At 36.6% G+C, this 59,539-nt stretch overlaps 1 protein-coding gene across 4 annotated transcripts; it reads left to right on the top strand.

Moving 5' to 3' along the window:
• Positions 1–1,675: 1,675 nt before the first annotated feature.
• LOC139962006 (inosine-5'-monophosphate dehydrogenase 2-like) lies at positions 1,676–48,336 on the top strand. Of its 4 annotated transcripts, XM_071961795.1 has the most exons (17): positions 1,676–1,834; positions 3,506–3,644; positions 6,310–6,358; positions 12,912–13,013; positions 15,244–15,318; positions 15,924–16,020; positions 19,858–19,878; positions 24,259–24,456; positions 24,836–25,035; positions 25,968–26,058; positions 27,638–27,733; positions 32,373–32,450; positions 37,747–37,890; positions 38,621–38,765; positions 39,224–39,367; positions 40,142–40,225; positions 46,199–48,336. In XM_071961795.1, the coding sequence occupies exons 2-17, from the start codon at positions 3,550–3,552 to the stop codon at positions 46,218–46,220; spliced, it is 1,641 nt and encodes a 546-aa protein (XP_071817896.1). In that variant the 5' UTR covers positions 1,676–1,834; positions 3,506–3,549; the 3' UTR covers positions 46,221–48,336. The 4 variants fall into 4 exon arrangements, with proteins under 4 accessions (XP_071817896.1, XP_071817897.1, XP_071817898.1 ...); XM_071961796.1 differs by lacking the exon at positions 19,858–19,878; XM_071961797.1 differs by lacking the exon at positions 32,373–32,450.
• Positions 48,337–59,539: the final 11,203 nt, after the last annotated feature.

The raw sequence follows: 59,539 nt of genomic DNA, 5'->3' as shown, positions 1-59,539 counted from the left end.
ATACCCCCCAGATCACCGGAAATGCCACTTCTCGGGCTTGAAAATGACCAACCAGATGTACACTTTTGCCTGAGAACCAAGTATATCCCAAAAGTTTTTTTCCATCCATAACCTTTTTGAAGATTGTAACCAGTCACACATCATGTTCGACCTCATTGCATGTCCTATGGATCATTGCTTTTGTAGGTGATTCTACGTCACCGCCCACAATATCCGAAAGCCCCACTTTTCAAGGTTTTAAGCCGATTATTTGTTGAGAATCTGAAAATTCACATTTCTCGTGAATAAAAATCACTTCAAAACATACCCATGATGTTGCACAAAATTCAATCTATGGACAACCAATATAGAAAAACCTCCTTGAACCCCTAATAGACAGGTCAAAATTGCACGAGTAGAAGAAAGTATGATGAAGAATGTTGGTGAGGAAATTTTCGAAAATTCCGACACAGTTAATTTTTTGGTGTAGAAATATTAAAACCTCTTATAGTGGCTATTATAAAACTTGGTTGAAGGAAATGAAAAATAGCAGATATTTCCGATATCATGTATATCGAAACCGAACACTACACACATAGGCGTAGGTCCCGTAGGAGGCGGGGGCTGATATTGGCATCGATATGTTGAACGCGCGCGAGGCGCGCGAAAAATTTCGGTTTTTTTTCGGGCAAGTCGTTACAGCCCCAAATCCAATTTGGCTCCTACGCCTTTGACTATACACATAAACAGTTTTTTGAGGCTGTTCATCGTGGAACATGCATTTCAATGCTCACTGATATGATCTTATATCTGCTCTTTGCTTTACAAATTCGAACAGGCGTGTAGCGAGTAATTGCCAAGGGAGGGGCGAAGCCTGTAGGCAAACTATCTAAGCGAAGCGCCACCATGGGTTGGCGCGAAGCGTACAAGAAAAATTTTGGCCGAAAAAGCCTCCCAGATCGCTGGAAATGACACTTCCCAGGCCTTGTTAGTTGCATCTAAGCATTGTCTATTTTGAAATTACTAGCGATGTCATAAAGAAAATTTGCACGGGGGGGGGGGGGCGGTCGCCCCCTTCCCGAAATGCGTCATGTTCCCCGACGACGCGGTCGAGTTCAAGACCAGCCACAGTTGGTTCCATATAGCACAATTGTACTACAATTTATACAATTGTTTAAGGCGTCCATACACACACACGCGTTATGATAGACCATATATAGTATTTATATAGATACATTAGTGAGAGAGGAAAAATGGAAACGTCAAAATGGAGTTGTCGGTGTAAGGGGTAGGGTGAGGCGCACACCCCCTCCGTAATCCTTGATCTGTCACTGGCTACCCTGTGTATATAATAAGGATCAGCACTTTAACTCTGACTGTTCCTCTTTCTCTTCCCGAGGTCTTGGCTCTCTTTTACTCCCTCCTTTTCTCCTTTTTCTCTCTTTTTTCTTTTTCTTTTCCCTTCCTTTCTCTCCTCCTTTTCTTTTTTTCCCCTCTTTTTTCTTCTCTTTTTTTTCTCTCCTCTTTTCCTTACCCGGGGGGCGCGCGCCCCCAACGCCCCCCCCTGGATACGCACCTGAATAACAATATTACCTACCAATTGCTTAATATATTTTTTAGTAGAAAAACTCGTCGTCTCTAAATCTCAACGACACCTTTAAAGCTCCGTATGAATCAGTGTTTACAATACAGTACGTACACCAGTATTTATAACCATGTGTTACACTGCTCCAGTATGTTATTGATATAAATACGGCGCGGTTTTTCATAGCATAAAACACAATGCAGCTACGCTGACTGTCGTATAACTCTACACTCGTGTGATACCATTACCACGTGAAGTTAGCCGAGCCAGGTAAGATACCGAAATATTGCCATAGGCTATTGCAACTACATTGAACGTAACACATCTTCCTCTCATTTTCAAGGACCTATTTTCATTTTCTATGTTAAATCAGGTGTAATACTTAGGCTATCCTCCTCTCTCCTTTGTTTTAAGGCCTGAGTGCTATCCAGTATCTGTGTTAGTACTGTTACTGTTAGACAGGTATCTAGGCTAGCCTTGGAAAGAACGGACCTAGGCTAAAGTGCAGGCTTTTTCTTACCTAGGCTAGTAGTAGTACTGAGTAGGCTAGTAATACTACCTCTATTGTAGTTGTACCAGTAACATTGTGGTACGAGTCGTCAAATTTATCTTGATCACAGTACCCTCGACTCCAAAAAATACGAAGTTCGTTTATCTTCACCTGTGTAATGTGGTCTTATTATAGTTACTGTATACTATGAAACCGAAAGTAAAACTTCACATTTACACTATGATTACACAAATTACAGACAAAATATTAAGTTGCATTTCCAACTAGTCATACAGAAATATTGCCTGAATATCTCTGGTTAAGTGTACTGTACATAGTGTTAGCCTTGTCCAAACCATACTGATAAGTGCTATGTTAGCCAAGGCGGTCTAATTGTCAGATTTCAATGCTGTGATCAAATCATTGTAACAATTAAAACCTCAAATTGAAACTGATACTACTGACTGATACTAAGTCAGTAAGTGACAGTCAACACAAAATGTTACTTTACTTAATAGTATGGGTTAGGCCTATTATCATTGAATTGAGCAGTGGTTTGTGGAGAAAAAAAAATAGGGGAAGGGTTGGGAGATTGTATATACATGTATGTATGTATTTTAGATCCTCCTGCAAGCAGGAACTCTTCAGCTGCAAGCTGACCGAAGTCAGTCTTTTAGATTCATATTTTAACTTCCATGATAATGAATTGTCAACAACTCTGTAACTGGACAACATACATTAATCTTGGAGTGCCAGTGTTAACCACTGAGCTAACACTCCCAAGATTGACATTCTGGGATTAACTTTCCATCTGAAGGCAATTTCTTTGATATCAGTGTTATTCAACCTCTTCTCTCAGATTCCCCACCTGAGTGAAAATATATTAACCTCATTGCCCCCATCCCAAATACTTCTACAAAAATGTACCATATATTTCTTCTATCACTTTCTCTCACATACTGTAATGGCAAACATTACAGTTCAATCAATGTTCAAGTTACCTGTTAAGATTGACACTACAGTACACAAAATAAAATGTTCATCCTTATATGTAATCCTTGGATGTGGCATAATAACAGTCAACTAAGAAGCCTCAGAATGCACAGTTTGAGTACATTAAATATTACCTTCTTCATCCCTAGGACCCCCCTCCCACCTACAAAGGAGTCAACAAGTCCAAGGCCTCTCCCCACCATTATAAAACCATTAGTTTATGTCTGGTTCTTCCATAAAGATTCATGCCCGTACAAATTCAATCAGATTGGGGTAGGGGAGGGGGGGGAGGAGGGGATTTAGCCCACTACTTTTTAAATCCTCCTTTACAAGTGACCAGAAATGGGTAAAGCAGTAGACTGTTAAAATAGAAGTTCAATAAAAAAGAAACCATTTAGTCGAACAACTGTGCCACTATGTTGTTTACATTGTAGTAAATATATTGCTCTTGTCTGCAGTGATTTTCTCAAAGCCCAACTAAACCAATTCCTTGCCAGCAAACATGAACAATTTAGGGAATGATGTGAACAACCTTTATTCACGAGATGGCATGAGTGCAGAGGAACTGTTTGGAAAAGGAGATGGAATGACCTACAAGTAAGTATATTCACTGACATGCATACCTTGAAATTATCAGGTTCATATGTTTGTTTTTTTATATGACATCATGGTATTTTGCTCATTAACCCCAAATTGTGTCATGTGTTTTCATTATTAACATGCAATTGGAGTCTGGTACTTTACAGGCAACCTCATACAGTATCAATAGTACCTACAGTTCAATGACAGAATTTCTTGTCAATCATGTATTTGCCTCAATAACTGCATTAATTAAATGGTAATTTTTTTAAAGAAATTAAAGACATGGAAAGTCAGACTACTCCTTCTAGAGCTTTTGTCCAAATTTGCTGAAATGTTGTGGATATAACATTTGAATGATGGTGAACCAAAGCTGTTCGGGAAAAGAAATGTCGTCTTGTGAAGGCTGTATAAAGTTTCAGTTGTGATGTACTCTTGGACAGCTCATAACGTGGCCATACCCATGTCAAATTTAGTGGAACGGTCCCACAAACTTTTCCATACTTGAAAGTATCTTTGGATATATCTCCATTCAACAATTAGGGTTGGTTGGTGTTGGTTCACTCTTTAATTAAACGTCACCTTAAGTGTGAAAAGCTGAGTGAAGATGAGTCAACGATGAGTGAAATTTTGTGAAACGCATCACAGATAGCGCAAGTGAGCCAGATAATTGCATTATGTCAGGGAGAATCGGGCAATCTTGGAGGTTACTGGATCTTGTTTCTTTTCAAACATAAAAGATCTATAATGGATACTTTCACAGAATATTTGTTTATGTGTTCGTTCTATTATTACAGGAATGAAAACTGCGAAATGTATACTGTTGGTTCTTTGTTTTTGCAGTGCGGCATAGTTTATGCCTAGTAATAAGTACAACAATCAATAGCATAAAAAAGTGTGTGACTGTATAGATTCAATGACAGAGCAATGCAGAGCTGTATATATACGGCTCTGTGTATTTGTTTTGGTGTGTACAGTATGTGTGTGTGCTCTGCCTTCTTGTAACACCCGAATCTCTAAAAGCGTATCATTGGCAACCCTAATACTTGGCATACATTGGTTGCCCGTATTAGAAAAGGGACCTTATTGATTTTACTGGAGGTCAAGAATCATCTGAAGTCAGCAGGATAAAACAATGAAAACCGTGTACGTGGAATCATGTAGGTTACCTATTTTGAGTTTAATAGACAAACCCCTTGATATTTAAGACACAAGTCATTTGATGTCAACTGGCTCAAATGTGAAAACGTTGTGACCACCATAGGAATGGACACTGTTTTTTGGAGTATGTCTTACATTTTTCGCACAAATGGATAAACTGCTCAGAAACTGATTGCCAATCAAAACAGAGGTCTCTCCCGTGTAGGTGAACCTTTGCAACATTGCTGCTCTTGTTTTCTTCTTGCAAATAAGTTGGAAATAAAGATTAATTTAATTAACTGAGAATTGTGATTGTATTTGGTTGTCAAGTGCTGTGAACAGTGCTCAGTACTAAAGTTGCATGGAATTTGAATGTAGTATACATAACTAGTTGGGCTGCTCATTCTTTTTAACAGACTACACAAATTGAAGAAGTGAAAAACAAGTAGTGTAAAGAATCAAATTTACATCTCTTTAGCTTGTACATGAAAAATAAATAAATAATGAAACAATTTACTATCTAGATGCTCCTCTTTTTTTAAGTTTCTTCCCGCATTTGTTGCTCTACTATAATCGATCCATTTAGCCTATGATTGAACCCTTATCCCTCTAATAACCTACTAACGGTTACCTGTAGCTACTGTATTGTGATGAAAGTATGGTATAATGGTACAGTACTTGTAAAGCATCAAGGAAGTATGGTCTGTGAGTACTTGTAATACAGGAAGAATATTATATAAATATTATTCTGAGCTGTATTTAATCTACTGATATACTCAGCGTACCCTTAACTGTGCAAACAGAAAGTTCATACCAGAATGTGTACATAGGTGAATGCTGAACAGTGTTTCCAGGGACTACCGACTGGGTGACCACTGGAAGGAAAGACTAAATTTCTTTTCCAAAAACCAAAACTGAGATTCAGATCGCCAGAGGGACAAGCGCTTTATGCTAACAATTAAAACACTGAACTGGGTCATGAATGTCTTCCAGTAGAAGCTATTTTTGTCATGTACAACAGTTGTTGGACAACTTGAAACCTTGTTGTGAAAGCAACCTTAAGCAAAAAGAATTCTAAGTTGACCAAGAGACAACCAGCTTTCATCTCCCAAATGTCAGCATTGGTCATGAGTGTTTAGATTGTTGTATACTGGGATGGGTGGGGGGAGTTGGGAGTGGGGGGAAGGTGTGAATTATGACTACGATATGACCCTGCCCCCTCTCCCTCTCCCCTCCCCCTCAAACTTGAAATGGCCATAATTTAGTGTTCAGATATTCTTAACAGTTTTGAAGGATCTGAATTTTGTATTGTAAATTACATTGGTTCCTAATTACAAATCTTTGCACTTGAATAGGAATTCGTCCATTTTGCTATGCCACACCAGATAAAATATTCCCGGATTGAGTTATGATGGCTTTACTATAGCATTCTGCATGCTTGTACAGGTACTGTTGTAATGGTTAAGGATGTAATGAAAAAAATGACGTCTAGGACAAGTGCATGGTTTAAAAATGTTTCTATTTCCTTGTGTTTCTCTTGCAGTGATTTCCTGATCCTCCCCGGCTATATTGACTTCACAGCAGAGGAAGTGGTGAGTTTTACATGTTAGATATATGTACAACATGCAAGGTATATGTACAACATGCAAGATATATGTACAACATGCAAGATATATACACATGTACAACATGCAATAAAGTGATGTTACTTTTAAAGCTGTACCTTACACTGAGGTTATATGTACAATATGCAATAAAGTGATGTTACTTTAAAGCTGTACCTTACACCGAGGCATGTACAACATGCAATAAAGTGATGTTATTTTTAAAGCTGTACCTTACAGGCTTACACTGAGGATAGATGTACTTGACATGCAATAGAGTGATGTTACTATTAAAGCTGTACCTTACACTGAGGTTAGATATATGTACAACATGCAATAAAGTGATGTTACTTGTAAAGCTGTACCTTACACCGAGGCATGTACAACATGCAATAAAGTGATGTTACATATTAAGCTGTACTTTGCACCGAGGTTAGATATATGTTCAACATGCAATAAAGTGATGTCACCTTTAGAGCTGCAGTATTACATAATTTTGACAGTGTGATGTACAGTAATAAATGACTTCAGGGAATAATTTATCAAAGTTTGTAAAAAGCAGTTTTGAAGTCCTGAATTTTGTCTCTCATAAAATTATCATGGTTTCTGTGCACATACAATAACTGCTATGCATATTTACTCTTGTATAGCAGCTTGGCTATTTTGCATAGCATTTTGTGATGCGATACCGGATAAATTATTCCCAGCATATTGATGGTTCTAACTCATGACTAACGATTAGTTGCTGTTCATTAGCAAAATTTGAACTGTTCAAACCAAGTCGGAAATATTTCTGGCACACAATTTTCACATGTAATGGTCGTTGTTTCGTATTCACCCGTCGATGTTTATGCACTACATACAGTATATGATGGACTTACTGTTACTTCCAGAATGATATACAGTAGATCTGGGATAGAAGTCTGCAAACAATCGCCCTTCTACCTACACGTAGCTGATCTCCTCGTCAATTATTATCCCACAAGATCTCAACCCCCTTGAGATTAACTCTCCTAAATTAGATCAAAGCAAATCAGGTGTGGAGGGAAGGGTTTGGTGATATTTCACAAAGTGTACATTTCCATGCTTTGTACGGTTAAGCACTACTAAAAACAAATGGTTATTACCATAGAAACTTCTGTTAGGTTGAAGGGACCTGGCTATCCATCTACGGTATGTGTGATTGCTACTGGGCATTGTCACAATCACACAAGTTATAATCCAATGCAAATCATATGATCAGGCTGAAGACTCGCACCCATCAGCCCACCCACCCCAATGTAGCCATATGAAAGAAGGGGTGAAGGGAAACAAATATATGAAAATTGTTTTAACCTGAGATTCGTATCTGAGTAGAATTTGGTGCCCTTTCAAGCCTAGATTTAGCTAGGCCTCAATGCCTGTGTCATTATCCCACAGTATAAACTGTACTGAAGGAAGCTTCACATTTGAACACAGCTTGAATGATATATGACTTGGAAAAATACACTTGTCTATTTTTTGTTGTTGAATGTTTAGGATTTTGTGTTTATGTTCAATTTTCAATATTGCTTGGTCTGATATAGTTATGAAAAGCAATAAACATCGAGATCCAATATTCTATTATTGGCTGATGATCGAAAACAGATGCAGTAATTATTGAGCTCTTTGTTTTGTTGTAAACTGAAAACTGTAGCTTTTTGTTCCATATCTAGGTATATAGATTAAAATAATAATAATAAATGAGACTTATAATGCGCCAAATCAGTAGACGAAAGCCACTGCTCAAGGCGCTTTACAAAGAAAGCAGATTAATTTACAAAAGAACAAGTGAAAAGATGGGTCTTAAGTAGACTTTTGAATAGTGTAAACAACACTGCTCAAGGCGCTTTACAAAGAAAGCAGATTAATTTACAAAAGAACAAGTGAAAAGATGGGTCTTAAGAAGACATTTGAATGCCATTGTTACTTACAAGTTACAAGTAATTAACCCATACAAGTTTTACTGCACTCTCGTTTTCATTGATATAGTACTATTTAAGTGATACTGCACAAATATTATTCCCATTCTTATTGTGAGGATGTATCCATCGCTTTCTAAAAGTGTCTGTACTGTACATTGGAGCAATAATTCTCATTTGGTCAGAAGTTTTCATATGTATATAACACTCAGTATACTACCGTACCAAACCTGACTTTGACATCATTTGGTAATGAGAAAGGCACTTCCTTACAATACTGAATATTACTTCACCTTGGCAAAATCCATCTACAGTACTATTGTACCTACAGTAGCTCCCTGCTGTTCAGACATGTCTTAGCCATTCAGCATTCTTGATAAGGTGTCTGTTGACTTAATTTAATTTCTTTTGTGAGGATGATCAAATTCAAGATTCCCAGAAGATGCAGTGCTGCTATGACAACCAATTTGCTTGATGAAATGGAAGTGGTGATATTCTGTTAGAGGGATTAAAATGACCCTACTTAAAATTCAACCTTCTTTTAGATGCATTACTGTACATGTATACTATTTTGAAATGCAAGTGGGTAATACACCAGCAGGTACAGTATGTGTGCACAGTTAGGGAAGTCTTAAAGCAGGTTGAGAGAGAACCGTACTGTGACATGTATTGTGAATCGTCACCAGTTGTCATGTGACATATTGCAAATTGTAAATGAAGTTTGGACTTGTGGCGTTACAGTAGTACTTCGTCAAATCTGAGAACGGTTGGTCATTGGAAAACTGTAGATACTGTAAGAAGTAAAGGAGATGTTGCACTAGACCTATTTCAGCAGAGAATGATGAAAATTGTGAACTGTAAAGCTGGAATTTGCTCTGTTCAATGTAACTTGAGTCGTAGTGTGTATAGTTAAGGTGACGGTTCATGGACAGTCCTGGGAATAAAGGTGTCATCATTATCACCGAATATCGCCTTTATCATACAATTTTTTTTATTGATTTTTGACCACATCAGTCAGTTACAGACCTTTGATTTACAGTTGATAAGTACAGTATTAATATGTACACTACAGTAGATATAGCAACCTGCCAGACGATGTTCCTACTGTACACTCATGTCATGTTTATAAACTCCTATTATTTAACAAAAACAGGATTGCATAAATATATATTCTGTAGTTTTCTATCTTAAGTTTTGCTGGTGTTAGAAGATGTAGAAGGCAATATAGTATTGTCACTATTAAGAAGGGAAATAATGTATGCTAAACTTCACTCATTTAATTCATAAATCCCATAGAGTACAGTGGTTATAACTGTGAAACAGCTCGAGGGTTAGCCCTCTGTTATACCAGTATCATGTTCTCTAGCTTGACCTTTGGACTGCTTAACACATTTAATTTAAATAAAACAATTCAACATTTCTTTTTACAAATTAGAATGCAGAAGTTTTGCATTGATCTGTTATTGCAAATTAGTATTTCAGACCTAACCTGGGTGCGTGTTATTAAAAAAATGGATAGAGCCTTTCAAATGCTCACCATATTTGTTATGCACTCGTGACCAGCTTCCTTACAGAGAGTGTACAGTAGATTAATATTACTTAAGTACTGAACAATAGCAGTACTGTACTGTAATTAATATACAGTGAAGTACAGTGTTGCATCTGTTCACTCTCTTGGAAATCAGCCAAGTTTTGTGCAAAATGAATAGTGCTGCAGTCCCCAAATTGGATGTTTGAAAACGATGCTTCTTACAGTTCTTTTTACGTTTAAAAAAACTTAATTCAGACCTCAGCTAAAGGTACTCTAAAAATTATGCTCTTTAGTTATCCTCCCAAGTGGCTGAACACATAGACTAGATATATTCAAGGTCTGAAAATGAATGCATTGTAGTTAAATTTGACAAAGACTGCTGTGAGCTGTCAAAGATTGCCATAAAAGGATTACGATATATTATTTATAGGATTCTCATTATTTGTATACTAATGAGTTCAATTGTTCAGTGAACAAGTTTTATAATCTAATAAGAAATGGACAATCCAGGTTGTGAATTAGACATAAACCACAGAAGGCGCATCACTTAATCGGCAAGTCAAAGATTCTCTTCTCTCATTAACTGTGACCTCGACCTTCTTGCAGTTCTGTGGGTCTTTGCCGAATGAAGAAACATGCACAATCCAATTGGAGAAAAGTAGGAAGCTTAAGTACCTGAAAACTTGCATCAAAATCGCTCTCAAACTTCTCCTTTTACAATACATATATCCACCGTTTCTATCTATGCTCTGATAGAGTACTGTTATGCTATGACCTAACCTTCTTTCTGTCTTATGTGTGAGATGTACTAAATTTGTCAGATACACTTAGTTTCAAGAGCATGAAATGACCATCTGCCAAGGTAATATAATTTTGTCCATAAAGCGACTTCTCGATTGATGTTTACATCAAGGCACACTTACTCTGTTACATATCAATTGAGATAACAGGTACAGTCTGTTGAAGCTGCATAAATTTGGTCTTGTAGCTGCTACACTTGGTTAATACCATACATACTACTTGACCATCAAAGAGGAAAGAAGAAGGTACTTGAAGAAGAGCATCAAACATGAAGGCCATCAATCTTGTTCTAAGGCCAAAGTACCAAAAATTGCAAAGGTTTGGCAATTGATGCCAAATTCCGATTGCCAAAATTAATCTTAAATTTTGTGGGGCACAAATTTTTTCTATTGAACTAAACAGTTTATAAAACTTAACAGTATATAACATGCTGACATTGTAAGATGCGGTCAAGTTGTAATTTCTTCTAAGTACTGTTAGTTCCAGTATCTACTGTACAGTAGTGCAGGTACATATATGCAAAGTGGTGAAACTGCTATTCAAGTGCAGAGATGCAGTTTTTGTACACAGCAGTATTTTATTATAACAGGCAAAGTAAGGAGTCATTAAAAGTATTGCTACAGGAAAAATATGAACACAGTTCTAAATCATTCCCCGAGTATGTTCGATGCATGTATGCATGCTGGGATATCCGGTTACACTATACTATGCATTCAGTATGGCCTTGTTCACATTTAAGAACCCAAGGGCGATTATTGATATTAAGTCTGCAAAGAGGATCAACTAGTTAAGAACAAGACGCGTTCACATTTAATAACAACTAAGTTTCGTATGAAGTTCACTTGCGAGATTAATATACTGCGCAGGCGTGAAAAGGTCATATCAGCTGTTTACATTTTCCCTGTGCTGTACTAGTATGTACTACTCCATACACCACTGCGCCACAACGTTCAACCATGGCACATGAATAGTAAGTATACAAACCACTCCGTACCACTACCACAACATGTTAACCCATATAAGAATTTCTTCCAAACTCTTCAAATGGAAGAGTATCTTGCTAGTCAGTGTTTTACTGCTGATGTCGAATTTGATGCTGGACTGCCGTCAGTTTGTTTTTTTCTCCCAACCTTTTCGGTTGCCTGTCAGCAGTATTGGTCGAATCAGTTTAAAGAAAATGAAACAGTTCACGTGTAGCGTCGATTGGTACAAACAATCACACTTATGTACTGCACATACAAAATACCCGCCCAATTGCAACTGGATAGAGCGGATATTTGAACCTTAACGGGAAATCTCAAGTCACCTTTCAGTCCGCGACCGTTCACATTACATTTATTAACAACGCAAGAGGGATTGAAGAAATCCCGAAAGGAGGGTTATTCTTAAGACCCCACACAGACTTGAAGTACGCGAGCGTTAACACTAAGGGAATTAATCGCCCTTGCGGACTTGAAGTACGGGTGCTTTCTTAAGTGTGAACAAGGCGTATGTGTTCATTGAGTACATTCGGTGCGTGCATGCATGGTGGGATATATCCAGTTACACTACAGTATACAGTACTATGCATTCAGTATGTGTACACTGAGTATTGTTAACAGTAATGAGGTTGATACATACTGTAGTTACAGTACCCAGACTAAACAGGGAACACAAATACAGATTTAAATCTTAAATTTAATATTTTTTTTTTAAATTGGTGGTGTTATGCTCAATCTTCAATGTATATAACAAAAAGGAACCTGAGAATATGCTCTGTTACTTGAGTCAATCAAACTGGTACAATTGACAAGGAAGACATTTGACATCAAAATTTCAGAGGATTGTGACTGAAAGCAAGTTCACTGCTTAAATCACTTGGATTAAAGGTTAATAATTAAGGAGCAATGAAATTTAAGATTAAGGCAATGCACAGTATCTACTGTAAAGGTAAGTGATATCCAGCAATGAATGCATATTATATAGTTCGCTAATAATTACACAAAGTTCCTGCAAAATACAGCTTTGAAGTGGTTTTACATTTCTATGTTTTAAGTTAAATATTTTGTTCAAAGCTCAGATTGTGGACTGAATATGTTGTCAACAATTTTGTGATTTTTCTTTTGTTAAACTTTTGGTAGAGTTTACAGCAGGCTAAAAGCAATCATAAACATAGCTGATGTTGCAATTTTAATTTGTATGAATAGGTTGAAATCTGTGACAATTTTTGGTAGGTTAAAATAATGAGAAGAGGATATCCATTATAATTTATTTTGTCATCATCTTTCAGGATTTGTCATCAAAGCTGACAAAGACGATTCAACTGAAGGCTCCTCTGGTCTCCTCGCCGATGGACACCGTCACAGAATCTGCCATGGCTATTGCAATGGCTGTAAGTTATAACATTGGTAAAATGGTCAATTTAGTCATGCCCAATTGATCATGGCTTGCGGAGGGGGAGGGGGGGGGGAGCCAGTTGACAATGACCCATAAAGAATTGTCACAGCAATGACTCCCCCTCCTTAAAGTTTCCCCTGTTTCAGGGTTCCTGATTATCAGGACTAATGCATCGCAACATTTTGCAAATTAAAAGTACTTTTATGAACCAAAAGATCAGCATTTGCAAATGCCTTGTACATTGTTTATGATGTTGGAAGAAATTTCAAGATAAGGTACAATTTTTTTTTTTTACTCACATTGCTTGCAGCAGAGATGATGATGTGGTTGAAGGATTGGGTGGAGAGGTGGGGGGGTGTGGTGGGGGAGTGTGATGGGGATGACAGGGGGAATGGTATGGTTGAAGAAGGGGGAGGTACAGTATTAGACAGTTTTGGTTCCTTCATAAAGAATTGCATGAACAGTTAGTGTCATCAAGCAAGAAATGATGCTGATGCATTTTAATGTGCCATATTAAATTCAATGTTTACCTCAACCCACCCCACCCATCACCATCCATATCCTGCCCAACTCAAATTCAACCTATGGCTCTTTAACCACTGCTACAAGTTTCAAGACTGTATGTTTTCTGCCTGGGAGCGTTGAATCCATTCCTCGTTGTATCTGATTTCTGAGGAGAGATTACTATCGTAATACTGTACATTACATTGTACAGTACCTCTCCATTTCTGTGTTAGATAACAGTCGTCCTGAATAGTACAGTGCTCTGTTAGAAGAGCCGATTTGTTTCAAGAATCATCGGCTACTGAATGAATTACCCTCTAAAATTATAGTATTTGACAAGGTAAAAGAGGTGTGCATCGCTAAGAATGTGCTGGTACTGTATGTGTTGTTATCTCCATGGTAGTCCCAATATGCTGGAACAGGTGCATGCCAAGTCTGTATAGTAGGATGTATACCTTGGTGCAATTTACACTCGCTTAATCGAATCCATGCTGTTAACTTAAAGATCGATGGTACATTAAAAGTGCTCAGAGAATTTCCTTCGTACTTCTCAGCGGCGGAATGTGTTGATTCGGAGGCACACACGAGGAGGCCCATAGTCCATATAGGCAGTGTGGGAGTTGCTTATTTATAACGCAGCCACAACCCCCTGGCCTGTCTAGATACCTTACCATGTAATATTATTATGTATCATGGCATGCTGGATATTTGTCACTCTTTGTCAATTTTCTAGGTTGATACAGAGCTGAATGTCTTTTTTGTTTTTTCGATACATGTGTAAAAAGTAAGTTGGCCTGACGTTTCGATCCTAGCAGGATCTTCTTCACAGGCTAAATGACAAGTAACAGTAACAGAAGGGACAAAAACACGCACAGAATACAGACAGGTTAATGAGCATGGTGAACACAAAGAGATAGATGTAAGGGGATTAGTAGACAAGGGATGGAGAGAAGAAAGAAAGAAACCAACAGGGGAAGAGGAGATGTGGGAGATTGTTTTTTCAATGCTAGTTAATATCACCACCATTGTCACAGAAAAATAGGCATGATGAGCAAAAATGTCTTCAATTTGTTCCATCAGTGTCACAACACATGTTTGCTACTGTTTGTAGCAAAATGATAAATAGAAATTGAACATCAACATTCACTGTAGCATACACAGTACTGCAGGGAAATAATTTATCCGAGTATCGGATTGCAAAGTACTATAAAAAATACATAATATTTTGTAAGGGAATGTTCTGAGCCTTCAAAACTGCAATGCAAAATTCGAGCACAGATTTGTTCCTTGTACTGTACAGTAGTACTGTATACAGTAGTGATGTCATAGCTCTATAAATGTAACTACTTAAAAGGCATTGAAGACTCGCGCTCTGAAAAGTTAACTTTCCATTGCTTGCAAGTGAAGTTTTCTTCTTGTCGCTACAAAATGCAGATAGTAATGAAACGTGATACCTTGTTTTCTTTTATCTAGACCTGAGATGTCCATCGCTGCTATGTCCACAGTGTTGTGTGTATTGACCGTAGCTGTATGTATTGACTGTACACTAGTGTCTAATTACTGACGGTAGCAAGCTGTGTGTGTATTTTCTGGGATAGATGGTGGTGTCTAACACTCCTGTTACACCTCATTCGAAACTAGGTCAGATTACCGTCATGAGACGTTTCTTTATGCTCGAGTCTTCAATGCATTTAACCTTTACCCTTTATTCTAATCGATAGCAATGTGGTGGCATTGGAATCTTACATCATAACTGCACTCCACAATACCAAGCCAATGAAGTCAAGAAGGTCAAGGTTCGTTTGTCTTAATCTTTTTCAATGTCTTAATATTGTTTTTTTATTATTGTTATTTATGTTTGTTTTTATTGTTATTGTTTCAATGTCTTATTGTCCTTAGGACACCATAGGATAGACACCCAGTTTAATCCTTTTAATCCTCCACTTGATTACATGTGTTACCATGTTAACCATTCTTATCCTCCAATTTATATTTACAATGGAACCAGTTTAATCCTTCAGTTCTTGTACACCACAAAATTCACTAATGAGGACTTTCTTTCATTTATAGTTCACACACATTACTGTGTGTGAGGTTACAGTGTTTCAGATTTTGTCAAACTTTTCCAATTTTTTCAGCGACTTTCTTTCAGTTAATGCACCGTCCAGTCAAACACTCAGTTGTTGTTTCAGGTAGAGTGAAGTATAAAAAACTGCTGGCACCTAAATTTAGGCGCCAAATAGGCTCATTCTTTGAGACACTGGTCCAAATGATAAATCTGATGTGAGCTACTTCTGTACTTTCTGGTGCTCTAGTATCTATGCCCGATGGTTCTTGATCGTCCAAGAAGATAGGACTCGAGTATGGGTTGGTTATTTGACTCCATTTCTGTTCCGTTTAGAAATATGAACAAGGATTCATTTTGGATCCAGTGGTGATGAAACCCGACCATCTCGTCCGTGATGTCTTTGAATCCAAAGCTAGGCACGGTTTCTCAGGTGAGATTCTTAACTTCAATTGAACGTTTATTTAAGTTTCTCTTACTCGACAGTTCAGATGTGTATTCTCCTTCACTTCATTATTCACGTTGTTTACTCATGTCGATGTGTTTTTGTATTTGTTGACTGTGTGTAGGTATGAATTAGGTGACTGTGCATTTGAGTTGAAACATTTTCATGTGGAAATACTTTAGTTAGGGATAGAAAGCTTTTAAAAGATGATCAGTTTTTATACCAATTGTGGTAGAAAGTCAAGAAATCTTCACTTTCATTCAACCTTTCAATAAGCAGTTTAATGAATGGCATTTTGTAAGGAAATTTCACTGGTGTGAATTAGGCCTACTCATCTCCTACCACACCCCCAACCACCACCCTTTTCCTACATCAACCACCTTGTAGATAAGGGTATAAAATATCTCATGCAGGTCTTAAATATTTGCGCTTGAATGGATTCTAGGAATGCTTGCAGATTGCAAATATTGTTTCATCAGTAGCCAGTTACCTAAGATGGTTCCTGTAGGGCCAACTTATGCACATCTCAGTGTTATTGCTGAACAGGGGCTGTGTAGGAAAGGAAATTCTTTGATCATTAGATTTTTTGACCCAAAATGAAAATTTGCTACTAGTGTAAGTGTGAAAAAAGAGAATGTAGCAGGACTATGATCGTAGAGGGGAATTTCCCCTCCAGTTTATACTTACAAGTTGTCCCCTAGTTAAATATTGTCTTCTTGCGTTTTCACATTGTCAAGCATTGCGACAGTCTTTCTTCTGATTTGACAGTCAAAATGACTGAGATTCATTTCGAGAGATGGAACCTCAACAGAACTGTTTTCTTCAAACCTTGGCGCTTCTTAGCACTAATTAACAGGAATGGCAGTGAGTTTTCAAGTGACCAACTTTAGTGGCTACTGTAGTTATTTATATGCAGTAGTAGTTCACCCCGATTGACAACGTTCGATGAATGGAACGTTATGATAAAAGCACATTATGGCTTCTGGAACCCATAACACAATCCTGCATAATCCTTTGCAGTAGTTATGTTGGCTCTAGTACAACCATAAAATTAACAAAATATATATAATGCTGCCTTTCTATAAGCCAGAAGATTAGGGGAAAATAAGTGCTGTGAAAAGCAATTTTAACAGTGTTTTATTACTGTGTAAGCATTGCTTAAGAGTAAACAGTTTACAGCAAATATGTATTTCTAAACAGATCTTTGTAGTGGTCCTATAGAAAAGTAAAACCCAACCAAAAATAGCTTGTACATTCACCAATGTTATTATTCCCAGTAACAGATCCCTTGTTGAGGTTGACAAGAGACTTTGAATACTTCAAAGATGATATTTATGTAGAAGGAGAATGCAGCTTTTATTTCCACCATACAGAGTACTCTGCTTTATTTAACTTGCCTATTGCAGACCTACGTCAAAAATATGCTTGGAGAAATTTATTCCAGTGAGACATAAGAAAAAAAAAGGAAAATAAACTAAATAAGTGTTTTTTGTTTGTTTTCTGAGAACAATATGACCTGAGTACCTGGACAATTTCATTTATGAGACGAAAGGAACTTGTAAAATGTAATGCCCATCAGGAAGGATTGGATAACCCCTTGAGCAGTAATTACGAGTTGAGAAAATACCCCACAGGGGCCTTTGTCTTCCTTCATGAGGCTCTGTCTTGACAGGAACTGCAACGATCGAAGCGACCTATGCTTTCAATACAAAGCGGAGAAGTGTTGGAAATTGTATTTCATTATGGAATATATAAAGATAATATTATGCCCCCCAGAAAGAAAGATATTAGGATATTAGAATCCTTGGCGGCAATTAGAAAACATATTCCCTGTCTCTTGGAATAGAGTAGTAATTAATCTCGAGAGGGAAGACCTTCTTTTTTACTCTTTTTTGACCATGATGCATCTGCAATGGCCTTGAGAATCATGGTAACAGATTGTAGACGGATATTTCCAACATCTTGATGGAAGTTTTTTAGCATAATTTATCTGTTATTGTAGTTTTTATTCTTCTTAATTTTGTTCCACTAAAGGAAGCCTTTGAATCTGCCTTATGTATGTTATGTTATCATGAAACATCTAACATATTCTTTAGGTTGATGGGCTTGTTTATACCAAATTCATAATTGCTTCATCAGTCTGTTTAAAATTAGTTTTGTGTAAAAGTAAGTTGGCCTGACGTTTCGATCCTAGCAGGATCAGAGAAGATCCTGCTAGGATCGAAACGTCAGGCCAACTTACTTTTACACATTCTCTTACACAGGCTCTCTAGTGGATAAGCAGTTTGCTAACAGTTTTAATTTACTTTAAAATTAGTTTTGTGAGATCAATATGGAGAAGAATTGCAATTATTTTTTTTTTAAATGTGTATTTCTTCCTTGTTTTTGGCGGCAGTATTCAAAGTCAGTCACATTCATCCTTAATGTCAGAGTTTGTTGCGCGGTAGAGTGAAACAAAATAGCTTGGATGTACGGTAGTTACTATCTGTCTCCTCTTCAGAAGTCTCAGTTTAGTGGGAGTGAAGAGGAGGTTAACAAATCATTTAAGAAACGTTAACCTAAAAAGCATAGGTTATTGAGACTGATCACTAGGGTGGTACGGCTCCTCAAATCATAATAATTAGAATAAAGGATTCTTAATGTGCACGTTTGCAATCTGCAGAGCACTCAAGGCTCAATGAAAAGAACAGTGAAGGACTTGCATTGTACTACCTTAGAGGGCAGAAGTTCAGAGTTGTAGCTTCCCCAATAGAGTTCATTTCCTCATAAAAGGTCTAGTTCCCTATACATAGTATCCTGAACTGTCATCTTGAAAATGTTTCCCTTGTTTGTTATTATATCTTTATCTTTGACAAGGAAACTTAGGAATGGTTCTGGTTTCATCAACATTTTTGTATTACTTTATCCTAACGTAGCTCTCTGTGTATGATACTATGTAGTAACGAGATTGAGACTAAAATTTGTGACACTTTAAGACACTCTTGTGATGTTTTCATTAAATATCCAAGAACCGGTCAGAAATGAACTATTTAATTGCAATCCTAACAAGTTTTGCTTTCAAGGCACTTTTTCATATCATATTCGTCATGTGCTTGCAAACAGCATATTGGAATGTTTCAAAACTATGGACTTGAATTCCTCTTAATAACTGAAACTATTTGGTACAATGAACTGCATGTAGGTATTTATTTTGGGATCTTAGTGTAAAAAAGTACTCAATGTTTACCAAAGTACCAATGCAGAAGGTTGTGCTTCTTTCCACTTGAAGCTACGGTTCTTAAATCCTAAACAAGGAAAGAACTAGCATTGCATAATAACTTGCTTAGATAATCTCTTTAATATTTACCTAGGGCTCACTTTATCAGTGGGGAATCCTTTTGTATGATCAGAGAATGTTTTACAGACAGAGTTGCTTACAAAATTCTTGTGTTCAACTTTGACCTCTGGCAGGGTTCAAATCCACAGAGTTTAACCTATATTGTATTTGTGTGAGCATTAATACAAATTTGATGCAGAGCTTGATGTTGGGACCATATCCATTGTAAACAGGCCCTTTGTCTTTGAAAAAGTCTTTTGCCATTTCCAATGGTATGTGTGCTGAATATGTGTGTGGTGCGCTTGCTCCATATTGTGTGGGTGATTATTCTTATTACCCTGCAGACTCCCTGCATTAACTTTCACTTAATTAGCCACATTACATATTATTTACATTTCCATTTGTCTCTGGCATTTAGTTTTGCTCCTTAATGACAAAATCATGTAAAGATTGAAATAATTTGCACTCAATGTTGAATTGACTTAAAATTGTCTCTTGAAAACTTACAGGTCCAGACAAACCCATCTTTGGTGAGTTTGCACACCTTTGGTTGTGTAAAGTGTGTTTCAGTGCATATCATTGCCTATCTAGATGAGCTATCTAACAGTTTGTCCGGAAGATGAAGTGCATGTTTGCTGAGAGTTTGTCCTTTCACTTTCACATCACATTGACATTTTTGTAGTGTTGCAACATGCCTTTTGATTAGATTCAGTACTAGCAACATAGTGAGGGTGGAGCTGGTTGGGTGGGAGATTGGGAGGGGGGGTGATGGAGGGGGCAGAGGAGATTGGAGGGAGATGAAATGGTGGTAAATCTACTGATACTCTAACCTCTTCTTCTACATCTATATGCACATCCTGTACCTATTATGATTTTATTAATAACCAACCGAACAGGTTTTAATTTTCCCCTGATCACAAACTCCTCAAGACTCTGTAATCACATGTTTGTTAATAGTTCACCCAGTAAGTATGAATGGTGATCTCTTTACTGCATCTTTTGCTATCAAGCTGTTTGAATCAGAACTATTATAAGCTACAGTGGAAAGTATTTAACATTCTACCAGGCCACTTAATCCTTTATGGGGGCGATTCGTCCTAGAATTGAAAGTAACAATTAGGGAAATTTTCCCTCAACCCTTCCCTTGTCTGTTTTCTCAATATTTAAAGGGGTCTGCATGTGCTCTTTGACTTGAGCATTCCCAAAGTTAAATCCCTGATGATGCAGTAATTGCTGTAAGATATTTAAGATACTAGACCTCTGACTAGCATTACCAGTAAAGCCATTGACCCTATGGAGATGATCCCATATTAGAAAGCTGGACATTGCAGTTCGGTAGAACACAGGACTACCTGAGAGTCATTATTCCCCCCTCCCCCCCAAAAAAAAAGGGTTTATGATTTTCTGCACCTGTAACAGTTTGCTCTTCCACATTTGCTTAAGTTATTATAGACAGAAATTTAATTTGACAAAATATTATTAACTTCCCTTTAAACTTCTATAAAGGACAACCAGGCTAATGAACATGTATTCAGGTCTGGAAGTTGGGCCATTTGCTGGCTAATTGCCATTGGATTTCGCAAGTCGACATTTAATTCTAGCCAATAGCTTTCTTATGTACTGCTAACTGGGTGTTTTTTAGCATGTGGCTAATATGAAATTCCAAGCCTGTGTACTCTACAGTATTAAAAAGAGCTTCCACTCACTGTCAGTGTCATATCTTTTGCCAATCAGTCTTATCCATATTTTGTAACAAAGAATTCTTTCTTTCAGACAGCTTTCATCACTTATGTGTCTCAGCACAGTTGTGACACAGTAATGTGACATTCTGTTTCCATGTGTCCCAGCAGAGTTATGACACATTAATGTGACATTCTGTTTCCCTGTGTCCCAGCACAGGTGTGACACAGTAACGTGACATTGTTTCCCTGTGTCCCAGCACAGGTGTGACACAGTAATGCGACATTCTGTTTCCCTGTGTCCCAGCACAGGTGTGACACAGTAATGTGACATTCTGTTTCCCTGTGTCCCAGCACAGGTGTGACACAGTAATGTAACATTCTGTTTCCCTGTGTCCCAGCACAGGTGTGACACGGTATTGTGACATGTTTCCCTGTGTCCCAGCACAGTTGTGACACAGTAATGTCACATCCTGTTTCCCTGTGTCCCAGCACAGTTATGACACAGTAATGTGACATTCTGTTTTCCTGTGTCCCAGCACAGGTGTGACACGGTATTGTGACATGTTTCCCTGTGTCCCAGCACAGTTGTGACACAGTAATGTCACATCCTGTTTCCCTGTGTCCCAGCACAGTTATGACACATTAATGCGACATTCTGTTTCCATGTGTGCAATCTAATTATCATATATGATTGTGTTTGCTTCACATTCTATGTCATCATTCATACAGCACCTATCGCTTCTCTCTCTCTTTCTCTTTTTTCTTATAATGGTGCTATGTTTGCTGAGTTTGCAGTTGCCATGGATACAACATTGACTTTAGCTGTAGTCTCATTAGTTTGTTATATTATAAAGAGCAAGGAGATGTATGGGAATAAATGGGTGCTTAAGAAGCTTATCAAGCAATTGATTATCGCAGTGTATTTTATATATTTTAGGCCAAGGTTTGTTTTTAAGTAAACTTAAACACTGGTTATGAATACTCAAGTATTGTCGAAATTGACTGTACAGAGGGTAAGGACTGTTGACAACTTGCCTACAGTTGTGAATTATCAGATGCAGGAACACAACACATACGTACACAGTTGACTGCAGTATAACAGTGTCATACGCTGCTGCTGTAATCATACATTGAACGTCTGCCAGCCAGCGTTGTCTGGTTTCATACACCAGTAGTGAAAATTCATTATCTTTTAATAATATTCAATTTAATCCAAAGGCATGTCACCTTGGCATAAACCATTTTGTCTGTTGGCTTCATGTCCACACTCACTTGCAAGTGACATATTTAATATGTGTGTTAAAGTAAACACTGCCTTTTGTTTGGATTTTAATTAAGGTTTTCTCAGAATAATGCGATTTTAATTCATGTTTCCACGAAAAATGTGAGTTTGACTTGGAATGTGCTACAAAAATTTACAGATGGTTTACATTCAGTGTCATTCTCACACATAATGTGCATCATTTGTACCCCTTAAGTCATGTAGAAGGTTTGAAATCAACAGCAGGTCGTTGGTTAGGTGCGGCCCAGTCAATTTTTCACTCCTTATATCTGGCCCATTTATTCAAAAAGGTTGCCCACCCCTGCCTTAAGTCATAATCCATCTGCTTTGTGGCCTTGGTTGCAACCAAGAAGGCATTTGAATCATGCAATCATATGTCCTCATTGCATACCAATGCATATTTAATAAAGGGCCTACAGTATGTAATATGTCAGTGATATATGTATGTATAGACTATAAAGTTTAATTGTGATACATAGGAGGGTAGTCTTAGCATCTTCTGATTTAATTTGTGAGTTCACGGCTGCTCAATAATAATAATAATAGTAGTTCTTATATTACGGGAATATGTTCTCTTTGGTTTGGTTAAGAAACACGGAATGCTACAGTTAACTATAATGAAGGATTAAAACCATATATTGGGAGGTAAATTTAAGACCTCCCAAACTTGTGTTAAGCCTTTCTGAAGGTTGCAACAAGTTGCAAACCTCTCAATAATTTTAAGAACTTCAGAGTATAGAACCTCATGATCTGATGGTTGTAATGAAACATGTTTAAAAGTTTGACGAAAAATGAACATGTTTCTTACTTTCATGGACTCTATTAAGGTATGATGCAGGGCATAGAGTGGGGCAGGGAGGAGGGGGGGGGGAAGATGTTGTCAAGTGAATATTATAAAATCTTATTAATCTTTTTCCAAAATATGGATCTTGAGTAGAGTTACCATGTCAGTGAGATCAAACTTCCAGAGTAGAATTATGTAATACTAAGTGTAGGAGCTGTCATTGCCAACTGTGTGAGATATTTTATGCTCTCTCACCTGTCTCCCCATAACAATTGCACTCTCCCTCTCTCTGTTTCTACAATGTCATGAGTGCCCTTTCAGTACTGCCCGCTCATGGTGCTACGACCGATACATTACAAAATAGAGGTCCTTTTGGAGTCGTCTTTCCAGGCTAAATATGTCCTTGAAATCTCGATCATCACATTGTAATGCTAACTTGAAGCAGTTGACCTAATATTTTACTTTGTCGTTTGTTTGTGTGGCTTGGGTAGTTGCATTGAGATCATGAGCGATTGCCTTTACATTCAGTATATATATATATATATATATATATATATATATTACTGGATGTTTCTTCTACCCTACTCTATTCCATACTATTAGGTGTATTAATTTGTCTTAAGTCTTATTGATTATGATGACTTTCCAAAGTATCCTTTTGTGTTTATATCCAAATTTGTGTGTGGATCAATGGTTTGACCGACTTTGGAATACAGTTTGAAAATTCTTTGAAGATACAAGCAAGACCTAGTTAATGTGTGTTTAGTAGATCATCATCATCATGGCAAGAAACAATGGTAACATTTTTGTATAATTTTTTTTTGAGTTTTCTTTAGTATGTTCGTCATGATTTACTGTAATAAAAACCGATCGTGCCATATCTCTCTGCATTCGTATGACCATTTTTCCGTATGAAGTTACACTGGATAAATTGAATTAAACTCCCTGCGCGGTAGCCAAATTTGCATCAAAACAGAGAAGATCTCACTTGTAACCGAATACCGTTGAGTAGATTGATAAGTCACAGCTCCAATGAGACCAGACGTTGTTCTAACACTCGATGACAGAGAGTGAAGGAAATAATTAATTTCTATCGATCCTCTCCTCTGGATGTAGCCTGTATTCATGGAGTATTCCTCTGTATTTTTCTTGTCTTTTTTAGGTATACCAATCACTGATACCGGTAACATTGGAGGAAAACTCTTGGGAATTGTGACGGCTAGAGACATCGATTTCTTGAAACCAGACAAATATGAAATTCCTCTGATGGAAGTCATGACCAAACGAGAAGACCTCGTAACTGGGAGGTCAAATATCACCTTAAAAGAAGCCAACTCCATACTGCAACACGCTAAGAAAGGTAAGAATTATGAAAACGTGAAAACAAAAACAGTGTTATTTATGTAAATGCCACAGGAATTTAAACAGAGGTATTGTTCGCATACATTGAATCAGTAGAGATATCATACTGCTTATATAACTGTTTACAAAAGAGCTGACATTGCATGAATATTCGTAGATAATTATAATCAATGTATTATTTTACCTTTTTCTTCTTACTCCATGGATGGGATTTGTGTAGTGACTATTTTTAGCAGCAAGGGTTTGCTACATTGGCATAAAGTGCTAAAGCTGGTAAAGCTGTCTATGCAAGCATCAATTCTTTGACTTGCCTCTTAGAGTTTATTATCTTTTGGTGTGTTAATTAAAGAATAATTTTGCATTTTCATCATCTACAGGGAAGCTGCCCATAGTCAACGAGAAAGATCAACTCGTCTCACTCATATCCAGAACCGATCTTAAGAAGCATAGAGAATTCCCCCTCGCCTCCAAAGATTCCAAGAAGCAATTGTTAGTCGGAGCCGCAATCAGTACTCGAGAGGAAGACAGGGAAAGACTCCACCTGTTGGTGCAGGCTGGAGTCGATGTCGTTGTTTTGGTGAGTGGTGGTAGTAGTAGTAGTAAGTTGAGTCTCGTCTATCCGACATGCTCAGTGATTAACCTCCGCCACGTATCACCATCTTGCGCAAGGTTCATTGCTTCCTCGAAATTGTTAATGTTAACATCCTTAAATTGCGACTTTATTTTTCCAAGCAAGGTAGTCACGTGCCTTCCTACTGGTTAAGCAGTATGTCTCAATGCTTCTCTTAAAGCAACCTTTCCTGGAGCGTCCTCCTGGAGTCTTGCTACATGACCGAAAAATCTCAATCTTCTATGTGCGACTATGGATGACCAAGGTGTTTGGTTGGTTTCATTGTAGAGCTCATCGATTGATAACCAATTCTTATTGGTCCATCTAATGTTGAAAATATTACAAAGTAGTCTCCTTTGAAAAGTGTCAATTTTGCGATCAAGATCCTTCGTTGTGCCCCACAGTTTGCAATTGTGAGTGGTGGTGACACCTGAAAAATGAAAAACAAAAAAAAAGTAAAAACATTGTTACACAGGTATGGCTGAGGATTTACTATTCAGTTGTGAAAATACTTGGCAAATACAGGCTCGCATCCAGTGTCGTTAATGTATTAAATGTGTAAAAGTAAGTTGGCTCGACAATTCGATCCTAGTAACAATAACAAGTAACAATAACAGAAGGGACAAAAACACACACAGAATACAGACAGGTTAATGAGCATGGTGAACACATAGAGATAGATGGAAGGGGATTAGTAGACAAGGGATGGAGAGAAGAAAGAAAGAAACCAACAGGGGAAAAGGAGAGGTAGGAGATAAACAGTTGAGGGACAAAGAGAGGATTAAGGGAAGGGGGTAGGGAATAATGTATTAAATGGTATTCTTGTATCAGACCTCAACAGTGTGTAAATTGTTCCTTCATCTCCTTCTTCTTCTTCATATTCTTCATCTCGTGTTTAGGATTCATCACAGGGTAATTCTGTCTACCAGATTGACATGATAAAGTACATAAAGAGCCAATTCCCTGAAATCCAGGTGGTGGCTGGGAACGGTGAGTATACATGCACAAATCATGAACAGATGACCGGTGGTATACTATGCAGCACTTTTCTGAAAGATACTCTTTTTATTCGTGTAAAAGTGTAATATTTAAAATATATGTGAAATATATTATATATATATATAAATATATTATATAATTTATATTATATATAATATATTATATCTATATAAAATATATATAATATATATTATATTATATATTATATTTAAAGTGTAAATATTTACATGACGTTGGTTAGCACGCGGGGGAAAAAAATTCCTATTCAATGCAAGATGCAAGATGGATATTTGAAGTCTTACGTTCAAAAGATATATTGTGATATTCTCAGAAAATGTCAAGATTTAATGAATTTGTATGCACAATTTTCTGGATGTCATGTTATAAAGGCAGTACATAAATAAATCAATTTTGCATATTTGAAAATGATAAATTGTGTACCTGATTTACCCCGTTAGATGAACTATTTGTCTGATTAAGGCAGCACAAGGGATATCAAGTATTAAAGATAATAAATTAAAATATTGTGTCATCTGTTGAAATTCCTCACCATTCACTGCAATTTCAACCTTTGACCCTCTATAACCTCAAACAAAGGGAAAAAAATGAAAATATTAAAAAGGACACATCAAGTTTGTGTTTTCTTTAGGGGGAGTTTGGGAAGATGTTGTGCCACATTTTACGTCACACATAAGGGAAATCCGATTGCAAAATATTTTGTGCGACAAAGTTTTGTAACACTACTACTCTGTTCACAAAAGTGCATCATTTGTCAAAGGATGTTTTATCCCCTCCTGTGTGGAATAGGGATCTTTTGCACTACAATGAATCAAATACTTATTTTGGGAAGGGATTTAGAGATTTTGTAGAGTTTTGGTATCTTTGGTATGGTTAACTTTGCCAACACCATGATACAGTTATATATATTTCATGGGGCATCATCTGTTATAGTTTATCGTCAGCCTGATAGGTATAGAAGATGTTGGTTTAGTTTCTTTATACGCATCTAGCCAGAGGAACCTTCTTCTGGTATGTTTTTTACCAAGAACTTTCCAGTTGTTGTTTTGTTGGTTGCCACCCTCCATTTATTTACTTCACCATGATTTTGAAACTAACAGCAAATATGTTAAACTAAAAATTTTCAAAACGTGCTGTTTGATATGACGTAAGTTTATATCTTAAATGGTCTACATCTTTTTAGCTTACCGAATGGTGCCCAATACTTTTTCCACTCTTGAACAAGAAATAGATTTAAATGATACAAGTATAAAATGAAAGATTGGAAAAAACTGAACTAGGAATTAAAAGCAAAGATATATATGGCTATGATGGGATTTGCACCAGTGACATACAGTATGGGTTTATGCAATCCCAGAGGTCACTTACAGTGTGAATCCCATTCTAGTCATCAATTTTCTTTGCTCTTTTCCATTTAAAGATATTTAAATGAAACTTTCAGATGAAAAATGAGAGGTATGTGTTATGCATCTTTCTCATCGTGCACTGAATGGTAAAATAAAGGTCACTTTATTTATTGATGACTTTTGTAACCCCTCTTTTCTGGTTCTAGTCGTGACGGTCAATCAAGCAGATAATCTCATCCAAGCAGGAGCAGATGCCCTCAGAGTTGGGATGGGCAGTGGTTCCATCTGCATCACGCAAGAAGGTTAGTATTTATTCTGGTGACACCCCCTTAATGACACCCTTAGGACACCATGCAACACGATTGGTGACTCCATGGAGTAATCTTATCTGGCAGAGCATAGCGAAATACTAATACCCAAGGTGACTAAGGTCACGCTACGCAACTGTAAAGCATATCTTTGTACATAGAAACTTCTCTCCTTTACGGTTTTATGATAAAGAAAAAATTAGAACCTAAAGACTAACCTTATTCCCTGGACTTGTTCATGTGTATGTGTCATTTTTATGTCATTAACCCAAACCATTATAACAGTTTGTGATGCACAATCTTTTTTTTTTGTAGTATTTTATCTTGTCAGTTTTGTTTGAAATTGTCCCTTTTGTTTTCTTGTCACTTTTGTTTGAAATTGTCACTATTGTTTATACTTGGTCACTTTCGTTTTTCTTGTCACTTTTTTGAAATTGTCATTTTCTGTTGTTTCTTGTCATATTTTGTTTTTCTTGGCACTTTTGTTGTTTCATATTAACCCAAATTACATTTATTTGCTTGACAAGAAGGAAGCAAGGGTAATGGCAAAACAATGAGGGAGCTTAACATTGGAACAAAGAAAGGTATGATGCACACAAAATAAAGAAACCAAGAACGAAGAATGTTTTGTAGTGCTTTGATGTTCACAATATCATATTATAGTGATTGGTACTCTTAACATATGATATGTAGTATCTGATAAAAGAAATCTGAAGATACATGCTGATCTGATTAATAAACTGAAAAATTAAGATATCATATTGGCAGAATCATTTCCATACAATGATGTATTGTGATTTACATATTTGTGATTGATCTAATAAAACTGCCGATGTACCTTACTTCCCCATCTTAACTTAAATACAAGAATCATTAACAAACTTTCAAGTTCAACCTATGAGATGTGATTCAAGCTTGACTATGCTCATTTCATGGCAGTAAGCACCTTTTCAATACAATTTGCTCCTATAATGCAGCATCTCCCACTTGTGATTCTCTCTACCAAATCAAATATTACTAAATTATCTTAACTCGATCAAAAGTAATTATGGTTGATTGCAGTTAACTAATGAGTTTTTTTTCCCAGAAACTTTTGATATTTTTTGCATGCAGAAAGATCACCAGGAAGTTTGTACCTTTCTTCAGTTTTTTTTTCATAAATTATTTGTTGTAAAACTTAGCTATTGAAGCTAATTCTTGCATTGACACAGGCTTTTCATATCAAAGTAGTATAGAAAAGTACAAAGTCAGTGAAAATAAAAAGAAGCTGTATATACTTCAAATGATACATTTGTCCCTACTTTTCCGATTGATGTGGCTGAAGGCTTTTGCCATCATAAACAGCTTATTTCTGGGTTGCTATTCCTTAGATACCATGCATGGATCCACTTGCAAATACACTTGGAGATTGTTTTGCATAGCATTCTAAGGTTACAGTCATTCCTTGTCACGATAAGCTGTTCAAATTTCTTTTTTCTCTGGATCACGTCAGTGTGTGTCCATACCTTAAGCTCAATAACCATTTAGTAAATAATGAGACGAAGAATAAGGTTTTACAAAGTCCGACTGGTAAATGTCCTGAGACAGCGGAAGAAGTGGTACATTTGCCGATTAATTTAAGACAAATCCATAGTGCCCTTGGGCTCTTGTCAAAGATGATCAATGGATGAATGAAAGAGCACAAAATTACATAAGTACTGTTAAAATTGACCCCTAAAGTGATGAGACAGGTTTTCATCAGATTTTTTGGGAAATTTTCCTTCCAAGTTTTTGCTCAGTTTGTGATATTAGGTGAAATGATCGTCACATTGCAGGCTTTGGAATAGATCGGCAGTTATTCATATTTTCATTTGTGCCTCGGCTACTTGTAGTCATAGTTGGACATGATACAAATTGTAACACTGGCACCTTGGCTGAAAATGTTTCACCGTCTTCAAGTTAATTGTCTTTTTTCTGCATGAATGTTAATAATGGCTACAATTTTTTTTTTTTTGGGCTTGTTTTGTTCGAATCTCGGGCAGCTATTAGCGTCTTCTCGTTCGTGGCAAATTAAATTCAAAAGTATATGTATGTGAAGGATTTACCTGACTGGTTTTGGTAGATTTTCTTGGATTTGAGCTATTAAATATCTAGATTTTGATTATCTTAATTTCCATGACAATCCTTTTTTCATGGAAAGAGAAGACAGTGGCTTCATTGAGTTAATGGTATATAAAAACTATGCTTGTGGCAAACAAATTTATTATACAGAACTTTGTAAGATAGTTTGAAATACTGTTCACAGGCTGTCAGTAATTTGGAATGGTTACACTTACATGGAGTTATTTGAATTTGCACTTCAGAAAGTGTTATTGTCTACTGTACAGTATGTCTTAAAGTCTAAATAAATCATATATGCAAGGTTGTACTGAAGGTCAACTGGTTGTAGCTTTGTATATCATTGACAGTTTTTTCTTTCTTAGTCTTTCTTTCATAGGAACACTCATTTGGTAAGAGATGGGGGTGGGTGGTAGTGGGATGGTACTGTGTATTATATAGCTACTGTAGGAACGGTGGCGTTGGGCTCAGTTTCATGTCAATTGTTACATAACATGTGACTTCAGCAAAACAAATATGTGGCTGTTTACATTAAGATATTGTTTAAAGAGTTGTGACAAAATCTTCTCTATGTGGCTCCATACCATTACAGCTATGGATTGATTGATCACCAATTCTCGAAAAAGGGAAAACATTTCAATAGATTTTGGAAATGCTTCCCAAGATTTTGAAAGTGTTTCCCTAATGGTAAGATGTACAGCAAACCAATTTACAGATATCTCTCAAGTAGAATACTTGCACATTATAACTTGATTTGAACTCATAATGCAGTGAATTGTTATCAAGGTGAAATAGATGAAGAATTTTAGTCTCACCTTTGACTGAAATGTCTCTGACATCTCCACAGTTAATGGAGTCTATGATCGTCAGGGGTGCATAGAATACCATAGGCGACCACCTGATCAGGTGGAATTATTTCATACAAAGCATAAAATGCATTGACTTCTAGTTTCGACCAGGTGACCGGGCTGTTTACCTCAGGGGGATATTGAGACACTCTGCTGCTTAATAGCGTAGTTACCATTGCTGGTTTGTTTTGGTCAAGACATGAACTAACTCTGGCAGTTGAGCCAGCATTTTGTTTCAATCTGTGTACCAATACTATACATCGGTGTCAATATTGTGGTCTTTGCTTTAAATGGGAGAAAAGATCTAAGAGATGAGAAGAAAAAGATACAGTACTTTGTAATGAGTCAGGCCATGAAGATACTGTCTGCCTAGATCAGTCTATGTGTACTACAGTATATATTGTTGCCTTGTTTGTAGTTGACTTGTTGATCATGTCTGTCAGTACACAGAGATATCAACACAGACATAATCTTTTCGTATATTTTTGATGTGATCTTGCATATTGCCTCGAAGGGTTGGTTGCATTTAAATATGGTAAAATGTTGATATTTGACTTATTCCAGTTTTAACCTTTGGCTTTATTTCTGAAGCATTGATTTGAACCCCAGGGTGTCCTTTGATCACTATATTTTGTTGTGTTAGCTCATTAACAAACAACTCTAGCAGACTTGTAGTACAAGTTCATCAGCATGAGTTTCGTGAGTACAATTAGAAGTCCTTGTGATATGAGTACCTCTTAGGCACTCTTAGTGTGAGTACAAGTACTTAAGTTTGCATCAGAGTGTATCTACAGTAGATTCCAAAATGTCTCGAGTTAGTTTAAAAATCCTACCGGGCAAGAACTACTACAGGCAACCATGCCAGAATACGATTTTGAGTTCTACCTACAATTCTGACCTCTAGGTTTCTCCTTGAAACAGGTGGCAAATTTCAGGTGATAAAAACAAAATAGTATTTCAAGCTTACAAAATAAAAGCCTTATTTTGAGTATTTCAAAGATTTCATATGTATTTTAAGTCTCTCTAGCAAGACATTGAACACTTCCTTTCCTCACCTGAGGTCAAAGTTCATTCTGTATGTCTTTCATTCATTGTAGGGGTCTTTATTCTTCTGTGGTTTACTGTCAAAATTTTCGCAGCTAATGCACCACTGTAAAGACTGGAGAAATATTTTGAGTGTTTTCATTTTATTTGAAATTAATAAATATAATGACACTAGCTAGAACGGGGAATATTAAGTGTCGTTTAGCAAATGCAGCAAAGACAAATCTGTATGACTATGATCGGTGCTTAGTCATTGGGATGGCTCAAAGTATCGAATGGTACCAGTCATCTTAAACCTAAACATCTAAATACTTTCAAACCGAGACATGCAAAGTTCAAACCCTCCAAGCCATTCTAAACATCATATATATGCTAAATGAAACAAATCCAACAATTTTTCTAAACTAACATTTCCTAACGATTAAAATTTCTGTAGAATCTCAACTTTTTCTCATTCCATTAACACTCTAGTCACCATGACGATGTATATTTATTGATGCTCAAGTTTAAAAAATATTCCCTGTTAAGGCTTTCACAAAATTCTCTTCTTACTTTGATTCCTGTCCTGTTTCCTTCTACCTGACTTTTTTTCTTTTCTTTTTCATTACACCCCTATTCATGCTTTCGTTTTCGGGGACTTGCAGTTCCTGCACCCAGTATTGTTGATAAGAAAGCCTTCTCCTCACCTTCTGAAACCCAGGAGGCAAATTTAACATCAAACGGTCAGTTACTTGTCGCCAGTCCCGATGTTACATGTTCCCATAGAAATAGCTTTTTGATACTTTAGTAATTTTTATTTTTTCCTTATCCCATGGTGCAAGTTTTCTTTGGTCTTCTCTTTCATTTCTTAGAAATGTTCTTTTCATCTTTCTCGTTATTTCTTCTGTGAATCTGTGTTTGCACATTGCTATGTTCCTAACACTGCTCAAATGTTGATTTTTTGAAATGCTCTTCATTCAGATGGACTCCTTCAGCCAAAACTTGATCTGATGTTGAAGATGTGGGGGTCCCTTGAAAAAAAATCTTGTTGTGTAGGTTATTGTTCAAATTAAACCTTTAAGGAAAGGTTTGTAATTGAGGTGTAATTAAAAAAAAATGGAAATATATATATAATGATAAAAACAAATGGATAAATATTTACATAGTTTGAATCTGCTCTGAAGAGTGGTCATCATCAATGTTGTATTTTAAACTTTGTTTTTTTACTTGTTAACACTTTTAAAGTTTAGGTTGGAGGAGAAACATGTAGACATAGAAATGCTAACTTCCCTCAAAATTTACAACTTTTGTGTAAATATCAAATAACGACACTAAAAGATACCCCCGGTGTTATTTTGTTTGACATCAGGCCGATGTGACTGAATTGTCAAAATTAATATGATTTCATATTAAGGTAAGATATATTTTCCTGCATTTCAGGATTGCTGTAGGCTTTAAAGCTTTTGCACTAATCTTCTGATGCCCCCAAAAATGTTGTATTTTTCATCAAAATTGTTTAAACAAAATGTACAAGGTAGGAATAGCCAAGGTTACTTAAACAACCAAGTAAAAACATGTTGCGAGAGATTGATGGTACTGTGACACCTTGTTATACTACTTCAAATATATCCCTTTGTCTTACTTTTTTCTAAATTTAAGGACTCCTTGGATTCCAAAATATCCATCAGAGAAGATAATATTTTGGGTTGGATTTCTCTTTGGTTTTATTCTGTTTGTCTTGAGTGTTCAATGTTGATTCAAAAGACACAGTTTCTCAGTTAAAGGCATTGAAGACTCGCCCCAAACCGCATGCCGCGGTCTGAAAAAGTTAACTTTCCGTTGCTTGCAAACGAAGTTTTCTACTTGTCGCTACAAAATGCAGACAGTAATGAAACGTGTTACTTTGTTATCTTTAGTTGGACCTGAGATGTCCATCGCTGTATCGTTTGTGCACTGTGCTGTGGGTATTAACCACAGCTGTATGTACTGACTGTACACTAGTGTCTAATTACCGACAGTAGCTAGCTGTGTGCGTATTTTCTGGGATCGATGGTGGTGTCTAACACTTCTGTTACACCTCATTCGAAACTAGGTCAGATTACCGGCATTAGACGTTTCTTTTTGCACGAGTCTTCACACCCTTTTAACAGTACAGTATATCTATACAGTGATTCATTTAATTGTAGCCTGCTTCAAAATTTCCTAGGTACTCCTGGGGGCTCTATCAATTGCAACCATTAAATTCATTCTTAGAAGTGAGGATGGTGAAAGTTTTGACTTTGTGCGGCCGATTCTCTAAGGACGGTAGTAAAATTATTGCCTAGTTTCCTTGATTCTGTTTTTTAAGTTGTCAGGAATCAATCAATTTTGTTATCGAGTGGACTCATTGCCAGTTTAATATTCTTGCTTAAAGTATTATCTATATGAGGGAAGTCTAAAAGAACACCGGACATATTACGGTCCCTTTTCTTAGGAAAATTAATACATTGAGATTTGATAACCTTCAGTCTTCAGAAGTGAGGCCAAGCATGTTAAAAGTATTTTGAAAATGTCACTACTTTCCTCTTACTGAAAAGTGATATTTTCTTATGTGGAGATATCAAATCGGTTGATTTCTTCCAAATTTGGAAAGACAGATCATTTTTGTAATACTGCCAAAAATTGTCCAATTTCTAAAGCTGCATTTTACATTGTGGTTTATTACTTTGCTTCAATTTGACTAAGCCTTGCATAAATATGCAACGATAATTTGGATACCTCCCTCATGCCAACTGAAAGACAATTTGTCTCAGCCATATTACTGGACCTTGTTTCTTCCAATTTTAATGACAGTTTTTTGACCCAGATATTCAGTGGGTTTGCTTTGTTTCATTCCAATCCTTTTTCACAGTTTCATCATTGTTGGAGGGATTTTAGTAGATTTTAAATTATGTTTGCAGATCAATACTTCATCTTTCCTTCAATTTAAATAAGTAGAAATAAGGAGACAGGGAGGTAAAAAATGCTTACATATTGACACTGGAGGTGATTTTATAAATATTAAAACAAAGGAACACAAACTACACATTTTGTGTGAAGTTTTACATCATCATACAGTTTGTTGCTATCACTCACCAGTTTTTCTCTCATCTCTACATTCATTTTATCGCCTCCTCTTAGGACTGTTGAGTCTAGACCCATCCATAAATACCTATTGAAAACTTAAATGGAGTGCTTTACAAAATTTTGTAGAAAGATGTTTTTCAAATTGTGTTGTTTTCTTACACATCAATCAAATGCATTTGTTGGCATTGAAAACAAAGAACTCAAACCAATAGGTTGAATAATTTGCAACAGTACAACTCATATTAAGTCATGAAACCAATATATATAGTTCATTCCATAAATATTTATCGTGTCCCTGGTTCTCCATTCACCTACCATACATAGCTCTGGAGTAGAAGCAAAATATGAATTCTCACTCGTTGATATCTTTGTAGATTTACGGTCGGGTGGCAAACTGTAATCTCCCTGTTTTGGATTTGTTTAATGGTGCTAATCTAACCCTGACCCTCATAGAATTTGTTTGTTTTGCTATAAAACAATTCAAGTTGACCGTGAACTATTGATCAGATTCCTCATTCAAAGGATTTTCTGGTGCCTGAAAGTTGACTGCTTAGCAAAATTGCTGAACATTTTCTAAATCTTTGCATGGAAACCACACACATACTGTAGCATTTTGTGTCTTGAAGATGTTAATTTTTCAAATTTGGTGATACTTGTAAACGTATCTGGCAATATCAAAATGGTTAATGTCCTAAGGGCAATTCAGCTAAAGATGTCTTTGTTTGTTTTTCTTTATAATTCATCCACAAAGGAAAGAATTTTCCCACAAAAAGAGACACATTGTAATGGAATTCTAAGTACAGAGCACTTTGACAGTTACAGTAAGCTAAAATTCCAAGTGTATTCAGTTGCAAGGAAAAATATAGAAGAAGATTGTAACAGCCCTAAGTAAACTTTTGAAGAGCATTTGCCCAGATAACATCTCTGGACAGTAACTGAAGGGTTAGCCAGTCAAACTAGGTTACAATACAACCATATCTGGAGTTAGGGGCAGAATATTGACATGGGGTTTTCAACTATAGTGTGGAATATTTTCCCTTCAAATATAACTTTTACATCTTTGTCAAAAGAAAATCCTGTAAAAAACTACTAATATTTTATGTTAGCTTAACTGAGGAGGGTTAAAAACAGATTGAAATACTGGAAACTTGTTTTGTTCCCTCTGGACATGACAAAAAAAGTATTTTGATGTTAGATATAGCCTCCATCATCCTATGCATTTTTACAGCATTCACAATGTGTTGAATATTCAAAACAGTTTGCTGTTACCACTTTGATAAGATCAAATCCTATCAGAAATTCACTGTTCTTTTGTTGAATTAGGGGTTTCCAGTACCAGGAGCCACTTTTCTTCCAAAAATTGGCTGTGGGTTTAGCTGTTTGGTGAAATCAGGGGCTCATTTGAGGGCAACCAGAGGCCAATTTTGGATTTTTTATAATGCTTTCTATAAATGCTCCTGTTTGACTTGTAGAGCTCATATAGTAGCAAGGTTGCGCGTGCCCATACATGATATGGCTGTTTACTTTTGCTTTGACAAAAAAAAGTCATTTAGTGTTTGGCTGATTGGGTGTACTAATCATTATATAAAATAAGCTCCTTGCATATTGTTCAAGGCTCTAATTGGGGCTGCATGGCAAGTTATAGGGTTTAAGAAGCCCTTGGGGCCCTGCTTATCCCTCTCCCCCCTTCCCTCACCAGCTGTATCACATAGTAACACTGTTGAGTTGCTGTTTAATACATCACTTGGTTAAATGTGACCCGTTTGATACTATATGTGATGCATGTGCTACTGCTGTTTCTCTGTATAATTATAATACTGTGATACTTGCTGAATAGACAATCGCAAAGTAAAGGTTACAGGCCCCTTACTGTACCACTCTGCCTCTCCAAACCTCCAACGAGATCGCATTCCCTGATGAGTAATTTCAAACCAAGAAAAACATCCTGTGATTATTTTCATCTATGGAGGACTGAAAATAACGTTAACGTGCATGCTCTGTGTTTGCACATATTGTGGACCAAGTGATATTGTAAACCATTTAGAGAAACTGTAAAAGCAACATGGTCCAAACGTCAGACTCACTTAATCCAGAGAGATTATCATGTTGCATTTTTACAATTTCTTTCTTTTTTTCTTTTATTCTTTCTTTCTTGATCAAGTGTTTCATGTTTGTTTTCTGTCATGTTTGTGTGATAATGTAGTATTTGATGATCAAAATCAGCATTTATGGGTCATTTCAAAGCTCATTTTATTCTATCTTACAGAACTTTTTAAAAGACATTTTGTTACTTTGCTACAGAACATGAGTGTGGTAAGAAAAAAAAACGTCTGATTACTTTGAATCTGAAGGATTGGAAAGACAGCTTCCACAGAAAATCATGCTAGGATTGAAACATCAGGCCCACTTACTTTTACACAATATAATTGGCAATCTCTTCAAGTACTGTCTTGGGAAGGTCAAGTTGTATGAAGCACGGACTTAAATTCTTTCAGTGCTTTTGCAATATCTAAAAATGAACTATTCATTGAGTGAGACTGAAAATAAAGGGAAATGCTTTATTGAGTTGATTTCTGAAATTTCTACTGATATTGATGCATGCTGGGAGGAATTCAGTAAACTATAAAACACTTTTCCTCCCTTTCATGTCATTCTTTCAACATAGTGTTTTAGTAAACCTTCAATCCTCTCTGATTTCAGAATGGTAAATTTTCATAATTTGGAATTTGAATCTCTTTCTTAGAGAAAAAAAATTGCATAACTGGAACACCCTGCGTACCAATGTACGCCGGGAACACCCCTCATTGGAAATGGAACAGCCTTGATTATACTGTAACAATGTACGCATTGACTCCAGTGTTGATTGAGCAGTTCAGCTAAATGCATTTATGATTCATTTTCATGTTTTGTTCTTTGCTTGCTTATCTTTCTCAGTTATGGCAGTGGGCAGACCACAGGGTACAGCTATTTATAAGACGGCTGAGTTCGCAGCAAGATCGGGCATCCCAATTATTGCAGATGGCGGGATATCTTCAGTAGGCCATATTACCAAAGCACTAGCATTGGGGGCATCGACGGGTATGTACAACCAGTGACCATTATTGTTTGAGACTATATTGCTAGATCATACTCCAGCAGGTCAAGTTAAGCTTAGATGCACCAAAATTTCAAAATTTGTTCTAAAATGACTTTTGCCATATTACTATATTATAACCATTCATTCAATCATTTCACTAAAATGATTGAGTGCAAAAATCTCAGTGGAATGTGAAGTTTAATTTGAGATTGAAAAGACTTTTGAAGTCCTTGAACCTATGTTGGGCATATCTTCCTGAGAATGCAACAAAGGGGCTCTCCTGGGATTCAACAAAGGGTGCTGTCCTATGGTTACCAATGTGCATCATCTGTACTGTTTACAAACTCTGTATTTAGGTAACATGATCGCTTGAAAGTGCTTGCAAGCTGCGAACACCCCTTGATGACTTTTAACAGTGGGGTGGTTCCACAGGTGGAGTTTAGCCAAACGAAAAACATGCATAGGAAAGGTGCGTAAAAGTTGACTTGAAACTTTGAAAGACGTTTCAACAGATCTCTTAATTACGGAATGAACTTTGTATATACTTCTAGTGATTAACTCGTGGTACAGTTTGATCTACAGCTTGTGGAAGTTTTGTGGAACTAGGATAGGACTGATGCAACAGCGCCCTCTGCTAATTTTAAGGGTGACTGGAGGGCCTCATTAGATATGCACTGTATGTAGTAGGTCTAGAATATAGTGAATATAATATCTGATTTTCTCAACTTACAGTTATGATGGGAAGTTTGTTGGCAGGGACTACAGAGTGTCCCGGGGAATATTTCTTCTCCGACGGTGTGAGGCTGAAGAAGTATCGAGGCATGGGGTCCCTAGATGCTATGGAAGCTAACAAAGGCAGTGCAAGCAGATACTTCAGGTATTGAAAACTTATCATTCTTTTTTCTTTTCCGTTTTTTTTTCACCCTTTCTGTCCATTTTGGTGTATACTAGTTTTGCATTATCTATTTAGTTAGCCATTCCCATGTGAACATAAAAGTTAATAATCAGAAGATGATTTAAATCCTTCTGAAATCTTCCTCTGATATCTATGTGTTTGCCGTATAATACATAGAATCGCTGCAGCCATGAAAAATAATATCTGTCTGTTATAATTAATCATAACTTCCAAAGAGATCCTTAACCTCGGGTCTGTCAAACTGTTTTGGCCTTTTTTAGATTAGAGTGTGTTGCCTAGCGTATCTTCTACAAAAACACTAACAGCAGGTGTTTGTTTGTCTACCTACCAGTAGTTTGATATAATTCTCAGACGTGTACGTCGAAGTTGTGCATGTCTTATTTATTCAAGTTTTCGTTCTCTTATCTTTTCCTTTGCAGTGACAGCGAGAAATTAAAAGTTGCTCAAGGAGTCTCGGGTGCTATCGTGGACAAAGGGTCGATTTTGAAGTTTGTTCCGTACCTTATCGCGGGTATTCAGCACGGATGTCAAGACATTGGTTCTAAAAGTATAAATCAACTGGTGTAAGTTCCCCCCCTCCTCCCCCCCCCCAAAAAAAATTTCTTTAATGTTAAATCCCAATGGATTTTACTACCTTGAAAACGTGTGTAAGAGTGGCTAGAATGAGTAATCTCTTAAAGGAATGGGCCGGCACACACCCCACCTCAACCCTCCTTTGTTTTATTCAGTTCTTTCTATGCAATATGAAGCTGTGGTGGAATTTATAAAGTTTGAATCTACTATTTGCTTGTTTCCCATATACAGGGCTAACTGGAAAGTGTTAAAGGCTAATTATGTTTGCGGGAGACCAGTCATTTGTTAGAATTCAACTTTGAAGCAGCACGTACTGAGCCTAAATTGCTTGAGCTGTATAACCAAATCATTAATCCTGTTTTTAAAAAAAGACATAAAAACACTAATTTTGTTATGATGACAGGGACAATTTTTTACTTTTGGTCATTTTCTGAAAAGAAGTGTCTAGTCATTGACACAATTCTTTAATCTTACAAAATGAAGTGTTAAAGTCTTTAAAATGTATGCTTGAGGTTTCAGCTTAATATGTGTTTCTTGATAATTTAGGATTCAGGAGGAAGCTTACTACAGTACCTCTGATTGTCTTAAATGAGACTCGTGAACTCCTTCCCCACCCCTCAGTATTTTTATCCTTAACCTAATAGTTTGTAAGTTGCTAGTCACCCTGTTGTGTGTGTGTATATATACATCATGAAACAGAGAAACCACCAGATGAAGATGATTCCTATCGGTTTAACATGGAATGTTTGAAATCATTTCCGCAGGAAGATGAATCGAAGCGGAGAGTTACGTTTTGAAAAGAGGTCCCCTGCCGCCCAACTAGAGGGAAATGTGCACAGTCTTCACTCGTAAGTTGTACCTCCACAGCTTCAAATTTATTTGTGGAAGTAGTCATCCAATAAGTTTTGGCTGAAGAAACTTTCAAACTTGTCATTTGTTTGATGTACAGTTGTAGGAAATAAAATTTATAGTAAAATTTGTAAGCAAAAGGAAAAGCAGAAGTGAATTAATGTTTCAGTAGAGAGATGGCCTGTGTAACATGGAGGCTGGTTTTGGAGGATGGGGGTCAGGTGGGCCACAAAAAAAATAGCTTTGGTATTTTGTAAGTTATTGATGATAACCAAGTAAAAAATCTGTTTCTAGATTGTGTAAATAGTTGTCTATGGACATTTCCGTAAAGTCTGGACAAACATTTCGGACAGTTTGTTGATCCATATCTCAATGGCTATATATAGGAGATTACTTTTCATTCAGGTTTTATGGAAGATCTTCCTTGAACTTTATGGATTATAAGTCCTTGTCCCTCCAAACAAATTACAAAAATACTCAAAAAACCGCCCTGTGACAGACATACGCAGAGAAAGTGACTTTTTCAGATCATATTTTTCTTTTGAAAATTTCTGTGAATTGGAATGAGTTACAATTAAAAACCACTATACATTTTATGAAGAAGACTTAACTACACATATCACTTCCCTGCTAGATTTTTCAAATATTCCTTTGTGACGGATGTACATTTTTTTGTAAAGGACATACATTTTTTGTGACGGACGTACATTTGTGAAATTATATAGTAAATGTACGTCCGCCACAAACAAAAGCACTACTTGGTATGCCTAAAAGTTCAATTTGTGACAGGGCTTTACCCAGAGTTACTAGTGTTGACAGCTGTACACAATAATGCAGCATTTAATTGTGCATAATGGAACCACTTATAGGCTGTCAAAGTAATAGTGAAACGTAGGTATACTACCACAAAATTTCTGTTCCATTGCAAGTACTTATTTCACTTGTATGCAAAACAAGTTGTATGCAAAACATTATTAACATTAGGATGGTATGAGCACCAAAACCAATTTTCTTTCACTTGACACACTGCTTTTTCCATTGACAAATCTTTTATGAAAATGTGTGTACTGCAAGCTTCTTTATGGATGATATAACAGCACTTTTCAGCAAACAAGAATTTCAGAACTTCATATGTGTGATACAGTCTGTTGCATTGCTTCAGGAACTTTTAGGCTGTGTTCACATTGGATCACCTGTTCTTGGTCCTGTGTTGACAATTCAACCACAAATGTGTTATATTACACCAAAATCTCTTATAGTGTTCATACTTGAAGTCCTGCTCCAGCTCTGATTGCTTGCTCTGGATCAATTAACAGGAAGTTACAATATTTGTTGGGTTACTCATACAAAAGTGTGCATACAAAAGTGTATTGCAAATTTCTTATACAGCTGAGTGCCAATAACTTCCGCGTGCAATGTATATTCAAGATTTAGGTGAAAGTGGAGAAAGAAGTCAGTTTAACCATGGTGTGCATACTACGGTGTGCAAAAAGTTATTCAGTGGTAACAGAAATTATTGGCAATAGTTCTTATATATCTAATGTTATGACATAGAGGTACAGAGGCACGCCCTTGGTTAGCATAGTGAAACATATATAAAATTAAGACACACAGACACGATGAAGTTAAGGCTGCACCTTAAAGTAAAGTTAAGTAAAGTAAAATTTATTGATATTCATCATAACATGACAATATAATAAAATGGACTACAGCATCTCAAAAATAGGTTAAAAAAGTAATCTATGCATCATACAATTCAAAGTCTTAATTCTTCTAGGTAAAAATGATCGCCTACACCGTTCTGTCTGCATACGTGGGATCGTGTAAAATCTACGTGGTTTCATGTAAAAATCAAAGAGAGGGTGATCGGAATCCTCGACTATAGAAGAAGCACACTGACATATTATCCGATCAATGAAGTCATCCGTGATGGTAGAATACAACTTGATGGATTTATTCAAGTAGTGTAATTGTCCATTAGAACAGGATGATAACCAAACTGGGCCACAGTAAAAACAAGGAAGGACAACACCATTGTCTGAAAAAGCCAAAGCTGCTTATCAAAATCTAAGCCAAAGCCGGCGAGCCTACGAATGCAATATATTCTCTGTTTAGCTTTTGATGCCATATTGTACACGTGGGTATTCCAAGTAAACGAGCTGCTGAAGGTTAATCCAAGATATTTAAAATCTGATACAACCTCAATCACATTATTGTCAATGTACAATGGGGCATGACTTTGCACTGCACGAAAATCCTTCTGGTAACTCTGCCCACCCAAACTTAAAACTATGAGCACCTGTGGTTTCAAAGAAACCTTTCTCCCACATAAAAATACCAGAACTTGAAGCCCATCATATAGGGTAACAAACCTAAAGCATATGTAGAACAAATTACATAACAACAATAACATGCATACTACAGCAGTAAAACATACTGACAATTGCAATAACAGTACTCGATCATTCTCTGACAATTCTCCTTCCAAAACTGATTTATTATTTTGCTCAAAATTGGTTGAACACAGCATAATATATATGTTGGAATATGGATAGGAAACCTCACGAACAGAGGGAAAAATAAATGGCAGAACTACTAAGAAACAATGTTGTACACAAACAACGAGTTTGTAGCTAATAGTTCCATGTATGTCCATGGATAATTGCCTAACTTTGCGTGAAACAGGCAGCGTGTTATGTAGTCCGTTTGCATTGGATCTCGGATCACCTTGATCCCCAGAGTGTTCACACTTTGGAACTGATATCCCCCAGATCGGAACCAACGTCTCGCGGTCTGAACCTGAGTAGGAGAGTGTTTACACTAAGAGGTTGATCTCCAGCAGGGTATATGTCATATCATGTAGACAATAGCATACTGTACATGTGGTTCAAAACCATGCAGTTTCATTGATATCTTACCAAGTACTAACCGATAACAGGAATATGCTAGTTGATTGTTGACACTGTAGTATGCAGTGTGCATACCACACACCTCTACAATTAAATAGAACAACCACAAAACTACCTAATTTTCTGTGCAAATGGGATTTGTCATTAAATTCAAGGGTTATGAATTGATAAAGATGTTTAAATACATTGTGAAGCAAAACTAAAATAATGTGACAGTCGTACGCGTGACGGACGTCCGGAAAAAAAATTCACACGTCTGTCACAGCATTTTCTGAAAACACAAAATCCAAGGGATTAAAGGCAAATTATGTAGTTATTGAGTGTTCCAAATGTGCATTGCATTGTTGATGTCTTGAAATCTTGGTACTTCCTTCTGTATGAAATTTTAAGAAAATGTGATTTTTCTGAGACGGATGTACACATAACAAGGGACCTTTGTAAAAGTTTTATTCACTGGAATATTGAAAGTCCCTGCAAGTTTATCTGTTTTGAAATTGAATCTATATATTATATCACTTTAGCAAATCCAAGAATATTTATTCCTCTGAGGATATACAGGCAAAAATAGGCATTCTGTTTTGGGGTGACTTTTCTGAAGCAAATTTGAAGTTTTTTCCATTGAATAATACACACCATTATCTGCCTGAACTCAATGATTTATGTAAACATTAGCTACATATTATGAAACTCCATAGTTTAAATTTCATGTGATACCATACATGTAATGCTTCAACGTTTTATAATTTTGATGAAAAGGTTTACTAGTTTACGGAACTGCCCCTATGTTTCTGCCACTGTGTACACAGTTCATAGAAACAAGTAGATGTAAATAAATAGCACGTAGAAACAATGGATACATGTTAAATTGCTTTCTGGTTGTTTGGACTTATTGTAATGTGAGTTGCACCATATATTGCTTGTCTCTATGCTCTAACTCTATTAATGACTGTATTTGCTACATACATGTTAACAAATATTGCTGATTAATGAATCTTTATTATCTCGTTCTCAACTTTGGGAGAAAAATTTATTTAAAACTTGTAGGCCTCCGCTATGCTATTTCTTATCATCCCCTTGGGTGTAAACCACTTTACAATGATCAAAATAGTTTGAAAATTTTTGCATTAGTCCACCAGCAGTCTACCCTGTGTCTTGGGCTACAGATTCCTTCTTAGTTTCCTCTTGTCAACTCATTGATTTGCTTGCACTGTCTCTTGCTGAAACTATTGAGAATAAGATTTAGAGATTTTTTCCCCCTTCTGAGTTGTATGAAAAATATGTTTAATATCTAATCTATTGAGTTTAAAGTTTATCATGATTTTTAACTTTTACATTAACATTCGACCCAGGAATGTAGAGCGGAATGCAGGGTTACATTCCAAAATTTTAAGATGAATCGGCAGATTGGTGGCAATTTTGTGTAAGATCACATGTACAGACTTAACAAACATCGTTAGTGCCTGACAGTTACATTTCAGTGCCATTGTACACATGCAGACATTTTGGTGAATGTCAGTTACATTGCAGTGCCCCTGTGCACATGCAGACATTTTGGTGCCTGTCAGTTACATTGCATTTTGGTGCCTGTCAGTTACATTGCAGTGCCCCTGTGTACATGCAGACATTTTGGTGCCTGTCAGTCCAGCACGGAACTGCAAGGTGTTAAGCATAACACATGCAAACATCTTTGGTGTCTTTCATTTACTCTAGTACTGCAATTCTTTACACGATAATGCAGAGCAAAGGAATCAGTAGATGTTAAGGGTAACACATCCAAAATATCGTTGGTGTCTCTCAGACCTCGGCAAATATTTTTAAAAGTACCGGCCATTCGGGGACCGTGACTAAAAGATCTACTCGACAAAACGCAAAATTCACCCGCCCAATATGATCGCCTGTTCAAGTCTCCATAGTACAGTACTTTCTGTGAACTATTAGGTTAGGCAGATAACACATGCAAAACATCTGTGGTGTCTTTTGTTTACATTTTCTGCAGACTGTGTGCATGATTACGTTGATCAAAGACTTCAGCAGCTGTTAAATATAACCAATGTAACACATGCAACACACAGTTGTAGTGTTTCTCTTTGTGGCATTATCTGCAGATGACAGGACAGTAGATGTAGTTGGTTGTATAACTCATTGAACTTCATTAATTATGGGTATTATAAAAAAAAAAGTTTTTCTTGTGAAACACATTGACATTCATTATGCAATTGCCTATTAAACTAATTAATGGAGTCAAACTGAAATTCAACAGGTATTATAAAAAGTTTTTTTTTTTTTTTTGGCAAGTCATTGACATTAATTAATTGCCTATTAAATTACTTAAGGGAACAAGACTGAAAGTCAACAGGCATTATAAAAAAGATTTTTTTTTCTGGAACTCGTGACATTCATTATTTAATTGCCCTGTTAAAGTTAATTATGGGAGCCAGACTGAAACTCACATTTATTATTAAATGCTTTTTTTCTGGAACTTGTCAACATTCATTAAATTAATTGCCTATTCGAACTATTTAAACCGAGTGAAATTCAACTGGTATTATGGAATGATTATTGATGAAGCAGCTTGAATATCAAGTTTCAATCAGCCTTTCCCAGCCTGTGGTTTGAAAAACGCGAGAAAATAACAAGTTTTGCTGTTCTTTTACATGGGATACCAATTTAAGAGAAAATTGTTAAACTCCTACAAAGAACATTGATGTCAACCATTTTGTGTTAACGAGATTCTGCCACCACCTTGGCCGGTTTTGTCACAGAAAAAATTGGCGACCCTGTTTTCAGTAGCTGTTTTCAGAAAATAGTTAATTTCAAACAGTTGCTACTTCCTGTTAAACTGATCATCAACTCAAACAATTTGGTCAACAGCGATTTCCTCAGTGAGATGCAGTCTGAAGACAACTAATGTGTTATTTATGGGTTATAAATTCAGATCTATGTGAACCAAAAATATCCTTCAGTCCTTGATAAGTTCATGAGAACCAAAGTTCCTAGTCATTTATTTGAATTGTCATTCCTATTATATGGTGCCCTTGAATTTTTTCTTCTTCTTTCTGACAGGTATGAAAAGAGGCTATTCTAAGATGTTACTGGAGGTGGATAGAGAAGTTTTGTTGTAAGATTGTGAGCAGTTGACGGTAATGGACAGGGTCAATTTTTTGCCATCTGATGTCATTACCCCAGACAACGTGGCACTCCGTGAAATCACCTCGACCAGTCGTCGTGACTGAGAATATAATCTGTAAAATCGGCATCCTTCAAGCATTCCATGCAAATTTACAGTTTTAAGTGAAAATGTCATTTTTTGTCAACTCTGTCTTATCATTTTGATTAGTACTGGTTTTTGGCAAAAGAAATTGCCGTTCTTTATATTAAAAAAAAAAAAAAGAAAGAAACTTATTGCAAGTTTGATTTTTGATTCTCACAATTGTGACAAAGTCTTGTTTAAAATCCGATGTAAATACTATCAGATGCACAAGTTTTCCTTTTTTTTCCCTTTTAAATACTATCTAGGTTAGTATTTTACTTAGTATGTGAATAATTTCAATTTTTTTTCAATATGGTACAGAATTGAATTCTTTTAAATTCGTAATGTAAGAGCAGTCCACACTTTAATGTCATACTTTGATGGACGTTGGTTTTTTTTGTCTTCTAACATGCGGGCATTTGAATGATGCAACATTTACCTTAGGTTTTGGTTTTACCAAACTTTACAACATTAACTTGTAATGTTTATTATATTTGGAGGTAAGATTACCTGCAGTGGGGGGGGGGGGGGTTAACAGTTATTTATAGAATTAATGTGTAATGATTCCTTGAAGCAGAATCCAGGGGATAATTTAAGAGTTCAAATTTGGTATATCAGTTGTGAAGACTCTGATACTCTTAATCCTCTCTAGGTTTGAAGTTGATCTCTCTTTATCCTCTCTAGTAGCATTCTGTGGATTATCTTACTGATGACTGGCAGTAAAGTCACTCACCCCCCCCCCCCTCCAGTTGTTACAGTCTCTGTAAGAATTGGCTTCTTGTTAATGAAAACCATGAAGCATTGGAAATGGGGGCTTATGGCATTATTTCTTGTATTACTTTGTTTAACTGTGGTGCTATTTTGGGATAAGTTTTGTTTTGTTCTTAGAGTCATGGCATATACATCACTTACCGTTTGTTCTTTTAACAATTTTACCGAGAACAAAATGGTTATTTATTTCAAGAATGTTTGATTACTTGAATGCAGGACAAAAAGGGCTACAAGAAGCGCTTTTCCTACCATTGAGAACTAATTGTACTGTCAATGTGAGGCAGGTTATGTATGATTCATCTTTTAGCTAAACTCTGACCCTATAACCTTCAAATTGATGTTAGCACATTGGATGATTTCTATAGGTAAGGACAGGGGCAGGGAAGGGGATTATTTTGGTAGGGGTAAAGTGGACCAAAGAACTTGACCAAGGGGAAAACCGTTGTTATAATGTGTCGTTTGTATACATGTCCCCATAGCTCATTGCGTACAGAGTTGGTTGGTATTATAAAGAAACGATTCTGTGAGGTTTACACCTTATCTAGCCCCTACCAATTGCAGCTCAAACGGGGTTGATCTGGACTCTTGCTCTCGCCTTCCTTTATCAGATTGATGATAGTTAATCCAGTAAAACAGAGTTGATCTGGACTCCTGCTCTCGCCTCCCTTTATCGGTTTGATGATAGTTTATCCAGGCAGCAGTAGCTCCCATGTATGAAGAATTGACTAGTGGGGAGCGTTTGCTAATCATGTCTATTTGTGTTGTTGTTATTGTAGAATAACAGTATTTCACTGCATCTGGAAGTTATGTGTCAACACATCGTACTCGCAACCTGCCATATGACCTTTGACCCATTCACGTTTCTGGCTAATTTCATCGAATCTTACTATTCAAGAGTGGGAAATAAAGAGAGAAGATGAACATGGTTTATTTTGATCTGCTCATTTTGACCTTACAAGGAAATTAATATCAATTAATTAATTTATTTTTATTCTCATTCTACAATCTGTAAACACTATGAAGCCACATTTAGGACTTCACATGCAAGAGCTGATAATGTCCATATGTTTAAGTTTCAACACAAGTTTTCCTTGTGGTATTTAAAGAAAGTATATGTTTTGGGTTTGTGGTACAGACACGATAGAAATATCTATAAATAGAACATTACACAGCAAGTCAATGCCTCTCGTCTCGGTGTTTTATTTTTGGATCCCTTGTTAAAACCGCTTTTTGAGTTGAATTTGATTTCTTTTTTAAATCGATGCCGTTTTGTTGGTATCCCGGAAGGGAAAACTATGGAGTAACTTTTGCTGATCTTGCAAAGGGGACCGCAGATTGCAAATTCTGCAATGACTATAACGCGGATTGCAAAGTTGGTAATTACTATTACGGTTAGATTTGTCCAACACGGCAGCATACAGAAATGTTGTACTCAAAGGCCGAAGACTATATTTGACGATATTTGAGCAGCGAAAAAGTTACATTAAAGTTGTACTTGGTACTAATACATTAGTTAATGTTGATAATAGTATGGAGTTAACATGTTTAAATATGTGCGTTTGATACAGAAATTGCCTCCCCCAAATTTCGATTATGCCCCCCCCCCCCCCCATTTCCTTCAGACTTATGGTTTCAATATATGGTGGATCCAGGCAAATGTCCCCCTATGGTGGATCCAGGCAAATGTCCCCCTCAAACAAAGCTTCTGCCCCTTTTTGTTTTGGAGAGCACGCTCATCCTCTAAAACCGTTTCGTAAATATTACATGATTTTATAATCAACTACAAGAGTGAAGGCCAGATTAATACCGAATGAATAAACTCAAATACATGGCTTCTTTATTTTGCCTCGAAATGGAGAGTCGATAGAATGTGTGATGGCATGTTTTAAACTCTGAGTCGACTACTAGTGTTCTAATAGTCTCAACTAATTCTCATACATATATAATATATAGATATATGAATTATAGACCATATTTTTTAATTTCTCTGTCCTGCATTAACGGGTGTACCCGTATTATTAGCAAACATACTGATAGGAAGAGAGATTTGTCAAGGATGCCTGCATGTAACCTCAATATCAATATGTAAAGATACTGAACCGTAACTGGGTACTATTCATCAATTCCGTTGTCTTATAAAATATAAAAAATATGGGTCTGCATGGTCACGTTTAAAAGCCCAGTTTCGTATTAATGACATTTGGAGCATTATAAAATTTACCAGGAGACTAGAGATAGGCCTACAAATAATATGCCCATGGAGAAATTCCACTTAGCTGTACCTGCATGCCATAGCATAGACAATTTCATGAAATAGGCATGTGATATGCTATACTCCCTGTTCAGTGCCACAAGACGGAAATTGTTGCCATTTTCAAAATGCATTATTTGTACTTGGAACTAATTCTAAACTCCAAAAAGAGGATTACTACAATTTGTTTCATGATTGAACTTAGTGGCTATAGGTTCCCTGTCAAAAATAATCAGAGAAATATTGCGAATTATTGCGAAACCTGACCCGTGTTTCTGACATCACTTTTTCCGTCCACATTTGTATATCAATTTGTGAGTGACCTAAAGTTTGGGATTTAATAACAAATGTTGAAAGTGGTGTGATTTAGTGATGCTGTATAATTGTAACAAATAACGTATATATCATAATCATATCAATTCAGCCACACTTCATTTCACAATGAAGTTAAACAACAGGGAAAGGACTGTTTTGTAAACATGATAAAAGCATAAGTACTCCCTCAATTAAAACAGTATGTACTAGACATTTTTCCAATCATCCATTTTGATTTTATGACCACTAACATTTTCCCGTCCATGTGTATATGAGATGACAATATGCATACAGTAGTTATGCTAAGATTGTCTGCTAGTTTGAATCAAGCTATTTGTAGCTATACCCGCATTGATTTTCACACAGTATAGAAAGTGGACTTGCGTTCATCCTGAGTTTCTTCAGATGTTCATTCTGAGTTCCTTCAGAGTGTAATTGTAAGTATACAGATATTTATCATTATTTTTAATGCCCAGCAGTTATAAACAATTACAACTAGAATTTCTTATCATTTAGAAAAAAAGACAATCTAAAAATTATTAAAGAAAAGGAATTATTTGATAGCCTGTTTTGCTGCTGTATAGCCTAACATAGAGACTTATACTAAAGTGGAAACCTATGTCATAGGCTTTAATAGTTACAAGCAGTATAGTTGCAATCATAAATGATATGTTGGACAGGTGATGGTGAAGCAGAGGTTAACTTTATGCGAATGGTATCCGGTACGCATATAGAATTTATAACAAGTGACAACGTGTGTATTCTGAATTTCAACTGAGTATGCAATGCCATGTAGTAGGCCTTTATAGAGTGCAGAAAACCAGTGACATGATATTACAGGTTATAAACCGATCCTTCAGATTTATACTCTAAACAGTTTTAGTCTATCAGAATGTATTTGTTGGTCTTGGTGATGTTTAACAATACACTGCTATTGCACATTTTGTTATTATTTTCAGGATCTGGCATGGAAAAGGGAACCATATGTAGGTTTCTTGTGGCCAACCAACATAGACATCTCATGGACAAATTTCAATTTCAATGATGGAAACCATATCCAGAAATCATACCCCAGTCTACAGTTGGAGCAAGTTGATCGATATAGATGTTTCAAGATATTGCAATGTTATACGATTTCATTCATTTAAGTTTGTTGCAAATTAGCTCTTACACATACATACACTGTTGGAAATAAAGCGAACAATGTACTACATGTAAAATACACTTATAGCTCAGTCCAGAGGTGTGATTTGGAAATGTGTGAGGCATTGGTCTTCCATTTCCAGTGCCATTATGTTTCAGTATACACCGTGTTTTAGTACAAGCTTAATATGATTCCCCCACAAATTCATATCTATTGTAGATCTGCTATACTGTTATGTGTATATTGAAGTAGAGTTTTCTTTATTAGACATGTTCTACTAGTTACAATTATCCCTTATATTGTTGTGACCTGTTGAATGATGTACTATACTACTATTGTAATGCAGGTCTGTGGACATTCAGTGGAAGGTGATGTTCGAAACATTCAGTGATGTTCGAAATGTTCTTTCACTAACCTGTAAATGAACATTGAGCATTTGAACTTTATAAGTTCAAAACTCTCACTATAGGTTGGTTGTCAACACACCATTGTTTCATTACCGTATCTAAATTTGGTACTATTTGCTTTGTCTGGAAAACATGAAAAGTAAACACGAAACATAGTCCGAGACATTTTAATACAAATCTATAAAACAACTTCTTGCTTTTTCCACTGGCTCAAATGAATTTGATCCTGTTTGTGAACATCGCATATTAAGATGTATTGAGATTTATTGTTCTTAAGTAACATGTATACAATAAATAACAATACATTTCTTGTTGAAACATGTAATCACCTTTCTATGCATCAAACCAAAAAAGAGTTTATATACCCTCTTTAAGAGTTATCAACTTAATAACACAACAAATAAATATTATTTGTTTTGTTCTTAAGAATCACAAATTATAATGAAACAAACTGGTGGGTGATGTCCGAAACAAGATCTGTTTGCAGGGGTTACATCCGAAACAAGAGTCAAGAAATGAAAGTTCTCAAAGGACATGACCAAGAATTTTCAGCTTTTGGTTAATATATTCAAGTTTGCCTATGTTCAGGTTATATTTGATGGTATAATTGTTAATATTATTTTCAGCCTTGCTCTTTAATTAAGGAGAAACTTTTTAAACTTTATTTCAGGAAAACTTTACATTTTTCCACCAATACTCCAATTTTGTTATTTTAATTCATCACCAATGCCATCGAAAACATGTCTGATAATAGCATATTTATGTTAACATAGAAAGTAACAACAATAATCCCAAATGTAACAGCAATGCATTGACACACCACTAATAAATATGAAGGAAAATTGGGCAATTTATGGATTGTCTCACGTCTTGACCTTCTAGAATATAATTTCAAAATAGTTAAAAGTTTGGTTGATTCTGATTCATAAATTGCAGATATAAGTAATGTTATATATTAAGAGTAAACATTCGTTACTGTTATTTGAAAAATTGCTACCTTTGGCATCAATTTTGGGCACCTTAATGTAAACAGACCACTATAAAAGTGACTTTTGAATCGGTTGTTGTTGCCGCTGTACTTGTTGGATGAGTAGTATTGACGTTATGAACTGGTCTGTGATAGTCTTAACAGAAGGAAGAATGGAAGATATCAGTCAATCCATCGGGACTCGGATTTTAATGAAACCAAGGAGGCGATAACGCATTCTTTAAAGCGATATTTCGTGGAGTATACGGTGGTCAAAACGGCTTAACATAATTGGCTAACTACTGTTTGTCATAATAGTCAACTGATAGTTGTCAGTGACTCCGTGTCATATTTATTTTCAACATAGGCCATTAAAGTGTAGCCTACATACACCATGCATGCAGTGAGCCTTTACACCTCAGTCGAAACTAAATGTCGGCATCAGCGCGGTGGCAAAATTAACGTTCTATGATAGAATATAAAAATTAAAGAGCTTGAGAGTTTATGTGTTGAAGGTCATTGCTTGACAGTTAAATTTGTTTACCACTTAAATCACTCAACGTTTATCATTTTCGGATGCATGTGTCACGTTTTTATGAGTGGTACATGGAAATAAATTCCTATGAAACATGAAGGTTTTTTACATGGCCTTATCCTGATGGGATCTTCTTTTTTATTAGGCACCAGCTATTTGCAAAAGATTTCAGAATGACCTCAGCTATATGTGCTACTTCTTGGGGTGATCAAAATACATCCTTGGCAGACATTTGTGATCATCGAGAGACATGTCCTACCCCAGAGGACATTTAGGAAGGCCATTGGTGTGTGCTTCAAATCATTCTACGTGATTAATCTGGAATACCAAAAGGTATGTCTTAATGTCTGGGATGTATCAAAAAAGTTGTTTACGTGTTTTACCTGGTAATGTGAAGTGCAACCAGATTTTCGTTTTTACCGTACCATTAACAAAGACAATGTTACTGCAACTTAGCAATAGTCATGGTCAGGATTCCACATGTATCCACATCTCAAAGTTCAACATAATGTATATCTTCCAGTTTCTGTTAAAAATGATTATATCCGAATGTATCCAAAGTTGTTGCTTATTTGAAATTGACTTCAGTAAGTGTTGTTTCTTTGTCATTACATTTTCAGACCCGTCACATCGGATGACTTGAGGCATTATTGTTATTGTTGAAGTGTTTAGATTCATTGTGCTTAATACTCAGCAGTGTGCAATAATAAATCCCTTCTATATGTGATGATTGTGTGTTTAATGTGGTAAATATAACAATTATTTACACAAACGGTAGATGAAATTGATATACGGTACTAGCTGCCATAGCATTCCCTGTCACAAGAATGCTAATGGCCCATTATGCAAATATATGTTCGATGTCACAAAGTACACTATTGTTTCACTTTGTGTCAAGAAGATTAATATCGGTTCATTTTTCTTTCTTTCTTTATTTGGTACTGGTTGATTGTTGACTCTTGATTAAACTATTATGTGCAGCTGATTATGAAACTGTAACTGTTGCTTATTTATGGGTGACTACAGGAAGAGTTGTATTTTTGTCATTGTCTTCAAAGGCGACAGTTGTTGTTTATGATTTAAGTTTGTTAGATTTAAGATGATGTCTACTATAATTGTTTAGGCACCCGATACACATGGAGAACGCAGTTACTACTATAAATCTCAAACTTTTAGTACCAAAGTAAAAACTGAATCGTGCTATATAAGTCGGTAGCATGTTCTATTAGGATTACCGATTTGTCAGTTTTTGTCAGCACAATCCAGTATTTACTGTGGTACAAAACTATAAGATTTACCGTAGTTATACTGTAATCTCTGTGCATATCGGCTGGCTGGGGAGGTGGGGTGTTTTATGTGAAAAGTCAACTCATTTCAGTTTTAGCTGGCTATACCTTCAAATATTCAAGTTAAGAACCTTCCTTTTATTTGAGGATGTAAATTTATTGATCCATTGTGCTTAATAGAAGTACATCATTAATCTTGTCAAAGAGCTGATAGTAAGTATGAACTTGGTGAAAATTTACATGAAGTGTACAAAAATTGACATCATTTACCACAAACATGCATTACTACAATGCTCGATGTTATACCAACATGTTGAAGTCGCAGAGTTCACCATGACATATATTCTACATTCTGGTAAGAAGATTATAACCAGGGGCGGGATTTGAGTTGTGCATGTGGGGGTGGCAAACCTGCCAGCAAGACTATCTAAGCGGAGCGCCACCATCGGTTGGCGCGGAGCGTACCAATTTCTTTTTGGCCGTACAAACCCTCCAGATGGCCGGAAACGGCACTTCCCGAGTGCTATAAGCTGCATGTACCCATCCATGAAATATGGATCTTATGTCTGCAATTGTATCTAGATAGTTAATTATCGTTTAAAAATTTGAAGAGGATTGATAGTAGAACATATATGGTCAGATGGTGATGTACAACTTTTGTTATACGCAGTGGCGTAGGAAGGTACTTTTGAGTGAGGGGCTGAAGACTGATGGCCGGCCTGGGGGAGGGGGACACCCCCTTTGGATTTCTTTTGCATATCCAGGTGGCCTCACATGCAATTTGGTGCAATATAGCACACTTCAACACCCACTCCATTTTATAACTTTGCATTTTCACCAGGCTTTAGATGCAATTTGGTGCTCCAAATGAGATTTTTTTTCTCATTAAGAAATGAAAAAGGGGTTTTCTGACTTGCGGAGTGGGGGGGGCGGAATGATACTTCCGCCCCCATATTTTTTTCACTGGGGGGCTGGCGCCCCCAGCCCCCCGGTTCCTACGCCCTTGGTTATACGTCACTATCTAAGCGGAGCGCCATCATCGGTTGGCAAGAAGCCGCGAAATTTTCGATGAACGGTACCGTTAGATCGGTAAAATTAACACTCCCATATAGGCATTAAATTGTATCTAAACAATTAATGAACGTGTGTAAATTTAGGAAGGACGGATAGAAGAACTTATATTTTCATGTGCAACTGAAGCTTATAAGTCACTATTTAGGCGGTGCACCACCATCAGTTGGCGCGGCGCGTCGGAATTTTAGCAAAAAGGAAATCCTAGATCAGCAAAAATGACAATAAATCGCATCTAGACAGTTCTTTCCCCCTAAAATTATTAGAATATTGTGCATTGGACCGATCAAGAATATGTTCAGCACCCACTTCTAAATTTCCCCGCAGTCCCCACTTCTTTGAAATTATTACCTAGCAGTACCAGCATTATGTTTGAACTATTGCCAGATTATCAGGCAACATAGAAATGCATAATAAATACTTGAATGATACTTACTGTTAATGAAGGGGTAGACGACGGGGAGAGGGGGGTGTCATGTATTAGTGTATTGAATTTAATTATCGATATACCCAATATGCAAATCTGGCTTTCGTAAATCGTTTCTCTGGATTTAGTTATTCAACGCAGAGCAGCAACGTTGAAAATCAATACCTGAAGCTAGCACTGTAGCACATACCGCGGATTCATCACATGCAGAATTGAATCGCTAGTGTGTTAGCTCCAGGATTCGTAACCTGTGCTGCGAACCATGTGCTAGCTCCAGTTATTCTGCTATATGTTACGATGTTAAACACAAATTCGACTTAGTTCAAAACAAATAGGCCTATTTGATAGAGCTGTTGTGGGGGGGAAAATTTCGATTAGGGTTTGTTCACATTTGTCTACAAAAACGACAACAAATTGAACTAAGGTTTGGGAAAAGTAGGGGGTGGGGGAAATGCCCCCTCTTGCACCCCCCCCCGTAACCCGCCCATGATTATTACCCGTTCATTCAGTTCCTATTTTTGGTTTGTTGCTCATGGGTTGATTTTTGTGTTGATTGGAATTAAATAAAATATGTACATATCATTTTATATATCTATATATTTTATATATCTATACATGAAATTTCTGCTAATGCTGCAAACAGAGTTGTATCTTTGTCAAATTTTGCAACCAGATAGTTGATTATGTTAATTTTTGGGAGCTTTCAAATACCTTCTAGCTCTAACATGTTGAGGGAGTGGGATCTTAGCCAACCACAAAATGCTTTGTGTACATGCACTCATCTCAGAAAGTACAAATCACTTAAATTTTCATCAGCATGCATCTTTTAAAAGAACGTACCTTTTGTTTATGTTTTTTTATTGTAGTTTTTGTAGTTGTTATTATAGGTAAATGTGGGCTTAAATTGCTGAAAGATTTCAACCGTTTGAAAGTATGATATCAATGTAGTTACGGTCGCCTAATGTATCTGGTGCAAACTGTCACCCATAACTGGACACATTAGCTAAAATTTATGACTGAAGTTCATTGTTCATTATTGTAATTCTATAGATGCATAGCAAACCCTCTTAAGTGTGGAAATAAAAGGTTGAATCCATCAGATGTTCTCTGATTTATTTATGTTGTCATTGCTTTTTGCTGTGTCTTAAATGTACCTTTCTGTTGTGATCGATTTAAATAAAAAGTGCATCAAGCTGCTCTTTACTAAATTATTAAGTAATAATTAACCTAAAACCTGTGTAAAACGTTTACTGAACTGGTGCTATGTAAAATTCGGTGGCAAAATTTTAACGTAATAATCTTGTACTTGCGTTACATGCTGACCATATGAAACTTTACAAAACAGCAGTTAAGTAAATTTTAGTGCTCTCATGAAAAACGAATACAATTTTTGTGTAAAACTTTCTGAGTGAAGTGTAATGCCCCATTGAACGAATTATTCCTGAAAATGTGGTTTGAGTCCATGAAATATTCCTTAAAGCATTTGTTGGGGTATATTTGTATAAAATCGTTTAAATTAATCAATAGGAGACAACAGTATACAGTATATTTTGCAACCCAAACTTTCTAACAAGCATGTTACAGCAACGCGATACATATTCTTGTGCAAGACCTAACCAACCTGTCCTTTCATTGCTCTGCACTAAGGGTGCTTCAACATTAAATTTGGATCTGATCTCCTGCTCATGATAAAATCCTCTGTTCGAGGTCAAGATTGTAGTGTTAATGCAGATCAGATCCTGATCCGATTGTGATCTTGAGAAGGGGGGGGGGGGGTCAGACCGCGAGCGCGAGATCACTCTTGCAGTTAGTGATGTAACCAGAGGGGGTGGAGAGCCGGAGCCCGCCCCCCCCCCATCAAATGTATTCCCATCCTGCCTGCCCCGCAATGCAGTTGGTGGACGACCAATTTTGGACGACATCTTGGAAAGACAACGCCACCTTCTCTATTGCTTCTGATGTCTTTCATGGAACCATATAACGATTATAACGCGGAAATATTTCGTCTCTGCAAAACCGTGATTGCAATTCCAGTATAATGTACGAACACTACATGGAAATTAATGATGACAGCCATGCTCCGAGCTGTACAATCAAGCAGTTCCTGTATATCTTGTTAAACGACAAGATCATACAAACTATGAAAATAACTTCGTCGAATTAAGAAAGAACCTATTTTGGTTATTCGAATGAAGAGATGTATACGTACACATTAGCAACACATAAATGTTTATTCATCGTTCGATGCAGGCCAAAAAACGAATACAAGGGCGTAGGAACCGGGGGAACCCCAGTGAAAAATATGGAGGGGCGGAAGTATCATTCCGCCCCCCCCCCCGCTTCACAAGTCAGAAAACCCCTTTTTCATTTCCAAATGAGAAAAAAATCTCATTTGGAGCACCAAATTTTATCTAATGCCAGGTGAAAATGCAAAATGATTTACAAAATGGAGTAGGTGTTGAAGTGTGCTATATTGCACCAATTTGCATCTGAGGCCACCTGGAAATGCAAAAAAAAAGGAATGCCAGGAATTTCCCCCTAATTTTGTAAATAATTGTGGTGGTATATTCCAATCAAAATTTTCTACTACAAGAAAAAGGAAATATTAACAACCATTCACTAAAGAATGAGAAATCTGAAACATATAATCAGGTGATAGATTATTCAGATTAAGTCAACTGTTCGCTTAAATGTAAACCACATAATGATAAAACCAAATATCATATACCTCGATAAAAATCAAACTAAATCCTTCCACCATACTGTTTCTCTACAAAATTTTACTAATGACTTCAATACGTATTTTAATAACAAAATAGGACATATACGTTCTTATTTTCAGGACATTGATAGAGATGCTGAACAGCTTGCTACTGCTTATCGTGGAGTTGTCTTATCTCAGTTTGAACCTAGCTACCACTATTGATGAGTTAAGGGAGAAAATTAATGATACTGGAATTTAAGTGCTCCCCTAGTGATATACTTCCGAGAGATCTCCTACAAACTAATATTGATCTTCTTCTTCCTTGCATATGTCATCTTGTTAATCTGTCGCTTATTACTGGCAGTATAGATGGTCTAAAAACTTGCTGATATTTCTCCTGTCATCAAAGGGAATGGCTTAGATCATAACAATTAAAAACATTATTGACCGATCCAATCTATTTTTTTCGGGTAAATTGGTTGAAAGAGTTATGCTTAAGCGGTTGAATACTCACATGTATTCTAATAGCCTCAATATTTCCAGGCAATGTGCTCACCAGAAATACCATAGTTCCGAAACCCTCCTTTTGAGGGTGAATAATGACATATTAGTTGCCATTGACAGTGGACATGTCACTGTGCTGGTACTCCATGACCTAAGCTCGGCGTTTGACACCATTGACCATAATTTTCTTTTGTCCGTATTATCTAATGAAATTGGTATAGCTGGTATTGTCCTAAATTGGTTTAAAAGATTTATTGTGTGTAGATCGCAAAGAGTTAGAAGAGGGAGGGGCTCCCCCCCCCCCGGGTTCCTACGCCCTTGATACAACTTAACTCGCGGGAAACACACAGCGAGTCGGATCAGATCAAGGTAAAACAGATTAATAACTTAAATTTAAAGACGACAAAGCTCACAACTATGGAAATGAAGATCACTCACTCTGGATACATATGGAAGCAAACTTAACTTAATTCATAATTTTTTGTTTAATATTGTAATTGTATTGTATCTTGGTCGCAGTGTTGCAACAGCATTTCTGTAGAGTTAACTATCGGGTCGCTATATGAAGACGTGCAGACATTCCCATTCAAGACGTTCCATCGCCAAAAGATGGACATGGATGGACTCTGAAGTCTGGTTTCCTGGAGCCATTGTGGGTGGACGAACCAATTCTTCCCCCAAGCGCTAGTGGACGAAGTGGAAGTATTTGACCCAAGCTGTGAATCAGATGATGAAGATTCTGATGACCAAGACTCACTACCTGCTCCATCAG

The sequence above is a fragment of the Apostichopus japonicus genome, chromosome 20 (genome assembly GCF_037975245.1).
Source record: "Apostichopus japonicus isolate 1M-3 chromosome 20, ASM3797524v1, whole genome shotgun sequence".
NCBI lineage: Eukaryota > Metazoa > Echinodermata > Holothuroidea > Aspidochirotida > Stichopodidae > Apostichopus > Apostichopus japonicus.
Note: the sequence above shows the minus strand (reverse complement) of the source record. Positions and strands in the feature narration are given on the sequence as shown.

Excerpts from the sequence above, each read along its gene's own strand:
- LOC139962006 (XM_071961795.1), top strand. The coding sequence starts at position 3,550 with ATGAACAATTTAGGGAATGATGTGAACAACCTTTATTCACGAGATGGC. Across the intron at positions 19,879-24,258 it reads TCCAGACAAACCCATCTTTG|GTATACCAATCACTGATACC; the intron begins GTGAGTTTGCAC and ends TGTCTTTTTTAG. Across the intron at positions 32,451-37,746 it reads GGCAAATTTAACATCAAACG|TTATGGCAGTGGGCAGACCA; the intron begins GTCAGTTACTTG and ends TATCTTTCTCAG.